We start from the raw sequence: 72089 nt of genomic DNA, 5'->3' as shown, positions 1-72089 counted from the left end.
TAAGCTTCCGACTCACTGAGCCACACCCCGTGACTCACTGGTCACTCGACACTACGAAAAGGGGACAAACTCGGAGACTCGCGAATAGACTCGCCGAGTCGTTGCCATGCACCTACTGAATAAACGGATTTGCTCGATTCCAGTCCATGCCATTCATAGATCTGGACCTCTAGGACACGAATCACACGTAAAGTTTCCAACTTTACGTGTGGATATTCACCAATATGGATTTTAGGGCTCAAAATGTCTCAAAAGGGTAGATCTAGGACTAACAAGCAACATGGGGCCAAAAAGCTAACAGATCTGAGCCCCTGGAGCTCAATCTTGCCTAGATCCAAAGGCCAAACGCCTTATTACAACATACAATGCACATACAAGCTTGGGGATTTGACCAAGAGGGACCCAAATGAAGTTTTAAGCATAGAATCAAGGGGAAAACGGGTTATACCTCAAAGGAACTGCTGGAAGAACACAAATAATGCTTGGATGGCTTCCCTTCTTCTGGATCTACTTCCTTCCTCTTTCAAAGCCTTCAAAAACACACACACTAACCTCAAACTCTCAAAGAATAGCTAAGAACGAGAGATACAGGGCTTTAAGGGTCAATGGGGGCCGGCTTGGGGCTGATAAGTCCTTTAAATAGGGTGCAAACCCCTGAAACTTAGGGTTTCATCCAACAGCTGTGACTCGCCGAGTCCGGGATATGGACTCGCCGAGTCACCAACTTAAACGTGTCACGGGTCCCGCATCCACTCGGCGAGTCGGACCTATGACTCGCCGAGTCCAAGGCTAAAAGAAAGGAATACTCAAGTAACATTTACGTACCAGGAACCGGGTGCTACAAATCTCCCCTACTTATTTTAGACTTCGTCCTCGAAGTCTTCTGCTCGATCCTGAAACAGCTCGGGATAATGCTCCATCATCTCGTCCACCGGCTCCCAAGTCCATTCCGAACCCTTGCGGTGCTGCCATTGCACCTTCACTAGCTCCACCTTCTTGTTCCTCAAATCCTTCGACTTCCTGTTGAGGATTGCGACTAGACGCTCAATGTAATTCAGGCTGTCATCAACCTGAATATCCTCCAAGGGTATTACCGCAGAATCGTCCACTAGGCACTTTCGCAACTGAGAGACATGGAAAGTGCTGTGGATCTGGCTGAGCTCGGTTGGCAGATCCAACCTATACGCTACCCTACCCACCCGGGCTACGACCCTGAACGGACCAATGAATCGCGGGCCTAACTTGCCCCGCTTCCTAAATCGGATGACGCCTTTCCAAGGCGACACCTTCAGGAGAACCATATCCCCGACTTGAAACTCCAAGTCGGATCGACGCTTGTCGGCATAACTTTTCTGCCGACTCTGAGCAGTCTGAAGCCTGCTCCAGACCTGCTGGATCCTCTCAGTCGTCTTGAGCACCACTTCGGTGCTCCCCATGACTCTCTGGCCAACCTCACCCCAGCATATCGGGGTCCTACACCTCCGTCCGTACAACATCTCGAAGGGAGGGCGGTCGATACTCGCGTGATAGCTGTTGTTGTAGGAGAACTCGGCCAGGGGAAGATAGGTATCCCAGCTACCAACGAAATCTAGCACGCACGCCCGCAGCATATCCTCCAAAGTCTGGATGGTCCGCTCGCTCTGCCCATCCGTCTGCGGGTGAAAGGCAGTGCTAAAATGCAGACGAGTGCCCAACTCGTCATGGAATCTCTTCCAAAACCTGGAAGTAAAACGCACATCCCTGTCCGAGATCACCGATACTGGCACCCCATGCCGTGCCACAATCTCCCTGATGTAGATGTCGGCCAATTTCTCGGCCGATATGCTCTCCTGAATCGGGATAAAGTGAGCACTCTTGGTCAATCTATCCACGATGACCCAAATCGAATCCACTCCACGTGCGGTCCTGGGAAGCTTCGTGATAAAATCCATCGTGATATCTTCCCATTTCCACAGTGGGACATCCAACGGCTGCATCTTGCCATGCGGTCTCTGATGTTCGGCCTTGACCTTCCTGCAGGTCAAACATCGCTCGACATACCATGCCACATCCCGCTTCATGCAGGGCCACCAATAGTCTAGACGGAGATCCCTATACATCTTCGTCGCCCCGGGATGAATAAAGAATCGGGATTTGTGCGCCTCCTCCATCAAAATCTGGCGCACGCCTCCGTGATACGGCACCCACACCCTACGGTGTAGTGTCAAAAGTCCTCGGCTATCATAATCAAAGGAGGAAACTTGACCCACCACACGCTCTCTCTTCCGATGCTCCTCCTTGATAGCCTCCTGTTGAGCCTCCCGAATCTGCTCCAACAGGGGAGTCACCACGGTCATCCTTATGCAAACGTCCCTGATCGGTGCCGCCTTGCGGCTAAGCGCATCGGCCACCACATTGGCCTTCCCAGGGTGGTAAAGGATCTCACAATCATAATCCTTCACCACGTCCAACCATCGACGCTGCCTCATGTTCAGATTCGCCTGATCCATGAGGTACCTCAAACTCTTGTGGTCCGTGTAGATGGTACATCGAACCCCGTAGAGGTAATGCCGCCAAATCTTGAGGGCAAAGACCACCGCCCCCAACTCCAAATCGTGCGTCGGGTAGTTCGCCTCGTGAGGCTTGAGCTGCCTCGAAGCGTAGGCAATGACATGCCCCCTTTGCATCAGCACCGCGCCCAACCCAGAAATGGACGCATCACAATAAACCACAAAATCCTCTACGCCCTCTGGCAGGGCTAAGATCGGCGCCTCACACAATCTCTGTCTCAGCGTCTCAAATGCAGCCTGCTGCTCGGGTCCCCACCGAAAGACCACGACTTTCTTTGTCAGCCGCGTCAGGGGCACGGCTATCTTGGAGAAATCCTGGATAAATCTCTGATAGTAGCCTGCCAATCCCAGGAAACTCCGAATCTCAGATGGAGACTTCGGAACCTCCCATCTCATCACGGCCTCGACCTTGGCCGGATCGACCAGAATCCCGTTCTGGTTGACGAGGTGTCCCAGAAATTGCACTTCGCGCACCCAAAACTCACACTTGGAGAACTTGGCATACAAGCTCTCCCACCTCAGGGTCTCTAACACCTCTCTCAGATGCTCCTCATGTTCCTCTCGGGTCTTGGAATAAACCAAGATATCATCGATAAAGACTATCACAGACCGGTCCAGCATCGGTCTGCATACGCGGTTCATGAGGTCCATGAACGCGGCAGGAGCATTGGTGAGCCCAAACGGCATCACCACGAACTCATAATGGCCATAGCGCGTCCGAAACGCGGTCTTCTGCATATCCTCCTCCCTGACCCTCATCTGATGATAACCCGAACGCAAATCAATCTTGGAGAACCAAGATGCGCCCTGAAGCTGGTCAAAGAGGTCATCAATCCTCGGAAGCGGGTAACGGTTCTTCACCGTTACCTTGTTCAGCTCCCGATAATCTATACACATCCGATGCGACCCGTCCTTCTTCTTCACAAACAGAATCGGGGCTCCCCATGGGGAACTACTCAGACGAATGAACCCCTTGTCTAGCAGCTCCTGCAGCTGCGTAGACAACTCCTGCATCTCGGGAGGAGCCAACCGATACGGTGCCTTGGCTATCGGAGCCGCACCAGGAACAAGGTCGATCCTGAACTCCACCTGTCGCTCCGGAGGTATCCCAGGAAGCTCCTCTGGGAAGACGTCTGCAAAGTCTCGGACCACCGGAACCTCGCTCACTGTCGCCTTACCCGTCTCCCGGGTATCCATCACATACGCGACGTAACCTGCGCATCCCTGCTGAAGGTAGCGCCTAGCCCTCGCTGCTGAACATACAGCGGGTCCATACTGGGGTCTCTCACCATGAATTACTAACTCTCCCCCGCTTGGGGTCCTGACCCGCACTAGCTGCTGCGCGCAATCTATCACCGCCCCATTAGGGCTCAACCAATCCATGCCTATAATCACCTTGTTCCCACGCAACGGAGTGAGAACCAAATCTACCAAATAGCGCTCCTCAAACAAACGCAGCACGCAATCTCGAAATACCGTCGATGCTCGCACCGATCGATCGTCAGCAATCTCCACCTCCAAAGGGAAATCTAACTTGCCCGATGACTCATGAAACTTCCTGCTAAGCGCAAGGGAAACGAATGATCGGGATGCACCCGAATCGAATAACACCTGGACTGGGAGGCCGTTCACATGGAACGATCCTAATACATACAGAGCACATATCAATAACATAACATCATAAAAATAAGATAGAGGGAAAGAATCATACCCGTCACCACATCGGGTGCGGCGCGTGCCTCCTCGGTAGTCAGCTGAAATGCCCGGCTCCTCACCACTGGAGCCTCTGCCTTGCCCTGCCGACCATCTGTGATCCGCAGGGTCGCTGGAGCTGGCGCCTTCACTGGCGCTGAAACTGTCAACTGGGGGCAATTGGCCTTCTTGTGGCCCCTCTGGTTGCAGTGAAAACACAGCAACTCCGATGTCTGAATAGCTGAAACTGGAGCAGTACAATCCCTGCTAAAGTGCCCTGCCTTGCCGCACTTGTAGCAGCCTACTGAACCCATCCTACATGCCCCCACATGCGTCCTGCCGCATTTCCCGCAGCGGCTCGGTCCTGACTGGCCTTTCGGCCTACCATCTGATCCCTTGGGCTTCTTCCCAGAAGCCCCTCCTTCCTGACCCTCCTCTAGCTTCCGTTTCCGGATGCGCTCCAAATCTATCTCTCTCTCCCTCGCCCTGGCAATCATGGAGTCCAGGGTAGGGCAAGCCGAAAATCTAACATGCTCTCGGATGTCAGCTCGTAGCATATCATGGTAATGAGTCCTCCTCATGTCCTCGTCACCGGCATACTAGGGCACCAACAAAGCCCTCTCCCGGAACTTGGCGGTGATCTCCGCCACAGTCACCGTCGTCTGCCTCATGTCAAGAAACTCCCTGGCCAGTTGCTGAAGCTCGACCGCCGGCGCGAACTCTGCCCTGAACCTGGTCACAAAGTCTGACCAGGTCATAGCCTCAATAGCTGAGGCTCCCAACGAGTCACCCACTGACTCCCACCAATACCGGGCTCGGTCCCGTAAACATCCTGCTGCATACCTCACCTTCGACCCCTCAGGGCAGAAGCTAGTCAACTGGGCAGACTAGATGTCTGCAATCCATCGCCTGGCAACAATGGGGTCTTTCACCCCATGGAAATCCGGCGCACCGCTGCCCCTGAAGTCCTTGAAGGACAGCGTGCGAGATCCTGACTGGCTAGATGCCATATCACTCCTGAATGCCCGAAGGCGATCCTCCATCAACTCCATGATCTCTTCCTTGATCGACCCAAAGATAATGGGGGTCGACTTAAGGATACCCCTGGTGATCTCTGACGCGATGAACTCGCGTAGCCCCTCATCAATTGGCTCGGAACCTGATCCCGAACCTGACCCCTCTCCTGAACCGCCATCTACCGGCCTCGATCGAAGCACCACCATTCTGCAATACATCACAACAATCATTAGTGATACTGATACTCCCTGAGGGATCACATCTACTTACAAGTTCCCTGGTCTTATCTTGGCCATCCTTGGTTCGGGTACGGATCCTCTGCTTTCAGTAGTACTGGCCCATACTACCTTCCACATCTATCCGTACCTTCTTCAAGGATTACCTCGACTCCACCAGATCCCTTTCACTACTGCTGATCGCTGCTATACTCATCCTAGGCTTGCCCTAGGGAAATCTCTAGTTTCACTCTAACCAGTCCTCAGCTGCTACAGGCCTCCTTGTAATGCCAGTTAGCCATTACCCGAATACCATCACATGTGACGAGGCTCAAATAATCTTTCAAGTACCCGACTCGTCCCTACGACGGTTGGACCCAAACAAGAGCTGCGCAGTAGGATCAAATCCGGCACTCTAAGATTATTCAACCCTGGTCACACGTGACGTGACGCATTCGCCTAATGGCTAACTCCCATTATTCAGAGTCCCACAAAGCACGAAGCAAGCAACATTCAGATAAGGGTAACAATCTCAATTAACTCTTTCTACTTTCAGGAACTGAGCTAGCATAAAGTACTAACTCATACTACCAGGCATAACCTAAGCAGGCTATCCTACTTACTGTTTATTCAACAATTAGCATGCAAGTTCTCATACAACTGGAACACATAAAGCAGGCACATAAGGCATCACTCCTAGATCCTTAGTCCTATTCTAGCATGCTGTTCTACAAAAGCTTATAAACATAACATAAACTTGTATGGGTACTTTGGGGATACTTACTGGAGCTCGGCCGGTCGCGCACATCACACACTTCGTTCTTTCTCAAAACTCTTTTCTAAATTTTAGAAAACATTTTCTTTTAGAAAATCTTTTAATCCCTTGATTTGAGTTCAGACACTCCCAAAGGTGTGTCCGAATCCCTCAAACCAGGGCTCTGATACCAACTTGTAACGACCCAATTTTCATGACCAAAAATTTCGTTTTAAAAACATTACTTTTAGAAAATATTAAAAGCTAAAACATTGTCTGATCAAGTTATCACACAAGTGAACCATGTCGAAAAGCCAATTCATACATTCAATCCAAATATCAGAGTACAAATCCCAGTGAAGCTCGTAAATGCGGAAACCGGAGAGTGTGTGTGTGACGTGTCGCTACCGCGCCGGCTCCTTTCCCCTAGCTGAGGAGGTACCTGAAACCAAAACTGAAAACTGTAAGCACAAAGCTTAGTGAGTTCCCCCATAATACCACATACCATGCAACATATAATAACCATTGTTCAACTAGGAGTTACGGGCCTTGCCCACACTCGGGAAGATACGGGCCCTGCCCACACTTCGCTAGCCGGGAGATACGGGCCTCGCCCACACTTGTGAAGATACGGGCCCTGCCCACACTTCGCTATCTGGGAGATACGGGCCTAGCCCACACTCCAACCTCGGAGAGATACGGGCCCTGCCCACACTCAACCGCTAACCCATAACATACAAGTATCACGCAGACAACAAGTATAAGCAATTCTATCATATTAACACATATATCATACTTGACTAAACCCATAGATACGGGCTCGGCCCACACTCTAGTACTAGCATCTCGTCTACACGGGTCGGCCTTGGTGCCTTGGACCCGTTCCTACTGGAAAGGAAACTCACCTCGAAATAGCTGCTGGTCTGTGTGGGAATTGATCACCTACTACTGCTGCTGCTGCTCCGGAAACCCTCCGGCTGCAATTCCCACAATATACTCAATCGAACACTGCTCACTGACCTTTGGGTAAAATGACCATTTTACCCCTGACCTTGCCCTAAGTCAAAGTCAGAGTCAACTTTCAGTTGACCTCGACTCGCCGAGTTGGCTTTCCAACTCGCCGAGTCCCTACGCAAACGATTGCCCTGAATCCTGGTCCTACTCGTCGAGTTAGGCGACGACTCGACGGGTTCACCTTCTTAACCAATATTTAAGTCCTCCATCCTACTCACCGAGTTGTATGAACAACTCGCCGAGTTCATCTTCATCCGAAGAACACTCATGCAGCGACCCGCCGAGTTGTATGAACAACTCGTCGAGTCTGATCTTGATCTAAGGAGATTGCCTTGAACTCGCCGAGTCAGGGCATTGACTCGCCGAGTACCTCCATAGATGAGTTAAGCTTCCGACTCACTGAGCCACACCCCGTGACTCACTGGTCACTCGACACTACGAAAAGGGGACAAACTCGGAGACTCGCGAATAGACTCGCCGAGTCATATGAACGACTCGCCGAGTCGTTGCCATGCACCTACTGAATAAACGGATTTGCTCGATTCCAGTCCATGCCATTCATAGATCTGGACCTCTAGGACACGAATCACACGTAAAGTTTCCAACTTTACGTGTGGATATTCACCAATATGGATTTTAGGGCTCAAAATGTCTCAAAAGGGTAGATCTAGGACTAACAAGCAACATGGGGCCAAAAAGCTAACAGATCTGAGCCCCTGGAGCTCAATCTTGCCTAGATCCAAAGGCCAAACGCCTTATTACAACATACAATGCACATACAAGCTTGGGGATTTGACCAAGAGGGACCCAAATGAAGTTTTAAGCATAGAATCAAGGGGAAAACGGGTTATACCTCAAAGGAACTGCTGGAAGAACACAAATAATGCTTGGATGGCTTCCCTTCTTCTGGATCTACTTCCTTCCTCTTTCAAAGCCTTCAAACACACACACACTAACCTCAAACTCTCAAAGAATAGCTTAGAACGAGAGATACAGGGCTTTAAGGGTCAATGGGGGCCGGCTTGGGGCTGATAAGTCCTTTAAATAGGGTGCAAACCCCTGAAACTTAGGGTTTCATCCAACAGCTGTGACTCGCCGAGTCCGGGATATGGACTCGCCGAGTCACCAACTTAAACGTGTCCCGGGTCCCGCATCCACTCGGCGAGTCGGACCTATGACTCGCCGAGTCCAAGGCTAAAAGAAAGGAATACACAAGTAACATTTACGTACCAGGAACCGGGTGCTACAACCCTCTTCATAACTTGGCCACAAATCCAACGCCCAAATCAACAATCCAAAAGGCCCAAACATCCCGAGGTCAAACTAATCAAACTTTTGGTCAAAGTCAAAGTCAACAGTCCATGTTGACCAAACACGTCGTGTTGCCCCTGGACATGCTGTGTTCTTCAATCATCCAGATAATCAGGAAACCCCAATCAACACGCCGAGTTGACTTGTAAACACGCTGTGTTTGCCCATGATTCAACAGTTTAATACAACAAGTTGTTTTCTTCGATAATTGACTTAATGCATGCATAACCCAAAAACTCTCATAAAGCTTGAACCTTTATGCTCAAGGATACCAAAACAAACTCAGATCTGAAAGAACAAGCCCTTAAACGACCTAACTCATCCATTAACCCAAAAGGGACCAAAAGCACAACAAACTAACTATGAAGAGAACTAAACATATGCAACACAAGATGCAAACTTGATACCTCAGAAAGCTTCCCTACATGATGATGATTTCGGATCCAAAGCCTTTTCCCCAAGCAAAGCAATTTCAATACCTCCTCTTCCTTCACAAAGACCAAAAAAGAGCACCAAGAACTTCTTACTATATAAAGAACACCACCAAGAGACTTAAAGCTCGATTTTAGGGTTTTAGTGACAATGGAGGCTGGTAAAGAGGCCATCTATAAGGACTTAAGGCCTTTATATAAGGTACAACACCCTAAAATTAGGGCTTTCTCCACCAGCCACCAACACGTCATGTTGCTCCATAAACACGTCGTGTTGACCTTAAAGAAAGTCGCATTTCTTTAATCTAGACACGCCGGGTTGGCTCCCCCCACATGTCATGTCTAACCCTAGAAAAGGGAATTTATTTCCACAATTATTCCTCAAGATTCTGGGTGTTACACTTGGGTCTCTTCGTAGGATCCCTAATTGTTTGCACTTGCTCTGCATTCCTCTTCCCGAGGTGCTCCAAGTCAATCTCCCGTTCCCGAAATTTGGCTATCATATCCTCCAATGTATGACAAGATGAAACGCTAACAAACTCCCTGATATTTGCTCTCAACATGTTATGGTACTGTGTCTTCTTCATCTTTTCGTATGTGGCATATTATGGTACCAATAAGGGTCTCTCCCGAAATTTGGAGGTGATCTTCGCCATAGTCTCAGTCTTCTGGCGCAGGTCCTGGAACTCCCTCACCAGCTGTTACACATCGATAACCGATGAAAACTCCACTCGAAATTGGGTCACAAAGTCAGTCCATGTCATGACCTCAATATATGGTGCTCCCAGAGCATTTCCAACCTCCTCTCACCAATTTTGGGCTCGCTCCCTAAAACAGTCTGCAACAAACCTCACATTCAACCCCTTGGGGGCAAAAGCTCATAATTTGGTCACACTCTATGTCTGTTATCCACCATTTGGCAGCAATTGGGTCTTTCACCTCGAAGAACTTTGGTGCCCTACATCCCCGGAAATCCTTGAACGTGAGGGTACGGGCTTCGTACTATCCGAAGAACATCTCGACCTAAAGGCTTGTAATATCCAACGTGATGAACTCGTGTAATCCCCCGTTAATTGGTTCAGTACCCATGCCCAAACGAGAACCATATCCTTAACCTCTTGCTTTACCGTCTATCATCACCATACTGAAACACAACATGCAAACAATTAGTTTACACATGAAGAGGTTCACACTAAAAAAGTTCCTCAGAATCAACATATTTCTCCTTGACTTGGGTACAGATCCTGTGCTTTCAGTAGTACGGGCTCAATACTACCTTCCACACCTATCTATATCTTCCTCAAGGATCGCCTTAAATCCTTTAAGTCACTTCCCTACTATCAATATACTTTACTTGCAATACAAAGCGCCCTCTACGCTAAAACATCTCCTAGGCTTTCCTAGGTTTCCCTTCCCACTACTCTTCGTCGTCAACTGCAGAAGATACTCTCTCCAATACCTTCTAACTACCTCACAAATACAATTATATGTCACTGGCTCTAAATAATTCTTCAACTGCTAGGTCCCACCCTACAACAGTTGGACTCAAACAAGAGCTACACAGCAGGGTTGAACCTAACCTTCCAAAATTATCTAGTCCCCATGACATGTAACTTAACATATTTGCTTAATAGTTAGCTAACATCATTGGGGTCTCTAAAAGCATAAAGCAAGCAACATTTGAGCATTGAGTAGTCCAAACCAGTGCATTACCTAATTAGGCCATTCTATCCAACATTCGAAACCCATACTAGCAAGCAGTTCTACAAGATCAATCAATAGGCATATAATGGTATCTCTCGTAGTATTCTATTATGCAATCCTGAGCAGATCCTATACACTAATCTAGCATGTAATTCTCATATACTCATATAAAAACAATAGCATTTTGGGAAATACTTACTTGAGCTCGACCGATTGCACACATCACACCTATTTTTCTTTGTATAAATATTCTTATAAAATTTGTTTTCTTTCAAAAAAAATACCAGTTCTTCAATTTAAGTCCAATCACACCTGAGAGTGTACCCGAATCCCTCAAACCTAGGCTCTGATACCAACTTGTAACATAACAAAAATTATAAGTGCATTTTTTTTCTAAATCGATCAACCAACCATTAATTCAATTACAAATCCCATTAGAGTATACAAACTTGTCATATAATCATCAGAGCACAAAGCAAGTTAAATCATTCGGAACATTGGTGGATGCGGTACAATCATGTCGAGATCTTCCCATTAGAATCAGAAGTACCTGAAACCATAAACATAAAACCATAATAAAAAAGCTTAGTGAGTTCCCCAAAATACCCCATACCATACATACATATCATCTCGAAGATGTACGGGTCTATTTCAACTCAATCGGTGTTTTCAACCGAACAAGTCAATTTCACCCCTGGGTTTATTTCATCCACGAGTCTATTTCAACTCAATCGGTGTTTTTCAACCGAATGGGTCTATTTCACCCCAGGTCTATTTCACCCCACATACATATAACATACATGAAAATCATCAAGAGTCACAAAGGCATCAAGTACATAACAAAACGAGTCTATTTCACCCTCGGGTCTATTTCACCCCACATATATAAGCATACAGTCATATCAGCAAGAGTCACAAAGACTGCTAGCTTTCTACACACATAATACAGTGGGCCAACATTGGTGCATTCGACCCACGAGTATAGTGAACAGACTCACCACAATCGGTCAATGAATAGATCTCACACATGAGTCGCTAGTTTTGAAGTCTCTCCCACTAAACATGTCCAAACCCAAACTCTAATTAGAAATTAGGATAAATCCCCAACCTAGCAAGTCCAAATACCAAAATAGATCCTCATTTGGGAAAAACACCATTTTACCCTTCTAAGTCCTCAATCCCTCACAGTTGACCAAAACTCAAAGTGGTTACAAAGTCAACGATTAACCTTTTTTTGACTTACGTGCGACATACATCTCACTCTACGCAGGGCGTAGAGTCTTGTTTAGAAAACAACCAAAATCGGGCTACGTTGGGCGTAGCCCAGATGACCCCCCGCATACAGAGCTGTTAATACATTTTCACTCCAAGCTCTTAATCTGTAAAGACCAATCATCAAATGCTCATATCTGGTCCCAATAAACGTGTAGAGTGATAAAGTTGATAACTTTATGCCTTTGCATGGCTACATGGATCTAAAATCAAACCCTATCTTCCTAACCTCTTCTAATGTCCAAAATCTCTTGCATGGATGAAAGGTAGCAACCAAGATCCCATTTTTTATGTCCTAACAACCTTAGAAACAACAAAAAATAGCAACCCTAAGGTCTAGAGTAGCTCCTACTCACAAGACACAAGATTATGGGACAAAAGAACATGCAAATGAAGAATATAATGAGATCTAACACATGGAGCATCAAGATTCAAGATTTAATCCTTATGGATTCGGGAAATGCAATGTAGGTTATGGATCCACAAGCTTAGGCTTCAACAATCAACAAGCTTGGAATTTTCTTTCTTTTCGAGTTAGATGCTCAAGAGGGTGGAGGCTAGTGATAAGAAGAGCCTTAAGGGGGTTGATGTCCTAAAATTGGGTTCAAGACCATGAAATTAGAGTTTTCACCCTGTGCGTTTACACCATGTGTAACTTGGGTTACGCATCGCGTAGGGACATAAACCCCCCGTGTCCATTTAATGTACGCACTGCATAACTGGCTATCTACTCCCCGTGTAGAGCCAAAATTCTCAAAAAAAATAAACTTAAAAATATGAAGGAATGTACCTGAGAAATGGGTATTACAACAGATCTACCAGTCTAACAGATGACTACAACATATCAACATCTTAACACACAATTGATACATATTATAGTACAAAGTATAGTGAGAAAACTCACCTCACAAACAAGGAAACAAACCAGGGCTCACGGTAAGTAAATACTAGAACTACGAACCACCTATACATCAATTAGTGGCAAATCCTTAGTTTACATCCAAAAGCCTTTATGTTGACCAAAAAGTCAACCAGGTTTAAAATTCAAACACTTGAGTCACCATGCTATGGAAAACACCATAGTCATGTTGTGGTGGCTACACTCCAAAACAGTCACGGAGAACTGGCCAACACGTCGCGACAAGTGATAGTTTATTTTATTTACTTGTTTTTATAGTTTATTTTAAAAAATTTAGCCCTTTTTATTAGTATTTCATTGTATATTCTTTATTTTCTTTATCATGGATCGTGTCAGGTGCTTTCTATTTTACATGAAGTATTTTGCAGGGTTTTGGATACTCGATTTGATTGCGGTTTGGCTTGGAGATGGGCTTGGTGGGCTATCGAGGCATTATTGGGCTTTTTGGATCCATCAAAGAGGAATTGGGCTTAAAATGTTGAAGCCTTGGATGAAGTGGGCTTATGAAAATGGGTCATGGACTAGAGAATATGGACTTTGACTATCCATTTGAAGCTTGAAGATGATTGGCCAAATATGAATCATGTGAGGTGTGGAAGGAACCAAAGGAATCTTGAGTAGTGGGGTAGAGTAGTAGAGAAAAAAGAGCAAATAACATTACATCATCTTTTGTGAGGGTGGAGTCTCAGTCGCGTAAACTTGTGAGGGTACCCGTACAACTGCACACTTTGGGGCATTTTGGTCATTTTGCTCATTATTTACCTTGTGGGGTTAGGTTTGGCAGCCACAAGTCGATTTTCCACCATTAGAGCACCTTGGAGGCGATTTTTGAGAGCTTGATCTACATTCTTCTCATACTTCTAAGTAATTGTTAGTTTCTTGATGTAAAAACACTTTTGTGGTTGTTATCTTGTTTCCATGAGTGGCTAATCTCTTTATTATGGTTAACTTGGGTTAAAACCCTTGGATATTCGTAGGTTTTGAAGGATTCATGCTTGATTGTCATTTATCTTATGTTTATTATTCTAGTTCATATTTCTTATGCTTGTTTAATACTTTGATCATGAGCTTGGTACTTGAATGAGCAATTGTTGGTTTATTTCTTTAGTTTAGCATTGAATCATTGAATTTACCTAGAACAAGGCTTTATGATGGTAGAAATCATCTCTATCTTATGGATCATGACTCTTTTATTGATGTGTAAGCATTGACATCCTTCAGGAATTGGGGATTCCTTCATTCTTAAGGCTAATCAACTTCCTTGGGTTCAATTGCTTCAATTGAATCCTTGATTTTGATTAAGAAGGTGTGTTGTGGGCTTCCCCAACCTCCATCCTACCTTTGAGAAATCTTGGCATATCATGCTTCATGATTGCTATATCAAATCTAGGATGGATGATAAGCTTCATATTGAATCCTAATGATAAACACACAAATGTTCATTGTGTTGAATTGCCTTGGTTGACCAATGCTCTCCAATATTTGAGCATCTCACAAATATTACTTAGTTGCAAGTATTTTAGTTTTCAAGCAATCGCAACCCCCCCCCCCCTAGTTTAATTATAGTTAGTTAGGCCTCGTTTGTTTTTCTACAAAAGTACTTTTTGAGCACTTTTCCCTTCTGGCGGGTAGACGTTTCTCAAGTGCACGTCTTCTTCCGCAAACAAGGAAAAAGACAAAATACATTTAACCATTTCCAAAACAACAACACCTTAGTTTTATTACACTAGTTCTTTTGGATTGCATTGGTGATTGAATACAACCATTTCCCAGAGGATCGATGCCAATTTTTACCATTATATTGTGTTTTATTTTCAAGCAAAGGGTGTAATTTTCTTGGTGGACTTGACATCCTACCAACAAGCAACTCGCCACATCTTGCGACCTGGTTCTAACAGCTTAACGGATTAAGCTCTTAACCCTTAATCTCCAAAGTACACAAGCTCATATATGATCCTTCTAAAGATCTTGATTGATAAAGTTTCTAACTTTATCCATTAAGCCATCCCAATATGTCAAGATCTATAAACATAGGTTCTTAATGGATGTACTAAAAGCATGGACACCAAACTAAGTCATGCAAACCATCTTTCTAATGACCACCTAGGTCATGAAGCCATAGAATGCACTTAAGGGTTTTGGAGTTTACTCAACTCCAAGAACAAGAAGATTTGGACCAAAAAGCTCATAAAATGACATAACAATGGATCTAGAGAAGCAATGAGCAAGATAGCAACTTTATACCTCCAAATGATCAGAAATGTGATGAAGATGATAAATCTAAGCTGGCGCCAAGCACACAAGCAACAAGAGAGACTCTTTCTTCCTTCAACATTCACAAAATGTGCCCACACACTCAAAACACACACCACCACGTTGTGGCCAAGCCTAAACCTTACAAAATTTTTAGATTTAATGATTCAAGCTCAAAGAAGTATATTTGAAAAATGAATGTTACAATTTTAGTCGTTAAAGCAAATCCAAACCTGAAGTAAAACTTGATTTATGCTTTCATCTTACCCATAGATATTTTGTACATTAGTTAAAGAAAGGCAAACCAATAAATTAGTTAAATACATGGTTCACTTAAAACAGTTTACCAGGACTACAACAATAACATTGCCAATTAAAGCTATCAAAGTCAAATTCAACTCGATTTTTCATTACGACACTGCCAAAAATCTTGTTGGGTGGCATATTAATCATAGATAATCTTTTCTGATAACTACATAAACTTTTTTATTCAGCTGTCAATTGCAAATCTAACTGTAACGAAGATAACATTTAACTAATAATAACTCATAATCTGTATCCTCTTTTAACAATGCCAAATTCAAATCAATCGGAATAAATATAATTAACTACCATTATCTTCTTGGCTTCTTCAGTTTGTCTTTTCAAGGATATCAAAGCTATCATGTCTCTAAGAACTTCAAATGACTTTATTTTTTTTTAGCTTCATCGCTTGTCTCTAACAAATCATATTCCAAGATCTAATTTCCATATTATTAATCTCAATTTGAAGAGGAGATTTATATAGTAAAAGTTCACCTTTCATTTTGTATTCGTTGCATTTCTAGCAATGGGTATTGCACCATATCTCAAGGCTTAATCTATAACAAAAAAAGATACTCCCTCCGTCCCAAAATTATTGTCCACGTTTGAATTTTTAAGTCTTTTTTGTTCAACTTCGACCTTGATAATTTATTTTTTGTTATATAATTTTTTATGCAAGATATATGAATAGATTGGTTTTTAAATGTATTTTCATTGTTATAAGTTTCATCAAAAATTATATAACACAAATAAAGTTATTTATGGTCAAAGTTGACATGGAAAGACTTCAAAAGTCAAACATGGACAATGATTTTGGGACGCAGGGAGTAGTAGTTAAATAAATATTAGTTGTCAATTCCATCCATAAACATAAGAAATAAAATATCGAAATAAACAAATAATCTCTGGTTCCCATGGATTCCATTTTCCTGTGGCTCATTTCTCTCATTTCCGTTAATGCAAACCTTAGTTATAACACGAAAACTACATGATCCATCAATTTGGTTTATAGGGGTGTTTTTCGTGATTACTAAATGGTAATATGAATCTCTTTGTAGTGTCTAGGACCTCCACAACCTGATCAATATCCATAAATATATAACCTGCTTTAGAAGCATATGCAAGACAATCTAATGAGTCATAAATTGAAAAGATTTACCTCATTGTAAGGTGAGCATAATCACCATTACAGAAAATAGCTCAAAACCCATAGTAACACCAAAACTAGAAGATGTAAGCATTATTGTTGACTTTTAAGTATATGGAAAGCAATAACATTAACGTTATAGCAGAACCCTTGCAAGATCAACAATCAAGCAAGAGAACTATTTAAATTTCCTAATCGAGTTGTAGTTTGGTTGAACTTAAGAAAAGGGGAACATTGGATATTCATACATGATGAAAAATTCTAGATTTTAATAGCCATTTTCAACTTCCTCAACCACCGCCACTTCCATTAACAACCTATATATTTGTTTTCTTTCCGCATACCTACAAAAAAATAAAGATAAACCCCCAATTAGATTCAATGCATGAAACAACTCATACATTCTTTAAATTTCTACAAAGATTCAAGACATCAGTAAACTTAAGAGTAGGAATGAATATTAATCAGATACCTACCTCTATAAACACCTTTATTGGCATGAAATTCCTTACATTTTTCTTGATACTCAACCACTTTCTAAACCAATTGACCAAGAGAAATGTCCTAACAGAAAAACAAAGCTTCATTCAGCAAAATCATCAATAAACCCAAGTAAAGAGTTAAGAAAATGCATTGGGGAAACAAAATAAAACCTTGTTCTTTTTGGAGTTTTCATCTCTCATTCTTCCTTTTGGTCTTAGGGCTTGCTCATATAGGAAAAAGCTTCCATCACATCTCAGAGATGTGTGTGCATAGAGAAAAGGAGTGACAATTGTGCAGGTGAGGGACAAGAAGTGGAATCTGCCGCTTCTTCTTATTTATACTTCCAAACATCTTCGATCAAAACTCAAACCAAAAATCAAACGGGTCCAGTTTCTTCCACATCAAGTACCCATGCATTATTTGAACACAAATGATCCTGTTCGAGATTAAATAAGGGCAAAAAGTGTGTGTGTGTGGGGGGGGGGGGGGGGATTAACACAATCAGAGTGTGGAGCTCGTAGAAGAAACATACCTGAGTGGTTGTGCGAGATGAGTGAGAAGGAACATGGGGAAGTGCAGTGGAAAGTGGAAATAATTGGCTTGTGATTTCAATATATAGCAGATGGTGAGGTCGAAGAAGGAGACATGAGCGGAGAATACCCTTCTGAAAAACCGTTGGGAAATTAAAGGCGAAGAGGAGTTATGAGAAGTTGAAGATCGACGATACATGAAAAATCATGGGATGGTTAGCACTCTATGTATTCAACCGCTAAGAGATTAGAAGTTTGACATCGATCTTGATGAAAGTTGAAGAACGTGAGAATAAATCGATGTTGACGGAGGGTTGAAGAGCATGAGAAGGAGACGACGAGGTTGGACACAATAACTGTAAATAACGATTTACAACGGTTGATATTGAATATCAAGAATATCGGATGCTCCTTGTTCTTCTAGTGGTTCTTGACTCACCGCGCTGATAGTAATAATAATAATTTGTAATTCTATGAATCAAATACGATATTAAAAACTCAAAATACAATTTAATTTATCAATAACAAGGTTTTTCATTTATTAATTATATCAAAATGATTTTTTTTACTAAAAACACTTAATAAATTAATTTCCAAAACACATTTCTTACACGCGACAAGTTGGCAACATTAATACATGTAGAGCATCTTTTATACAATCGTATAAGACTGTGTTTGACGCGTCACAGCTAGCTTATTTTTCGAGCTTTTTTATGTTGTGGTGTTTGGTAAGCCAAAAAGTAGCTAATAAGCTAGCTTTTTGAAAAGCTACTTAGACTAGCTTTTTAGAAGCTTTTTTAAAATTTTCCAAATACACCCATTAATTAATTATAGAAATACATATTCTTACATATCCTTTTATGTAATTTTATATATTTCAGCTAGTTTTACCAAACGTTATTTTTTATCAGCTAACTTTTCAGCTATCAGCTAGCTTTTTATTTAACAGCTAGCTTTTCAGCTAGTCCACCAAACATAACCTAACTCTAAAATTTTAAAACATACGTTTCAGTTCTTCTTTTTTAAATGAATTTTTTGTTTTTAATTAGGTAACAGACTTAATTTTCTAATCTTTCTAGAAAGTTATCCGGAAAAAAAATATAAAAATCATAATATAATAGTGTAAATATTAAGTAGGTAAGTAATTAAAACTAAAACTAAAAACAAATAATAATATAGATATTAAGTAATTAAAAATAAAAAAATATAGGAGTATTAAATTAATTGATTAAACACGTTTGAAAAACCAAGTAATAAAAACAAAGTAATTTTTTATTTTTTATTTTTTTAGCACAATCCAATTAATATTGGAGTCAAATCGTGAGTCCTACCATCACCGCTGAACTCTGAATATATGCTCGCTCCATCATATTCCATTTTCGAAACTTTTTCAAAGAGTAAGTTTAACTCCACCGATTAGTGATTACAACCTTCAAACTATTTGAACTGAAACTGAGAAAGAACACATAAACCTTCAGCCATGGAGGGTAGACTTCTTAAATCCTTAACAATGATGATGGTGATCCTGATGAGTGCCTCAGCTAAAATACCCACCACCATGGATGGCCCATTTAACCCGGAAACCCGAAAATTCGACCCATCACTTCGTCGAGGCAGCGACGATTTGCCCATGAATCATACCAGATTAAAGAAAAATGTGACTTCAAATTTTCCAGAACAAATTGCTTTAGCACTTTCCACTCCAAATTCCATGTGGGTTTCATGGATCACTGGTACAATTTCACTCATTTCCACCAATGTCTATGTGATCGTTCTCGATATAATTTCATTCTTGTTTTAAAGGGGATGCACAAATTGGGAAGAATGTAACGCCACTCGATCCATCGAGTGTTGCTAGTGAAGTGTGGTATGGAAAAAAAAGCGGGGTGTATTCGAAGAAACGACATGGAGTTTCAGTGATTTATAATCAGCTATATCCATTCAAGGGGCTTCTTAATTACACTTCCGGGATCATCCATCATGTCAAAATTGATGGTAAGAATTCATCACCTCAATTTTCCATTAATACCCATAATCACTAGTTCAAATCAATGCTTGATTTGCTTTATTAGGTCTTGTACCTGGTACGACTTATTACTATAAATGTGGAGACAGTTCTATTCCGGCGATGAGCGACGAGCGTCTTTTCAAAACGTTACCGTTGCCCAGCCCTAACGCATACCCTAGTAGAATCGGAGTCGTCGGAGACCTTGGCCTTACTTCAAATACGACCACCACTATCGATCATCTGATTCAAAATGATCCATCTCTTGTTGTAATGGTGGGTGACCTAAGTTACGCTAATCAGTACCTTACAACTGGTGGCGATGGTGCTTCCTGCTTCTCTTGTGCTTTTCCCGATGCCCCAATTCGTGAAACATATCAACCCCGTTGGGATGGATGGGGAAGGTAAACTCTTCTGTATGACTTTGCTATATGGATTGTGATTCCCCCTTGTAGAAGAATGTGATAATTTTGACACAAAAGTTCAGGTTCATGGAGCCCTTGATCTCTAGAGTACCCATGATGATCATTGAAGGTAACCATGAGATCGAACCACAAGCTTCTGGTGTCACCTTCGAATCATATCTAAAAAGATTCGCAGTTCCCTCCAAGGAGTCACGCTCTAACACCAATTTCTACTACTCATTTGATGCGGGAGGCATACACTTCATCATGTTAGGAGCATATATTGACTACAATAAAACCGGTATCTAAATTTGACTTTTACCAAAATTGCTAATTTGTTACTCGTTTTTCAAGTAGTGAGTAGTTGATACGAATACATGATTTTTTTTTTTCAGGTGCACAATATTCTTGGCTTCAAAACGACTTGAGAAAATTAAACCGAAGTGTGACACCTTGGTTAGTGGCCACATGGCATTCCCCTTGGTACAATAGTTATTCCTCACATTATCAAGAATTTGAGTGTATGAGGCTAGAAATGGAAGAACTTTTGTATGAGTATCATGTTGACATTGTGTTCTCTGGTCATGTAAGATATTGTTGCCTTTTTACTTAATACAGAAAGAACGACATAACACAAAGATAATGTTTCTTGAGTATGAGATATCAACCACAAATGAAATGAACGATAATTTGTGGCTTTTTCAGGTGCATGCTTATGAGCGGATGAATAGAGTGTATAATTACAGTTTAGACCCTTGTGGGCCCGTGTATATAACAATTGGAGATGGTGGTAACATTGAGAAGGTTGATGTTGAATTCGCAGATGAACCTGGAAAATGTCCTTCACCTAGTGATAATATACCTGAATTTGGAGGGGTATGTCATACAAATTTCACCTCTGGTCCTGCAAAGGGGAAATTTTGTTGGGATAAACAACCCGAATGGAGTGCATTTAGAGAAAGCAGCTTTGGACATGGCATCCTCGAGGTAAGAAATGTTAATTAAGGACAAAAAGTCGTAAATGCCCTCCTCATCCCCATCATTGAAATAGCCAAGAAAGCTTGTCCATTACATCAGTCTCAGTCTCAGTCCAATGCACGCTAAATGCAGTACAACCTGTTCTGTTGTGTCTTGCATAACAAATGGGGACTAAAGACATTTTTAAAAACGTTTTGTAGGTCGTGAATTCTACATATGCACTATGGACATGGCATCGAAACCAGGATATTTATAAGGAAAACGACATTGGTGATCAGATCTACATTGTTCGCCAACCTGAGTTGTGTTCGGTTTCTCCACAGGTAATCCTTAAACATTGTTCTTTCCTATAAACCATTTTGATAATATGGTCAAATGATGTTGTAGATTGATGTAACAGCTTAGTCAAACGAAGCAATCGGATGCAACCGGATTCGGAGTTCATGATTTGCATGGTTCATCATCTTGTTTCTTGATCTTTGTCATTGCCTTTACATGGCTTCATTTTCTGTAACCAATGTGTGTTGTAGCTTTGCCAAAAAAAAAACAGTTTTTCTTACTCGTGGATGTTGTTAATTTGTAATTAAAAGGTCCCATGTTCAACTCATGGTAAAAATATACTTGCAAAATTGACATTTTAATTGAATATAGTCTCATGAAATAGAATGTTTTAGATCCGATTCTATTAGACGCTAAAAGTGCTTGTTAGTGTCATTTTAGTGTAATTGGAATTTATACTAGTGCAAAAAGGGATGAAATATTTTATGCAAGTTTGGTGTACGGCACAATTATGAATTTGAAAACAATTCAAAATATGATTACAACTATTGTTTTTTTCCTAGTGCCTTAGAATTGACGTGTTTTATTATTAGATGTTTAGAAGTTTCTAAGAGCATGGAGTTATTATGTTTATTATGATTTACATTCATATATGTCGGACTGGTCTCTCTTATTTATTTTATCCGTTTTTTTGCCTCATTTACCGGTTCTCAAGTTATACATGTTGGAGGTCATCTATGAAAGGCTCGTTTTAACTATCTAGACACGACTGTCATCTATCCCTACTCCATTCTAATTAGATTTTGAGATTCTCGGGTTTGTTGTTATTATTATTGTATTATCCTGTTAAAATATTTGTGGATATGTAAGCATAAGGTGCAAATGGTTTTTCAAGGAAAGTAAAAGTCACCATTGATAACTATCAAGGGCGGTTCTAAACAGGTGTCCGGTGTGTTACCGACAACACCTAAACTTCGTGTACGCTGTGGAAATTTTTTCGATTTTTTTTTACATACTGTGCCACTACGTAAAAAGAAATTGGCAAATACAAAGAAAAAACAAACGGCAACTACGTAAAGAAAATTGCTGGCATATTGGATTAACCAAGCCCAAAAATTAGGAGCCCAATGTTTTTAATTATTAATCCTAATAATTTTAGTCAAAAAAAAAAAAAAAAAAAAAATATATATATATATATATATATATATATATATATATATATATATATATATATGAAAAATAGCCCAATGACATTTTGATAATTGTATCTATTGCTCCAATTGGCTCACTAATTCGGTAGAAGCACACAAGAAAAGAAAAAACGAGGTCTGTGACCTCCTGTGTTCGCTCATCGCTGCTTGTCTGCTTCTTGTCGACAGTCGACTTCTCTTCTTGTTGCCTCCATCGCCGATCATTCTCCTCTTCTTTTGTTGGCTGCATTGTTGAGTGAGTAGCAAAAATCGAATCCCAATTGCCAAATGTAAAATATGTATGTTTGTGTTACTTGTTTAGGTTTATTAGTTTGAGTGCGTGAAGTGATAAAGTGCTTAATTGATAAGTTAAAGTGTTTGTCTCTAAATTCATGATGTTATAAAAGAAATAGGTATACTTGTGTTACTTGTTTAGGTTTATATGAAATTGAAATTGTGTATAATACAAAACAAACTAAAAAAAAAGTATGTTGTTATTAAGAGTATGATGCTATAATAGAAATATATATATATATATATATATATATATATATATATATATATATATATATATATATATATATATTTGAAGTACATTGCTATAATTGAAAAAAAAACAAAAGTAAGATGTTATATGTACTATAAATATGAAAAAGAAGTGAAAATAGAATGATTTAATAAACAAAGTATTAAAAGTACGTTGCTATAAACATAACTACAAAAGTTATTAATAACAACATACTTTTATATTATGTTTTACCGAAAAAAAAAATCAATAACACCTACTATCAAGTCATGCGTCCGTCCCTTATGCAAACAATCTGGTTTTTTTATTTACTACGCACTCCATTTCCCAAATTTAACAACAGTTATGAGACATCAATTTTCTTTAAGAAAAATTTGCTTCCAATTTTAATATATACATGACGATAGTATGGGTTACTATAAACTAAATATCATACTCATTAGAAAAAAAATGATTGGTAATAATCAATGATTATCGGTGATAATCAATTATTTATAGGGAGCTGATATATCCACAGACATTTTTGATATTTCCACAGATTTTTTAAGTAAATTACAATTATAACCCTGCTTTATAAAAATAAAATGGATCCTTCTCTTTCCTGTCATGCCACCGGAAAAAAAAGCCAATTTCCCAAAATATAACTTAGGTTTACTTAAATCCAAGCTATCATCAAGATACACAAGAAGTAATGGGAAAATCTCTAAACACGAACTAGAAATTTGCGGGAGAAAAACCACGTTAGCCGGAGAAGGTCATCTGCAAAGCTATTTTCAGTTCAAAGCTCTTTCTAGATACAAAAAACACCATTACAGAGCACATATCAAAATAAGTTGCAGGTTGGCAAAATCAAGTTGTTAAAATCAAGCAAAAATGCAAAAAACACCATTACACAACACCATTAAAATCAAAATAAAAAAGCTTATGGCAATTTATTTCTCTATGCAGACTTTTGAAAAATGAATGATCATTTTTCTCAATGCTATTTTGGAAGAACCGACTCTGAGTTTGACACACAAACTGACTTTCTTATTGGATTTTTTTTTTGGCTTCTTTAACTTTCTTGCCAGAAGTGGTTTTCACACAACCTGATTTTGACATTCTTTGACTCAGGTTCGTGTGTTTCTTGAAGTGGGTTTCACAAGTTTTGTTAATAACAAGGGAGTTTAAGCTTTATCTCAGGTCACAAATGAAACATACACAATGAATCACTTAACTTTTACTATGATGATTGCATCGCCAAAGAAGCACCACCGTGTTTAATCAGAACATGTTGTTGATGAGTGAAGAAGGGTTTAGAGATACAGCAACATAAAGGTACATTCAAGGGCCTGACTACGAGCTCTTGATATAGGGGTTTCAAATCCTCATCGTATCTTTTAAGAGAAAGAAACGTGTATGAGAGTAAAGAATGGGAAAAGGGAATAGATGCATACACATTACATTTTATTAATGTTTGTTATTGTGTTGTTAATAGTTAAAGTGTTGCAATATTTTCATCTATAATAATATTTATTGCTTAATTCTTGTTTGAGTTAAAGCTATTTGATGTTTTAAAACTTACTTTAGGAATGTTAACTTTGAGATTGGAGTATTTCCCTTCTCCGAGACCTTTTAAGAATTGAATTTTGGGAGTACTTATTAGAATTTCCAAGTTTATCATTATATTTTGACATTTATTAAGTATGAGGAGACCTAGTGAAAAAGTTATTTTTGTACTTTGTCTGCGATTCTTTCAAGCATCATATATTCATACTTTCCATTTTTCATATGTTTAACGCACATGAATATCTTTCTTGTATGCTTCATTTAATATATTTAAATATACTTATCTTATGGTCCATTTCCAACTTACCAATACCTTAAACGTTATTTCTTAGTATTTTTTTGTTTTTTCTATTTAAACATTATACGTAACGCCTGGTTCCTGGTATGTATTTAAAATCATATTTTATACACCTTTATAGTGAAATTCGACGAGTTGGGAGCCCCAGACTTGTCGAGTATAGATGATTTAGGACGCGGGTTAAGAAACCTACTCGACGAGTTGGGAGGCCTCAACTCGACGAGTAGGCTGGCAGAAATGAAACCCTAAGTTTCAGGGTTTTGTACCCTATTTAAAGGCCTTAATGTGTCATTGTGGCCTCTCTCATCGTCCCCTCAGTCCAGATAAAACCCTAATCGTGCCTCTTTCCCTATTTTGTGTGTGTGTGAGAGAGAGAGAGAGAGCCTAAAGAGTGTTCTTTGGTGCTTTTCTTGAAGGAGCGTGAAGTTGGTGGTGCAAAGTTGAAGGGAGAAGCTTTAGATCTGGGATTTTCAGTATTGTTGCAACCATTTGGAGGCATAAGTTGATACCTTTACTATTTATTTGCTAGATCTCTTCTTTGAGAAGTTTATGGCCTTTAGTAGCTTATTTTGGATTCATTCATGGATTTGAACGTGTTATGAAATTATGACTTCAGATCTAGACATTTCATGGCCTTTTTAGACTTTAAGTTGCCAGCTTTATCAAGTCTTGGCACTCCTCCATGCCCTAGGTCCCTTAAGAAGCTTAGTTTTAGTGATTTTAGCATCTTGATACCATGCATGGACGTAAAGTTAGCAACTTTACATGGTATCTCAACCCAAAGGGACCAGATCTATGATTTGGAGGAATTAGAATTGCTTGGAAGCTAAGCAGTTAATATCAGCGATTTCCAGGTGATTTCCAGGTGGGATATCGGTTATCGGCACTTTTCAAAATAGTGGTGTCAAATATCGATCCAAAATATCGGACCGCAAAAATCGGTGATATTTAACGATATTTATCGATATTTGCAGGCGATTTCTAGGTGGGATATCGGTTAAGTAATTTTACTTGCTTTTTTTAGTGTTAAGTCATGGCCTTAAGTCTTATGGACTTTACTTAATTGAACCTGCTATTATGTTAAGTACTTAATTGTTATTTTTAGGTAATAGACTCATGTTTTAAGTATTAACTGATCTTATTGTTATGTTAATTGTTACATACTTAAGTGTTAACTTGCTAGTTTATATAGGTTTGATCATGATGTGTTAAGTACATAATTCTTAAATGATGATGATGATGATATTAGAGTTGATGTGGATAATCTAGATAAAATAATTGGATGCCTTGGTTGATTTGGACTTAAAGGAAAATTCCATGGCTTACATAAGATTATGTTTCAAACATTAACAGTTTTGAATTTTTACTTTTTGTATTACTTTTATATATGTTTTATGTTTATATATATATATATATATATATATATATATATATATATATATATATATATATATATATATATATATATATATATCAATTATGCATGATATAAAAATACCGATATCCCACCACGATAACCTATATTCCAAATATCGGCCCTTAACCGATATTTGATTTTGGACCGCTATAACTGCCTAGCTTGGAAGTGACTGAATGAGTTACGATTAAGGAAAACTCGACGAGTTGTTCATCTAACTCGGTGAGTTGGATCGTGGTCCCCCGACCTTTTTTATTACTGAGCAAACTCGGCGAGTTGGATAGGGTTTTCTCGGTTTTCTGAAGACCGAAGGAACTCAACGAGTTGATGGATGCACTCGACGAGTTGGGTCAACATGGATTGTTGACCTTGACTTTGATCATGGTTGACCAAGTTTGACTTCTAGGGGCAGTTTGGGTATTTTGGGATTTTGATGGATTGATCGCTTGGTGAATGTAGGCATTGAGTAGAGAGCTAATGTACAGAGTTAGGCCTTAGCAAGTTCTGTGTAGCATTAGTTACCTTCTTGTAGAAGTGGGTCGAAGGCACCAATGTCGGCCCACTAGTAGTTGCTTATAGTAGAGATGTTTGTGTTTGTGATAATTGTCTGGAGTGCCACTATCTGTTATGCTTTATATGCTATTATGTAACAACCCGTCATTTCAGGTCATTGAAAATCGAGTCTTGTAACCTCTTTGAAAAAGTAATTAGAATATCATTGAAAAATGAAGTGTTCTAAAGCTCTGTTTGGAGTACACTATGTAGTAAATATCGTCTTAAGGTTTCCAAGCATATAAAGAACACTAAAATCCGAGTTATAACGAAGAAGTTATGACCATTCTAAGTTTTCCGACAAAAACCGGCAATACGAAGTTACGTAAAAACGCAAAGTTTCAATAAAACACTTTTTGACCTTAGGTGTCTAAATGAAAGTCATAGATATCATTAAACTACAAACGTACATAAAAAGAACGCTCAAATCGGACATCGTATGAAAAAGTTATGAATTTTTAACTAATTTTCTTACCCCGAACTTTTAAAAATAAATAATAAAAATAATTTTCGAATTTGCCGACGGAATCTAAACGAAAGTTGTAGATCTTAGTCTCACCTACGCGTGGATATAAAGAACGTCGAAAACGGAGTTCGTATGAAGGAGATATGAACTTTAGAAGTTTATTTAAAATAAATATAAATTTAAATATAAACTCTTGGTATTATCCGAAGAGGAGTCAGCAGATAGGACCGAGGTACGCCCTGCGTACCCTCGTACGCCCCGCGTACTCAAATCAAGGGCCCCGGTTCGTCCACGTCGCCCCCTATGCGAGCTACGCCCCATCCCATCCGAACTCCGGGGCAGTCGAGGACTCGCTCATGCATGACGCACGGGTACGCCCCGCGTACGCCCGTACGCCCCGCGTACCGAGGCCTCTCAGCCCCTATAAAAGGGATGCGAGGGTTCCGGGAAAACTTGCTCATTTCCTCTCGTTTCTCTTGCGTTTTGCCTCGTTTTCCGTGCCCGTGCTAACCCGAAGCCCTGGTCATTTTGCCCAAGTCCCGAAGATCGTTTTTACTCCCGAGATTCTCGAGAATCCCGAGAAAAATCCATTTCCCAAGACAAAATTTTGCCCGGTTTCCATCTCGCTTTCTTCAAACCTCCTGGTGAGTTCATACCCCCTTCAAACACACTTTAAATACATTTTAAATGCTTTTATACTCTTTTAGGGGGGGAATACAAGTAAACATACGGTTATTATCGTGTATTTTATAAAGTTTCACTTCACTTGCTTTTATCGAATAACTCACTTAGAATTCTTTACTACTATGAAAACTCTTGTCATACTTTGCATGCACTAGATTTATACAAGGTATTTAGTAATTCCAAAGTATCCTTCGTTGCTAAACCGTTTTAATACATTTTAAAAACTTATGATTTACGCATTGTCAAAACTTTGTGAGAAAGGATGATCTTTGCATGCAAAACTATTACTTTAATACAGACTTAGTTGAGAATCCGTGAGACATGTACATATTCAAATACTGCCTTTTTGTTAGAAGGTATCGCTACAAGTCCTGTCTATAACCAGAGTCTCCCGTTCGGAGAACGTGTCAAATGTGTATAGATCTATACGGGAAGTCATGATCCCGCGCCCTGACTGTTAGCTACAGTCCTTCCTTTGGGGTGACAGTTTGTCATAACGCTACGACGCCTGAAGAACGTCGCTACAGGCATATTATGTTTAGTATGGTTATAAAACTCATCGGATATACAGTTATTATAGTACTTCTGATTTATGAATGAGTAGTTATTAAAACTATTATTCATCTAACAAACTGAAATCTTCTAATAGGTTTTATTATATAAATCTATGCTTCAACCTTCTAAAGCATGTCTTTTGCTTTCGTTTTTTTTAGTCTGGAACATTAGGCTAACTATTACTTTAGGAAAATATGGGATTTTCCTTGTATACAAAACAAACGGCTAATAGGAAAATAAGGGATTTTCTTGATTCAACTTGCTATATTATTCAATACATATATTCTCATGCATTTCACACTTTTATAAGAAAATAAGGGATGTTTTCTTGGAAAACATACATTCAATTTGGAATGGCATACAAAGTTTCTAAACCACTTATCAACTCACCAACTTAATTGTTGACACTTTCTTTTTGAAATAACTTGTATTCTCAGGGAACCGCTAAGCAGGTTTGGAAATCAACTTTTGGGGATTAACGCGCTGGCGTTAATTACTTCTTTTGAAAGATGTTTATGCATTTATCTTTTAAGCATGTAATGAATACAATGATGTAAACATTTTTAAAACCTTTATATATGTATGGTGGTGTGTACTTTCCTTTCTATGAACTGTTATGATACTGAATATGACGTCCTCCGCCCCTGAACGTTTCCGCCGTTCTGGTTTGGGGGTGTGACAGATTGGTATCAGAGCTTTGTTTATAGGGAATTAAGTATATCAAAACCATTTCTTTTTGGTATACAACTATAAACTCAACTGGGCAAAAACACTCTGAGAAGAGGCATACTTTTGAAATTAAATTTAATTAGTTTTTAAAGTAGGCATGCACTCATTTCATACTAATAACAGTTTCATATCGGATAATTTTAGAAGTATTATAAATAAGTTGTGCAGTACAGGTACACCTTGGGACATGTAATCGGAACTGGGAAGAATATAGCCTGATCAACTATATTTTTCCGAGAGTTGACTAACATGTGCCAAGGAGTGTCTGCAGTGGACAACAATTTTAAAACTTACCAAAAGCACATCATTACATAATACTAAGGGAGTTTTTGTGTTGTCATCAGCCATTAAACTTAAGGGCAAATTTCATGTGCTCTAGCTTATAGTAAATTCTTAACCCTATTCTCGTACAGACTCAATGGCTGGATTCCATCACCCCAATGACCCCTACTACCCCAACCAAGGTAATGGAGGATGGATCGAAGAAGATCCCGAAGAAGACGAAGAGCCGATAGAATTGGATGAGGGAGATGACTCTGGTACAGATTCAGAGCCAGAGGTTATCAATCCACCGCCCCATAACCTCTTGTCCATGTGAGGAACTTCCAAGGACCCACTCCTGTGTGGGGAAGTCACCTCCACCATTGGAGCCGACAACAAAGCTTACGCCCTCCCTACGGCATGTGCCGAGACTTTTATGATGTTAGAGGCGGGGGATCGGCAGACCGAGCAATTCCGGTCATGGTTGGCAAACTAGCCAACCAATGCTATCAATCCGGAGTTCAAGCCAACCGGATCCGCGAGATCAACGTAGAAGTACAGGTTCACACTTCTGACATCCGTAGGCTGGATGGGATTCAGGACCATGCCCAACTCCAAACTGAGGCATTTCAGGCACAAATGATTGCAGCCCTAGCCGAGTTAAGGGAACAACAAGCCGCTTTCGATAGGCGTCTAATGGAATCGAAGCAATCAGATGCGGAGTCAAGCTCCAAGCGCAACCTAAGTCGCAAGTAGTGCTTGCCAGGATTTCAAATTTTGTTATAAATTAGGACTTCGGATAAGAATATAATTTTCTTTAAAACTTTCTGTAATCGGAGACCTTTAGAAAGGTCAAAATTTTTTGTCTAAACACGGATGTAACACAACTGTATGTTTAATATATATATAGGGCATATCTCTTTCTTATTTTAATTATGTGTAGTTCGTCAATTCACAAGTACATCTATTCAAACTTTACTTATAAATCAAGCTCAAAACCCTGTGTTGGCCAAACCAAATTCTTAAACTATTAAAGGAAGTTAACTCAATATCATTCAACTCGCAACCACCAAAACTTATAATCTCTCATTTTTTTCTTTTGGCAGCGCAATGCCTCCTCGTAGATCAACACGTACAAACGCAACCCCACCACCACCTCCACCACTAACTTATGATCCGGCAATGGTCCAGGCTGCTATCACAGCAGCAGTAATAGCAACTCTCTCTCAAATAAACTCCAATGCAAATGGAGGTACAGGAAGCAGCACTAATCATTCAAATCGTGGCACCGGTCATGGTCAATTAAGGGAGTGTATCTACAAGGAGTTCTCCAACTCAAAGCCAAAGACTTTTAATGGCATTGGAGGAGTCATTGCACTAATGCAATGGTTCGAAAAGACCGAAACAGTCTTCGATATCTGCTCGTGCCAAGAAACAAGCAAGGTTAAGTTCGCTGCTTGCACCTTCATAGATCGAGCCCTCACTTGGTGGAAAAGCCATGTGAATTCAGTGACGCTCACTGTCGCTAACGCCATGAGTTGGGAAGATTTGAAGGTTCTACTACTGGAAGAATACTGCCCAAGAGGCGAAGTGCAAAAGCTTGAGCAGGAGCTCTGGAATCTAAAAATGACTGTGTCTGATCTAGTCGCCTACACAGCTAGGTTCAACGACCTCGCTGCTTTGTGCCCAACCATGGTCAACCCAGAATCAAAGAAGGTCGAAAGGTACATTTGGGGGTTGTCACCCCAGATTCAAGGGCATGTCCTAGCTTCCAACCCTATTACCTACAACAACGCTAAACGCCTAGCTCAGCGACTCATCGACCACAGAGTAAAACAGGGTACCATTGCAGCAACCGCAAATCCACCTAAGGAGGCTCAGGGCCAGAGTAGGCCTTGGAACAAGAGGAAGGGACAAACCCTCCAGGAGAACCCCAAGAAACAACAAGTAGTAGCGACCCACGCGATTACTATACCTACCAACTCTGCCCCCACAAGCTCATACAATGGGAAACTTCCAAAGTGTAACCAATGCAGCTTCCACCACCACGGTCTTTGTCGTGATCTTCAATGCACCAGGTGCAATAAGAAGGGACATATAGCCCGCTACTGCAAAGAGCCAACCCAACAATCCACCCCCACTACTAATACCAGAGTAAGCCGCGCCTGCTTTGAGTGCGGAGACACGGGGCACTATCGCAGGGACTGGCCGAAGGCAAACAACAGGAATACCGGCGGAAGGGGCCGAGTTTTCGCAATGGGACAAGATGAAGCCGTTGCGGACCCTACTGTTGTTACGGGTACGTTTCTTCTCGATAACTCGTATGCATGCATTTTGTTTGATAGTGGAGCGGAAATGAGTTTTGTGAGTCACGACTTTAAAGGCATGCTAAAACCAATACCACAATCATTAAGTGAACCATTCATAGTAGAAATGGCCAACGGGAAAACCGAAGGCACTAAGGAGATATACTTAAACTGCACCCTAACTCTAAACGATAATCCCTTTCCAATCAACCTCATGCGAGTCTCGATTAAGAGTTTGGATGTCATCATTGGCATGGATTGGCTGAGTTCACATCATGCGGACATTTTATGTTACGATAAGGCCGTTCGCCTTAATCTGCCAACCGGCGAAACCTTCCTTGTCTTGGGCGACAAACCTAGTACCAATCTTCGTATCATCTCAAGTATCCAAGCTCAGAAGTGCCTACGCAAGGAGTGTCACGCATTTTTGGCACATGTTGTAGATGTGAAACGCGAAGTCCAGGACGTCAAGAATGTGCCCGACGTATGCGATTTTCCCGACGTTTTTCCCGAGGATCTTCCGGGAATACCACCCGCGAGACTAGTCGAGTTCAGAATCGATCTGGTTCCCGGAGCTACCCCAGTAGCCAAAGCACCCTATCGATTAGCCCCGGCAGAGATGCAGGAGCTATCCAGCCAACTGAATGAACTACTTGGAAAAGGATTCATCAGGCCGAGCTTCTCGCCATGGGGAGCACCCGTGTTGTTCGTAAAAAAAGAAGGATGGATCATTCAGGATGTGCATCGACTACCGAGAACTTAACAAACTTACCATCAAGAACCGATACCCCTACCCCGAATCGACGACTTATTCGACCAACTCCAAGGAGCCAATTACTTCTCCAAGATCGATCTGAGGTCGGGATATCACCAGCTGCGAGTCCTGGGGAGTGATGTTCCCAAGACGCCCTTCCGAACGAGATACGGACATTACGAGTTCGTAGTGATGCCGTTCGGACTAACCAATGCCCCAGCCGTATTCATGGATCTAATGAATCGGGTATGTCGTCCATTCTTGGATAAATTTGTGATAGTATTCATAGACGACATACTCATTTATTCAAAGAATAAAGAAGAACATAGTCAACATCTGAGACAAGTCTTAGAGACGTTACAGACTGAGAGACTATATGCAAATTTCTCAAAATGTGAGTTTTGGATTAGAAAGGTGGACTTCCTCGATCACGTGGTCAGCAAGGAAGGAATCCACGTGGACCCCTCAAAAATCAAGGCTATCGAAAACTAGTCGGCACCAACTACACCAACCGAAATTTGCCAGTTTCTAGGTCTTGCTGGTTATTATCGAAGGTTCATCCAGAATTTCTCCAACATCGCAAAGCTTCTTACCGCTTTAACCCAGAAAGGTGTGACCTACAACTGGGGAGAAAAGCAAGATGTTGCATTTCAGAATTTGAAACAGGCCCTTTGCAGTGCACCCATCCTTTCTCTTCCAGAGGGGACCGGAGATTTTGTGGTGTATTGCGACGCTTCGAAGCAAGGGCTGGGCTGTGTGCTAATGTAGAGGGGAAAGGTTATTGCATATGCCTCACGACAACTGAAAACACATGAGGTCAATTACACCACTCATGACTTAGAACTTGGAGCGGTGGTCTTCACTCTTAAAATCTGGAGGCACTACCTATACGGTACCAAGTGCACTATCTTTACAGACCACAAGAGCCTCCAACACATCTTCGACCAGAAGAAGTTAAACATGAGACAGCGACGTTGGGTCGAATTGCTCAACGACTACGAATATGAGATTTGCTATCATCCAGGAAAGGCAAACGTCGTGGCCGATGCCCTTAGTCGAAAGGAGTACTTTGGCCGAAGAGTGAAGTCATTAGCCATGTCGATCCATTCGCACCTGTCAGCGCAAGTCAAGGAAGCTCAAATGGAGGCCTTGAAACCCGAAAACATGACAGGTGAGGCCCTTAGGGGAATGGACAAGAACTTAGAAATCAAGAGTGACGGAGCACGCTACCTCATGAACCGAATCTGGACACCCAAGTTTGGTGGATTCAGAGAGGTAGTTATGAGCGAGGCACACAAGACTCCATACTCCGTACACCCAGGGTCAGATAAGATGTATCTAGATCTCAAGCAACTCTACTGGTGGCCAAACATGAAATCGGAGATTGCTACCTATGTGAGCAAGTGTTTGACTTGCGCCAAGATAAAAATAGAACACCAGAAACCCTCAGGTCTACTCCAACAACCTGAAATACCTAAGTGGAAATGGGAGCAGATTTCCATGGACGTCATAACAAAACTGCCCAAAACTCAGAGTGGCCAAGATACTATTTGGGTAATCGTCGACAGATTAACCAAGTCAGCTCATTTCTTACCGATCAAGGAAAATGATAAAATGGAAAAACTATCGAGAACCTACATCCGAGAGATCGTACGACTTCATGGAGTGCCAATGTCTATCATCTCAGACAGAGACAGCAGATTCACTTCCAGATTCTGGAAATCATTGCAAAAATCCATGGGAACAAGATTGGACATGAGTACAGCCTATCACCCCCCAAACTGACGGACAGAGTGATAGGACGATCCAAACCTTGGAATACATGTTGCGAGCTTGTGTAATCGACTTTGGTAAGGCATGGGATGTTCACTTACCTTTGGTCGAGTTCTCTTATAACAATAGTTATCATACTAGTATCAAGACTGCTCCATTTGAAGCCCTTTACGGCCGTAAGTGCAGATCACCTATGTGCTGGACGAAAGTGGGCGACACACAATTGGCAAAAGGTCTAGTCCCTAATAGCACCCTCACTGGTCCAGAGATCATCAGAGAAACGACTGAAAAGATCGTGAAAATACGAGAACGACTAAAGTCCTCAAGGGATAGGCAAAAGAGCTATGCCGACAAAAGACGTAAACCCTTGGAATTCCAGATTGGCGACCGTGTACTACTGAAGGTCTCACCCTGGAAGGGCATGATACGCTTTGGAAAGCGTGGGAAGCTAAATCCTAGGTACATTGGACCCTTCGAAAACATTTCAAGAGTTGGTCCAGTGGCCTACAAACTCCGACTTCCAATCGAGCTTAACAAAGTACATCCAGTATTCCACGTATCGAACCTGAAAAAGTGTTTGTCCGACGAAACACTTGTAATTCCACTCGATGAAATCGAACTAAATGAAAATCTTAACTTTGTGTAAGAACCCATCGAGATCATGGATAGGGAAGTTAAACGAACTAAACAGAGTCGCATTCCAATAGTGAAGGTCCGATGGAATGCTAAGAAAGGACCCGAGTTCACATGGGAACGGGAAGACCAAATGCAACAGAAGTATCCGCACCTCTTCCTCAGCCCCTAAGACTTCTCTTTTGTATTAAAATTTCGGGACGAAATTCCCTCTAACGGGGGGATGATGTAACAACCCGTCATTTCAGGTCATTAAAAATCGAGTCTTGAAACCTCTTTGAAAAAGTAATTAGAATATCATCGAAAAATGAAGTGTTCTAAAGCTCTGTTTGGAGTACACTATATAGTAAATATCGTCTTAAGGTTTCCAAGCATATAAAGAACACTAAAATCCGAGTTATAACGAAGAAGTTATGATCATTCTAAGTTTTCCGACAAAAACCGGCAATACGAAGTTACGTAAAAACGCAAAGTTTCAATAAAACACTTTTTGACCTTAGGTGTCTAAATGAAAGTCATAGATATCATTAAACTACAAACGTACATAAAAAGAACGCTCAAATCGGACATCGTATGAAAACGTTATGAATTTTTAACTAATTTTCTTACCCCGACCTTTTAAAAATAAATAATAAAAATAATTTCGGAATTTGCCAACGGAATCTAAACGAAAGTTGTAGATCTTAGTCTCACCTACGCGTGGATATAAAGAACGTCGAAAATGGAGTTCGTATGAAGGAGATATGAATTTTAGAAGTTTATTTAAAATAAATATAAATTTAAATATAAACTCTTGGTATTATCCGAAGAGGAGTCAGCAGATAGGACCGAGGTACGCCCTGCGTACCCTCGTACGCCCTGCGTACTCAAATCAAGGGCCCCGACTCGTCCACGTCGTCCCCTATGCGAGCTACGCCCCATCCCATCTGAACTCCGGGGCAGTCGAGGACTCGCTCATGCATGACGCACGGGTACGCCCCGCGTACGCCCGTACGCCCCGCGTACCGAGGCCTCTCAGCCCCTATAAAAGGGATGCGAGGGTTCCGGGAAAACTTGCTCATTTCCTCTCGTTTCTCTTGCGTTTTGCCTCGTTTTCCATGCCCATGCTAACCCGAAGCCCTGGTCATTTTGCCCAAGTCCCGAAGATCGTTTTTACTCCCGAGAATCCTGAGAAAAATCCATTTCCCAAGACGAAATTTTGCCCGGTTTCCATCTCGCTTTCTTCAAACCTTCTGGTGAGTTCATACCCCCTTCAAACACACTTTAAATACATTTTAAATGCTTTTATACTCTTTTAGGGGGGGAATACAAGTAAACATACGGTTATTATCGTGTATTTTATAAAGTTTCACTTCACTTGCTTTTATCGAATAACTCACTTAGAATTCTTTACTACTATGAAAACTCTTGTCATACTTTGCATGCACTAGATTTATACAAGGTATTTAGTAATTCCAAAGTATCCTTCGTTGCTAAACCGTTTTAATACATTTTAAAAACTTATGATTTACGCATTGTCAAAACTTTGTGAGAAATGATGATCTTTGCATGCAAAACTATTACTTTAATACAGACTTAGTTGAGAATCCGTGAGACATGTACATCTTCAAATACTGCCATTTTGTTAGAAGGTATCGCTACAAGTCCTGTCTATAACCAGAGTCTCCCGTTCGGAGAACGTGTCAAATGTGTATAGATCTATACGGGAAGTCATGATCCCGCGCCCTGACTGTTAGCTACAGTCCTTCCTTTGGGGTGACAGTTTGTCATAACGCTACGACGCCTGAAGAACGTCGCTACAGGCATATTATGTTTAGTATGGTTATAAAACTCATCGGATATACAGTTATTATAGTACTTCTGATTTATGAATGAGTAGTTATTAAAACTATTATTCATCTAACAAACTGAAATCTTCTAATAGGTTTTATTATATAAATCTATGCTTCAACCTTCTAAAGCATGTCTTTTGCTTTCGTTTTTTTAAGTCTGGAACATTAGGCTAACTATTACTTTAGGAAAATATGGGATTTTCCTTGTATACAAAACAAACGGCTAATAGGAAAATAAGGGATTTTCTTGATTCAACTTGCTATATTATTCAATACATATATTCTCATGCATTTCACACTTTTATAAGAAAATAAGGGATGTTTTCTTGGAAAACATACATTCAATTTGGAATGGCATATAAAGTTTCTAAACCACTTATCAACTCACCAACTTAATTGTTGACACTTTCTCTTTGAAATAACTTGTATTCTCAGGGAACCGCTAAGCAGGTTTGGAAATCAACTTTTGGGGATTAACGCGCTGGCGTTAATTACTTCTTTTGAAAGATGTTTATGCATTTATCTTTTGAGCATGTAATGTATACAATGATGTAAACATTTTTAAAACCTTTATATATGTATGGTGGTGTGTACTTTCCTTTCTATGAACTGTTATGATACTGAATATGACGTCCTCCGCCCCCGAACATTTCCGCCGTTCTAGTTTGGGGGTGTGACATATTATGCTATGATATTATGTGATAGTGGTAGGAGGGGTGGATTAGACCCCTAACCGGTTGAGATAAACTGGAGGGTATGTCGGGCATCGAGATATGCTTGATAGTATGGTTATGACATGTTAATATGTGGTAGTGGTAGGGGTGAAATTAGGGGTGGCAAATCGGGCCATCGTGTCGTGTTTTTGTCTGACACGACACAACACGACAATGTTTTATGTAACACGAACACGACACGACGCGATTTCATGTTTTTTTTGACTAACACGAAAACGAACCGATTAAAAACCATAAACACGACACGACACGACAAAGATAACATAATAAAAAAATTAGTTTATTTAATTAATATTTAATCATACATAACACGAAAAACATGACAAATAAATGCTAAATCATGTCAATTTCGTATTGAATCTTAAACACGAACACGACACGACACGACACGACATCGTGTTTTCTACACTTAACATGAACACAACAGGAACACGAATTCGAATTCCAGTTTCGTCCCAATTTCGTTTCGTATCGTGTATTTTTGTTGTGTAGTGTCAACAATTGCCACCCCTAGGTGAAATAGACCCCATAACCGGTTGAGATAAACCGGAGGGTAAGTCGGGCACCCAGATATGCCTAACAGTATGTTTATTATATGGTATGTGGTATGATGGTGGAACTCACTAAGCTTTGTGCTTACGGTTTTCAATTTTGGTTTTAGGTGCTTCTTCTTCGAAAGGAAAGGAGTCGGCATGATTGCAGCGCATCACACCATAATTTCTACACGTGAGATCTTTGGGAGTTATACTCTGATGATGTTTTGATTATTGACATATTGATTTTGATATGGAATAAAACTATGGATGTTTTCAGACTCATAGACTTATAATTACCTAATTAAAAATGAAATTTTTGGTCTTGAATATTTGGATGTTACATAATACTTTAGAAACTAAATCTTTTATGTATAAAAATCTCGTATTCATACTTATGTATTACCCAACATTATCACTTTACCATAAAATACCATATCACCATTACCAATCATCATTTTAATAAATTTAAGGATAAATTACATGAATAGTTCATCTAGTTTAGGGTAGTATGTATGTTTGGTCCCTAACTTGTTTTATTTAACTCGGACCATTCCTATTGTTTCACTTTGTTTCGTGTTTAGTCCCTAGCTACTTAAAATGTCCAAATTACCCTTAATTTTTTTCTGTATTTTATTAGAAAATATTATAGAAAATGTATGGTCCTACCACCTTCACTCTTCCCTATTTATTAGGGCTCAAAACCCTAGATATCGAGCCTTGGACCCTATTTAATGAAGTGATGGCTAGGGTTTCTCGCACCTTCAGACTCTATCACCTCTAAGTGCAGAGAATCAAACCCTAACCCCCTTCTGATCATTTTGAGCTCGTTTTGTGTTCTTGGTGGCCATTAATGGAAGAAGAATAGCATTGTGGTGAAAGGAACCTCTTGACAAGAACAAGCAATCTCTGTGAGCATCTTCTAGACCACTGTAAGTCTTCTAGACTTTATCTTTGTGGTTCATTCTTATAGAATTAGAGGTTTAAGCTAGAATGGTCCCTTTTGATGAGTTTAAAGTGAATGGATTTGATAAAGTTGGCAACTTTATTGATCTCTAAGGTCCCATGGATGTTATATGTTTTAGATCTGAACTCTTATGTAGTCTTGGTATCATGCATGGGTTTTTTTTTATCTTATTTCTATCATTTTGACCTAGTTTAGGTGCTTGGAATGCATTAGACATGCATGTCCATAAAGTAAGGGTTTTTATGAATCTTTTGTGTGCAAGGAAGATCTATAGAAAGTATGAGTGTTGGGCTTAACGAATTAGGATCTTAATCCATTAAGTTGTTTTGACTAGTTCCCACGGCCAATATGTATCTCGCCACAGGGTGGTGACGGGTTTCATTCACCACTGTTTTGTCGTGTTGTTGCTACGATGCGGTTAGTGGTTGGCCACAACGTGGTAGCTGCCCATTGACCATTGACTTTTTGACCAGGATGAGTTGTAGCCAATTTGTTAGCTTTAGTAAGTAGACTAAGGTTTTGCATTTTGTTTTACATTAGGTAGCGTGTAGTACCAACGTTCTAATCTGGCGAGCTAAGGTGTAGTATACTTCGATAGAGATGTGAGTTTTCTCACTATACTTTTTACATACTGGCTCGAGGCGAAAAATTGAATTTTTGATATTGGACTAAATGTGTTCTTCATAAATTTAGAATTATAATCGATAATGGTTTTGGTAATTGAATTGATCTTGGGTTTTGGTTTTAAATTTATTTTGAATAAAATATGTTAAATGAATAATTTATGCTATTTGAAAAGTTCAAATTTATTACAAATTTTAGGATGTTACACATTATAACATACCAATTGGTCTATACTTAACATTCAACCTAAACTGTTAGTTTCCAGAGATCATGTGAATTTATGGAAAATAAAAACCAACTAATTATCAAAAATTGTTTATCTCTTATTATTTGGACTATAATACCCTTTAACTCAACTAATATATATATATATATATATATATATATATATATATATATATATATATATATATATATATATATAACCATAATAATACTTTCTACTATTACCTTGACATATAAGAAAGTATTAACCAACAAAACACTTAGAATTTCATATTTTTTTGTCATTTTGACCATTTTATCAATATATCTTTTAAGAGAGAGAAACTTATATGAGAGTAAAGAATGAATGTAAAGGGAATAGATGCATACACATTACATTTTATTAATGTTTGTTCATTGTGTTGTTAAGAGTTAAAGTGTTGTAATATTTTTATTTATAATAACATTTATTCCTTAATTCTTGTTTAAGTTGAAACTATTTGATGTTTAAAAACTTATTTGAGGAATGATAACATTGGGGTTGGAGTATTTCCCTTCTCCAAGACCTTTTAAGAGTTGATTTTTGGGAGTACTCACTAAAATTTCCAAATTAATCATTATATTTTGACATTTATTAAGTATGAGGAGACTTAGTGAAAAAGTTATTTTTGTATATTGCGTGCTACTCTTTTAAGCATCATACATTCATACTTTCTATTTTTCATATGTTTAACACACATGAATATTTTTCTTGTAGTTTCATTTAACATATTGAAACATACTTATCTTAAGGTCCATTTCCAACTTACCAATACCTTAAACCTTATTTCTTAGTATTTTTCTGTTTTTCTATTTAAACGTCTTACTTTAAAAACTAAATATTTTATGAATAAAAATCCCTTTTTAATACTTATGTATTACCCAACATTATTACCTTACAATAAAATACCATATCACCATCATAAATCATCATTTTAATAAATTTAAGGGTAAATTATACGAATGGTCCTTGTGGTTTGGGATAGTTTACATGTTTGGTCCCTAATTAGTTTTATTTAACTTGGACCATCTCTATTGTTTGATTTTATTCGTGTTTAGTCCCTAGCTACTTAAAATGTCAAAATTACACTTAATTTTTTTTCTATATTTTATTAGGAAAATCTTGTAGAAAATGTATGGTCCCACCACCTCCACTCTTCCCCGTTTCATTATTTTCCCTAACCTATCCTAACCAGTGACCATTCCCCTTTTCTCTTTTTTTTCTACCTTCATTACCAACCTACCTCTCACCGGAAAAATCCATCGCCGAAATCACCATATTCTGAAAACACCATCACCGTGCCACCCTCTCTTATATCTTCCCCTTAATTCTTCTTTCCTATCAAACTGTAAGGTTTCTTCACCTGTTTGCCTTGTCTGATTACACTAAAGTCTCCAAAAACCACCATAGATGTTGGAAACCATCACAGCCTTCGGTAACCTGCGATGTTGACTGCATCTCACCCACCTTCATCTAATATATCCTTCTTTTTCTCATTTTTCCTCCAGTACAACCAAACACATCGTCTTCACCATCATGGTTTTTCCTCTGTCGATCAGAATTCAAAGGTACTCATTATGTGGATCTTCACATTCATCCGTGTTATAAAAATGCATAAACCCAAAGAAAAAAAAACACATACAAACAAAGCCAATGATTTAAAAAAAATCCCAGGTTGATAATAACAAATGAGAGATGGGGAGACTCCCATATTGATAATCTATAAAATCTTGGATCGATCATTAGAAAATAGGGATGTGGAAGACTCTTAGATAAAAAAAAAAATAGGGATGGACAAAAATCAAACACAAAAAAATTGAAAATCGAGAATGTCTTTTCATATGGAAGGATAGTGATGGTGTTGTAGGTGTAACACCCAGAATGTGGTTTCGGATTTTTACCAATGTCTTGACGTGGTATGATTCTTGCCACGACGTGGTGCAGGCTAGGGCTCAAAACCCTAGATCTTTGGCCTTAGGCCCTGTTTAAAGGAAGTGATGGATAGGGTTTCTCCTACCCTTAGCCTCCATCACCTCCAAGTATAAAGAATCAAACCCTAGCCATATTGTGATCATTTTGAGGTCATTTTGTGTTCTTGGTGGCTATCGAAGGAAGAAGAAGAGCATTGTGGTGAAAGGAACTGTGACATCCCCAAATTCACGGTCATTTTAAAAAATTTATTTATGCTTATTTTAAAATCAGAGTATCCTTTTTGAGGAATATTATCGCGGAATTTGTCCCCAAAAAATATGATAAATATATTATCAAAACATTTTCGAAGTAATGTATTTTATTTATATTAAAACATTGGGATGTCATCGTCAATACAGAAACATAAGCATAAACAGAACTTACATTCATTTACACTAATGATTTACATCTTCTTTAATCTCTCAGTGTAATATATCTTTCACATTGATACCTGTGATACAAATAAACTGAGTGGGTCAGGTTGGGAAACCTGGTGACTACATATGGTTTTCAACCCACAATAATATAGTTAATTTGTTTCTTCACATACTTCATGTTTAACAATTAACCAGGTTACCCATCCTCATTATCTTCTTTATTCTTAAGGATCTATCCTAAGAATCATCTATTCTTTAATATTTATTCTGAAGGAATAGGCATGAAGTCCATTGCTTCCAGGGTTTATCTAACAGGCACTAAGTCCATAGTTGCCAATGTTATCAGTTAGACACATATGCCAATGTTATCCATTAGGCACTAAGTCCATAGCTGTCAACGTTCATTCATAAGGCACAAAGTCCATAGTTGCCAGGGGTTTTAGAGTACATCTGGTGAACACGTAGTTCAAAGGTTATCTATTAGGCACAACTGGCAATATTATCTATTAGGCACAACTTTCAAGTGTTTTAGGGTACATTTGGTGAACACGTTGTTCAAAAACACCTACAGGTTACGAGCCTGCCAGCATTCTACTAGACTGTCTATAATAGTCTGTGGTCATCATCTATACTCTGCTAAATGAATAGATCAACTTTAATGTCAAGGCTTCTCATCATCTTACACCTCTCAATATCTATATCATTTTCATCTCTCATCATCTATATCATCTTTCATCTACCTATCTTTACCCAATATATTTATAGGTATAAAAATACATATACAGTTTAAATCAAGTAAAACATGTATAAAATCGTTCATCTAACATAAATATCAGGAACACAAATAATAAGCACATATAGCATGTATTAATATTAAATACTTCATATCTATATGTAAGATGAAAGTAACTATGCACTCACTTGTTAAAGTGATGACGTGAAATTCGGACAACGTTTCGCTTCTAACAATCATCTTTTCCTTTGACGAAACCTAGTATTATTATCACAAAATTTTAGTCTAATAATTATTGCTATTAATTATTAGTCTAGATTTATCATTAACTCAAGGTCTACTTTCATGATCTATCAAGTAAGGAACAACCAGGTAGGTTCATATCGGAGGTGGGGTCCGTTTGGTATACAAAGTATACTATTTGGAAAACCTGCTTTAAATACCTCACTAAATCACAGCCTAGACATCATCCCTATAAGTAGATCAATCAGTATAATGACTTTAAATTACTGATAAATCTTGTTTATGTTGGATTAGTGTCTAAGCCAGTAACCATAATTGGTAAATACTTAACCCGATTGTGCATCGTCCTTTTGGGTTGCCTTCACCAAAGCAACTTGACTGGAGAAATAATAGAGAAAGAGGTTATTATGATTTATTAATATGTTATAAGAATAATATATTAAAGGAGAAATTATATTTGTTTAATTAATATTGGTCAATAATTAATTAAGAATTAATTTTGTGATCAAATGTAATTAATTAAACTAGAGGGGCTGAATTGTAATTATGTGATAGTTGCAAAATAGGGCAATGGTTATCCTTGTTAAAGGATGGACGAATTCAAGAATAAGGATATCCTTGAAATCGTCCAAGGTCCAAGAGATAAGGGATTTCAAGGCTTATCTTGTGGTTGCTTGGTGGGCAAGTAACTGGATAAGGATAAGGACTGAAACCCTAATCCCAACCCTATATAAAGACCCCTAAGGCCTTAGGATTTCGTGCACTTGATCCCTAGAGCATCTAAGGACGAATTTCTACCTCTCTCCTCTCTCTTTATACCTTCTCCATTTGCTCTTGGTGTTTGTAAGCCATTAGAGGCATTACACTTGTGGTGCTTGCTTTCAAGACTTTGGGTTTGAAGATTTAAGTTGTTATTACAATATAACAACAAGAGGTATGTAATATAACCTTCTTGGTTAATTTCGAAAATAGCAATCATGATTAGGGTTTAATTATGTGTTTATAATGTGGTGTATCTAATAGTGAAAACATAGATCCTATGCTAGGGTTGCATGTACACATAGGATTGTTTGTATAAAACCCAACATTTTATAGGTTCATAATAACAATAATGAACTTAAACATAAGTTATACTTAAAGTAGGGTAATTTAACTCACTGTTAAGGGGGTTTAGCGACGAATCGGGCCCTGCGCGGGCATAACTTCTGAGCTGAAAGCTCTTCTTCTCGGGGCCTTCTGGCGCTCCAGACTCGCTTCTAACATTTAGGAAGTACTAGAGAAAGAGAAGAGTGTTTGGAGATATTGGTTGAGAAAGTTGTGAAGAAATGAGGTGATTTACGCCTCTATTTATTGGTTGAGCATTGTGCGTACGTGGGGCGTACTAAACACGTATGTTGTGCGTACTCGGTACGCGGAGTATACCAATCCCTACGCTAGGCGTACGCTGCAACGTGTCGAAATCGCATATGAAGCCGTGGGGGAGGAAGGTGCGGCTGAGATGGTGCCACGTGTCACCTCCGAATTTAATAAAAAATTAATTATCTTCCATAATCCGTAACTTTCGCATATGATCTTCATTTTTGACGTTCTTTATATCCACGTGTAGGTAGCGACGTGATATACAACTTTTGTTTAGACTTTGTCAGCTAATTTTGACTTATTTTTAAAGTTATATTTTAACAGGCTTAGACTGTTAAAGTCCGTTAAAAATTCATAACTTTGTCATCCGGCGTACGTTTTCAACTGTCTTTATATCATTGAGCTCCTATTAACGAGATATTCGATTCTCGTTTAGGTTGTGTTGGCTAATAATCGATCTATCTAAAATTCGATTTTCGGGTTGTGTACTGTTACGTTGAACCTTAGAAAAATCATAACTTCCTTTAACGAAGTCAGATTTGGACGTTCTTTTTATGTATGTTCTTGGTTTAACGTATACTATGACTTTTGTTTAGATATCTAAGGCTAAAAAGTAGTTTAACAAAAATTCACTTTCTACGATACACAGAGTCGTGCCAGTTTAATCGCAAAACTTCGACGAGTCATAACTTTTTCGTGATAATTTGGATTTCAGCGTTCTTTATGTGTATGGAATCCTTGTGACATATACTATAAATTTGGTTAAGATTATTTATTCTAAATCATCTTCTATCAAAAAGTTATTGTTAACGCTTATTATCTTTAAATTGACTAGCCTGAATCTGTGGGCGTTACAGGAACCTCTTGGGAAGAACAAACAACCCCTTTGAGCATCTTCTGAACCACTGTAAGTCTTCTAGACTTTGTCTTTATGGTTCATTCTTATATACTGAGAGGTTTAAGCTAGAAATGGTCCTTTTTGATGAGTTTCAAGTGAATGGATTTGAAAAAGGTGGAAACTTCATTGATCTCTGAGGTCCCATGGATGTTATATGTTTCAGATTTGAACTCTTATGTAGTCTTGGTATCATGCATGGGGTTTTGACCCCATTTCTCTCATTTTGACCTAGTTTAGGTGTTTGACATGCACCTACATAAATCAAGGATTTTTATGAAGCTTTTGTGTGCAAGGAAGCTTTCTGGAAAGTATGAGTGTTGGGCTTAACGTGTTAGGAGCTTAATCCATTAAGTTGTTTTGACTAGTTCCCACAACATGGTGTGTAACTCGCCACAACATGGAGGTGGGTTTCATCTGCAACTATTTTGTCATGTCGCCGCCACGACATGTTGGTTGACTGTTAATCGTTGACTTTTTGACCAAGTTGACTTGTGGTCAATTTGTTAATTTTAGTAAGTAGACTAAGGTTTGGAGTTTTGTGTTACATTAGATAGTGTGTAGTACCAACCTTCTGATCTCACGAGATGAGGTGTAATCTACTTCGATAGAAAGGTGAGTTTTCTCACTATACTTGTAGGACGCTAGTTGATTGTGTGACTCTTGCATGGAAGAACAAGGGGGGACTATAACAATTATATGAAAGACCATGGTGGATCATGACAAGAAAAGACTTCAACAAGACTATAGCAACGAAAGTGATTGGAAGACTATGGTGAGATCATAACATTCACATGGGTTGAAATATACTCGTAGGGCGGGCCCCATTATTCAAGATTGGGTCCAATATTCAGGGTATGGCCCATTTTTATGTATGGTATATGGTATTTTAGGGAACTCACTAAGCTTTGTGTTTATAGTTTATGTTTAAATGTTTCAAGTACTTCTTGTGACAAGGGGAAGAGTCAAACTGGATTGCATTGCATCCACTAGAGATTCTACACTATTGTTTTATGATACTCTGATGTTTAATTTGAAACTATTTTTGATACTATGATGATCTTTTGTTGAAAACTTAATGAATGTTTTGGCGTACTTAAAAATGAAAATTTTGCTTAGTATTTTGAGGACGTTACAAATTGGTATCAGAGCCTTGGTTTGAGGGTTCAGACACACTGTAAGGAGTGTTTGGACTTAAACTAGGGGATTAATGAAATCTTTTTTCAAGAAAACGGATTTCTAAAAATGGTTTTATAAAGAAAGGGGTATGATGCATGTAGTTAGCCGAAGCTCATGTAAGTAATTCATAGAATACCCATACACGAATGTTATGTTATGAGTGCTATGATATGAATTACATGCTAGTGATAGGCGAAGGATTTGCTCAAGATTTCATGATAGAATGCTTGTATATGAGCGATGCCTTTGTACGCCTATATGTGCTGATATTTAGCTGCTTTAGGGTTTATGTTGATACCAGAAAATTATTTGACGAATGCATTAGGGTGGTACAAAATTAAGATTAGATAGCCTTAGAATGTTTGATTCAACCTTATTGCATGTTCTTGTTTGATGAATGTCTTATGGTAAAGACATCAATTCGAACGTCCATTTTATTTTAATTATGTTCGATCTGCATTCGTGAAGTGGTTTATCAGCGTCGGAAGAGACCTTTTCGGCACACGTGGGAAGTGGAATCCTAGGAAGTTTATATAGTGTATTTATACATTGTTATGTGAGAGAGCTTTTGTGTGTGGCAATATGGAAGCGACTCAGTGTCGTGTTTAAGGGTTAAATTGCAAAAAAAAAAATAGATGACTGTTTTCGTTAATAAGGTTAAACTTTAAGGACTTTTATGAAGATTTGCTTTTTTATATATACTAAAGTTAATTGAAGAAAACTTATATATATTTTTTATTAAAAAACATAGAATAAAGATACCATCTAAATCCCTTTCACTAAAAACTCAATTTTTTTCATTAAAAACACAATAATGATCATTTATTTATCATTTTTGGATTTTTTTTTTATAATTCTCTTTAATCAATATCATTATTATAATTACGAAGATACAATATAAATACAATTCTTAAATAGAGCTCCATGATATATGTGGCCTAGAAACACACTTCTTCTTACGACAAATCAAATTGTATTTAATGTGTGTGTTTTATAACTATTGTATCTCTTATATTAGAGTTATTGCCATAAAAGCCCTCATATTTACATGAAATGAATGATTATGTCCTAAGTCCAAATTTATGTTCATTAATGCCTCACATTTAGGTAAGTTTTGTCATTTTGGGTTTTTTATCTGGTAGTGAACAAGTAGTCGGTCACATTAGGGATTTTATGTAAATATAAGGGCAAACTTGGTGGCTAAAATGCTACACTTATACGTTTTCATTGGAAGAAGAACTCCAACATTTTGGGGCTTGGAGATCTGAGTGATGATGATCTTCTGAATAGATGTGACAACCTAATATTTTAAGTCAATGTAATGACCTAAAAGTCAAAGATTGTAATCTACTTTTGATATAATAAAAATAGCGTCAAAAATAAAATGTTCAAAAGTCTCAATTAGGTTGCATAAAATGATAGATATTGTGTCTAGGTTTTTAGAAATATAAAGAACACTCAAATCCGAATTATAACGAAGAACTTATGACCAATCAAAGATGCACGTCAAAACTGGTAAAACATTGTTAAGCAGAAAACGCGGAATTTCAATAAAATGCTTTTTAGACTTAGGTATATAAATGAAAGTTGTAGATATCATTAAACTGTGAATGTACATAAAAAAACGTCCAAATCTAACTTCGTATGAGAAAGTTATGATTTTTTTTAAGTTTCAGATATAGTAGTAGACAACTAAAAACTCAAAATAGAGATTGAGCGACTTTTAACCGACACAACCTAAAAGAGAATCGAAGATCTCGACAATAGTAGTGCAATGGTAAAAAGACAGACGAAAATAGACGTCGGATGAAGAAGTTATGGATTTTTAACGGACTTTTCTAGTTCTGGTCTGTTAAAAATATAATATTAAAAATAAAGCCAAAATTAGCCGACGGAGTCTAAACGAAAGTTGTAGAGCATAATCTCACCTATGCGTGGATATAAAGAGCGTCAAAAACGGAACTCGTATGCGAGAGATATGAATTTGTAAAGTTCGGGGCACAAACTTCGACATATGTTTGAGTTCACGTCGTGAGTACAGTGTTCACGACGTGAACAATGTGATTGACCCTTCTAGAGCAAGTAGACGGATGACGCAAGCCATGAGTGAATCAGGTGCAAAATCACGACGTGAGTTATGCAAAACTCACGATGTGAGTTTCAAAATTTTAGCCTATATATAGAAATCGAAGCTTTCCGAATTTGGTTGCTGAAATCTATCCTCTCTTCCACTTCTACACACTGTTAAGCCCCTCTAAACCACCCCGAAGCCCCGGTCACACCTCTAGCACACGACGCAAGTCCCGACGCCCCGAATCTCCCAATAAACTAACTCTTGTCCAGTCGAAGTGTTGCCCGCGTGAAGCTCGTTTCTTCATCAGAAACCCGCGGTTACGTCAAGGAAGATCATTCCTAGAAATGAAATGTTGCCCGATTCACCACTTACCAAGTGAGTTCATACCCTTAACTTATCTTTTGAATGATTTTAAATGCTTTTTATGTGGTGGGGTGGGGGGGATACAAGTAGAAAACATTATAGTTATCGAATCAATCACATGTGATTTATAACTATCAAAACAAGTGGATCTCTTATACTTCAAACTATGTTATTAAACAAAATATTTCAAAACATTTTATAAATTAACATCAAGTCATCTATAACCATTCAAATGTTTAAAACTCTTTTACATGCTAAACTCTTTTATCAAACTCTTTTAAGCTTATATATTGTCAAAATCATGTCTATATGGATATAGTTATATAAATAAGGCTGAAAGTGCTTAAGATTGATAACTCACTTTATTTCCCGTTCCTTGTTTGGTTGTGGACTTAGGGTATCGGTTGTTTGTCCAAGTGTCGTTTGAATCTTAGTTATATATTATGTATATGGGTATAGATATAAAAGTTCTTACATCAGTAAAACACCTTTGGGTAGCAAAGGTGTACAAACATACCTAGTCGTTTAAACAACATTACTACTAAACTATAATAGGTATAGTTTAGAGGATTACTACTTACTATTTCTAGAACAATGAAACTTACACGAGTTAGTTCATCCATGAATCCATTCATACATGATCTGGTTCAAACATACACTAACAAGAACAGAAAGGAACATACATCCTTTTACAAAGACAGATAACAATAATGTGAGATACTACTTCATGGCATGGAAATATACAGTTGTGTCACGTTTTGTAACTAGAGTCTCCTGGAGGGAGAGCGGGCATTGTGTGTATAGATCTATACGGGACTAGCAATCCCACATCCCAACTGTTAGCTACAGTCTGACATACACGCCAAGGGGTGACAAACGTCACATATTCAGTTTCGACGCCAACTGGTCGTCGTGTTAAATACTCGTCAATCAGTATGGTTATAACCACATCACATTTTAACCTTAATAAACACATTGGTTTTAAGGTAATTAGTACTTCAGTAGTTACTTTAAACAACTTTCCTATACACTTTCATTTTTCCATTACATTCATACAATGATTTACTCACATAAGAAATGCATACTATTTTTCTTATACAGATAGTTTTACAAATACGGAAAACCCACATTTATACTATTACAAGTACAAACACACATCTTACATCATTTTTTTTAAGAGAAACAAACATATAAAACAGTTGGGTCTTGGTAGAAGACTTTTTTTAGTAGAAAATATAGGATTTTCTAGGAAGTATACAAACACTTACATCAAAACACTTACAAACATTTTCATCAAACTAATGCAAACATTTGACACTAAAATACTTACGAACTCACCAACTTAAATACTGATCTACTCTTTCAAAATAACTTGTATTCTCAGGTCACCAGTAGACAGGTACACTGGACCAGGTTTTGAGAAGACGGAGCGTGTTCAAGACTCATCTTTTATTTTTGATATTCATATTTTTGATGTCTTACAAATACATTCAGAACACACTTGTATTAAATTATACTGTTAAATGCAATGGATGATGTTGTTGCTTGTTTACTATTATGCATTGATATGATACTGTACATGACGTCCTCCGCCCCTGAACGTTTACGCCGTTTTGGTATGGGGGTGTGACAATAAGGATGGTGTTGAGACGGTGAAGGTGATGGTTTCTTTATATGTGGTGACGGTGGTTGTGGTGACAGATGGTGACGACAAAGTGTAATAGTAGTGGTGGTGGTGGCAAAGGCTAGTGGTAGTAGACGGTGTTAATGACAAAAGGTGGTGGTGGTGACGAAGTGTATTGGTGGTGTTGTGTAAATATTAGAGCTTTTATGGCAATGGTGACCGACTATGATAATGCAAAACATGATAAAAGGTTAACAACATCTAATAAACCTTTAGGAATAACAACTTTTGATAAGCCTTTATTTTATGATGTGTGGTTTGATTGTGAAAGAATCTTTGGCAAGTTGTAGTTTTAAGGTAAACTTTTTACACCCCAAACCTAAAAATTCAACAATGAAGTAATATTTAGTCTAAAATGTATTTTTTTATGACAAATCAACAAAGCTTTCTTAAGTTATATATGATATAGATGGTATATTTCTGATTGTAATAATGATATTTATTAAAGAGAATTAAAAGAATACAAAATAATATATAAATTAACATTATTGTGTTTTTAATAAATAAAAAAAATCTTTATTTTGAGTTTTTTAATAAATAAATATAAGTATTTTAAAATCTCTAGAAAAATCTTTAAACGTTAACTTTGTTAATGAAAAAGTCATCCATTATTATTATTATTTTGCAATTTAACCTTAAAACCGGTACTAACCAGGTATAAAGGTTGTTTTGTAATGCTTACCGGTATTAATGATAAAAAAGAAAATTGTAAATTTAGCCAAATATACTAATTGCTTTGTGGAAAATAGTAAAAAAAAACCAAAATTGCATTTTTAGCCACTAAAATCGCAGATGAGTATAATCCATTTGCGATTTCACCATGCTATCTGTGAACGTACAAGTGGCTAAAGCACAGACGTGCTTTAGACACTTGTACATTCGCAGTTGGTTTTTTTTTCTTTTTTCGTTGTATATATACCCATTTTTCAGCCTAAAATCGCAGATTTCCTCTTCTTTTGAACTGCAATTTTGTGAATTTTTTTTTGTTTTTTTTTACTATGAAATTGATGGGTTTAACTACAAAACAACCTTATTATATATAAATTTTTTCAATAAATTATCATTTTTTTGTAAAATTTGTTTAAAACATCTCTAAGAAAATCGCCTATGATATCATCCATGATAGCTCTAACAAAATCGCAGAGAGAGAGAGAGAGAGAGAGAGAGAGAGAGAGAGAGAGAGAGAGAGAGAGAGAGAGAGAGAGAGAGAGAGAGAGAGAGAGAGAGAGAGAGAGAGTTTCTTCAAAAAGAATGTGAAAAATGAAGGAAAAAAACGTTTTTATACTAGATCCTTCGAAATCGCGGATGTACTTCACAAAATCACGGATGAACTTTTCTATCTGCGAACGTACAAGTGCCTGTGCTTTAGGTGCTTGTACGTTCGCAGATGGAAGGGCAAAATCGCAGATGGTTTAATCCATCTGCGATTTTAAGGGCTGTTTTTGTAATTTGAGTTTTTTTTTTTGCTATTTTCTACAAAGTAATTAATGTATTTGGCTAAATTTATAATTTTCTCATAATTAAATAGCAAAAAATTAAAATTAAAATGATTGATGACTTTTTAGTCGATAGAGCCAAAATACAGTGACTTTAATCAAAATTTCTCTAAGACTACTCGGAGTGGGCAATGCCCACTACTCCTTGTGTTTCATAACACATGATAACGCCAATTAACACCGTCCCTCCCTCTCGTTATTACATGTTAAAGGCTTTCGCGTTACTTCCGGTTACTACCATCACATTTGATAACGATGTTTTTTTGTTTTTTTAGCATAGTAACTCGTGTGGGCGTTCCCACACCCACCTCTCTAAGAAAAAAATAAGGATAAAAAACACAGACTACCACAAACCATAGGGACCATTCGTGTAACTTATCCTAAAATTTATAAATTTAAAATATGTGTTAAACGATTACTAAATACAAATATATAATTCATTTTAAAAAATGTATTGCCAAAAATTTGATTAATTTTGTTTTCTGGGAACAACCTGGATGGAATAATGTCACTGTTTTATACTCTCTGCTGTCACTCACATGTTAAGTAGTCCATTCTCAGCTACCTGCCGTCTCACACTTCCCTTCTCTGACCTCTATACAATCGCCTCCATTTCATCTTTTCTGATCACAGGTAATCGGAAAATATGGAATACAAGAACCTCGGTCGATCAGGATTGAAGGTGTCACAGCTCTCATACGGTGCATGGGTCAGTTTCGGCAACCAGTTAGACGTAAAAGAAGCCAAAACTCTACTCCAATGTTGCCGTGACCATGGCGTCAACTTCTTCGACAACGCAGAGGTCTACGCCAATGGCCGAGCTGAAGAAATCATGGGACAAGCAATCCGAGAACTCGGATGGAAACGCTCTGACATCGTTGTGTCTACTAAACTGTTTTGGGGAGGGCCAGGACCCAACGACAAGGGTTTATCCAGGAAACATATCATCGAGGGGACTAAAGCTTCTTTGAAACGACTGGATATGGAGTATGTCGATCTGATTTACTGTCATCGACCGGATTTGCAAACGCCGATTGAGGAAACAGTTAGGGCTATGAATCATGTGATCGATAAAGGTTGGGCGTTTTATTGGGGAACTAGTGAGTGGTCTGCGCAACAGATTACGGAGGCTTGGGGGATTGCGAATCGGTTGGATCTCGTCGGACCGATCGTTGAACAGCCTGAGTATAATATGTTTTCTAGACATAAGGTATACATCAAAACCCTAATTGATCGATTATGAACTCAAATCATTCTGATCCTTGATATAAACTGATTCACTTATTCAGGTTGAGAATGAGTATCTTCCTTTGTATAACAACTATGGCATCGGGCTTACAACTTGGAGTCCACTTGCATCTGGAGTTTTGACCGGAAAGTACAACTCAGGGATTCCGGCTGATAGTCGATTTGCTTTGGAGAACTACAAGGTTAAGTTAAATCCAATCTACATTTCTGGTTTTAGCCCTCTTTACTTGATCAATATTTGTGTTCATCATTGCAGAATCTTGCGAGTAGATCATTGGTGGATGATGTTCTTAAGAAAGTTAAGAACCTAAAACCAATTGCTGATGAACTAAAAGTCCCCTTATCCCAGCTTGCAATTGCTTGGTGTGCTGCAAATCCGAATGTATCATCAGTTATTACTGGTGCTACAAAGGAGTATCAGGTCAGATCAGATATTCAAATCAAAGATTCATCACTTTTTTTTTTTGCATCTTCTCCTCTTTTGTTTCTAAAACATTAGCATCATCTTTTGGGTTGCAATTAAATGTAGATACAAGAGAACATGAAGGCCATTGATGTCATTCCAAAGCTTACACCTGAAGTGATGGAGAAGATCGAGGCTGTTGTTCAGAGCAAACCAAAGAAGCCTGACTCTTATAGGTGAAGGTACATTACACACACAGAGAGAGTGAGCTTCTATAGACATTCAGTTTTATGTTTGTACCCTGAGATTGTTACAATAACAGTTATTGAATCTTATATCATGTAGTTGACCCAATGTGTAATTGGGATCTGGTTTGCGAATCTATCACCATTGAACACCAGTTGGTAGGTTTGTGATCATTTAATATATTAATGGAATGGTTTATTGGATTGGTATAAGAAAAACTGTTTGTTGGTTGTGATGGAATGGACCATTCTTGAAGGAATGTGATTCCTTCTTTATTATTCGACTTGATGAATTATCTTATATTTTTAGATATTGTAACCAAGATCATTGTCATACGATAAGCCATTAACTTTGATGGTCCTCAGCTACTGAGGTCGGGATCTTATATTATGCAACAGGTCTCATATATTTGAACTGAAAAAAGAAGGCTACACATTACACATGTTGTGTCAACAATACTACGTTGTTTGACCTTCACACACCCTCTTCTGCCTCCTTAATTTAACATTTGGCGTTGGTGGTTGAAGTTTTGGTTATGTATCCTCAACCGATGCTTCTCTCTGTAAATAAGAAGTTAGTTATTATGATATAATAGGAAGGTTTTTTCTAATGGTGAATAAGAATATAAAAGACGTATATAAAAATATCATCTCTTCATCTAGGGATAATGACTTGAAAGGGTAACGAACTTTCGATTTTTGTCACATTTAGTCACTAAACTTTTTTTCGTTATCTATTTGTCATTGAACTATTGAAACTGTTCACATTTTACCCTTATGAGCGGCTGTTGTCGGTCATAAGGGTAAAATGTGAACATTTTCAATAGTTCAATGCCAAATAGATAACGAAAAAAAATTTAGTGACTAAATATGAACAAAATCGAAAGTTCGTTTCCCTCTAAAAAGTTCAATGACTAAATGTGAACAAACTTCCTCTTGTATTATGTTTTAACAAATTATTTATTTTTGTTAAATTGTAGCAACATTTGTTGATGAAGAAATCTATGAAATTAAATAAATAAAAAAACCCTGAAAATATATTTAAAAAAAAAACAAAAAACCAAAACCGAAATAAAAAACCAATGGTTTGACATTTTCCAAAATAAAATATCAAAATTTCCAATTTGATTTTGGTTTTACAAAAAAAATGAATCATTCTGACTGATATGAATTATGACCATTGGTTTGACATGCAAAATTTGTGACATCCCATGAATATGTAGTTACAACATCGTCTGAACTCGTAATTCATAGTAAGGGGTTAGAGTATCATCGCATGAATACGTAGTTACAACATTATCTGAACTCGTAATTCATCACCTACAGGTTATGGGTCTGCTGGTGTTTCCACTAGGTTGTCTAGAATAGTCCGTGGTCGCCATCTATACTTTGGTAGATGACTACATCGCCACATTGTTGGTTAAGGTTATGGTATCTCCTTTCATCCTACATCACATATTCATCATCATCTATTTACCTAATTATCATCACTTATCTCTCATCATTTTATTTGATCACACACCAACTATTTCATCTACCCATGTTTCATATGCAACATATTTTTAGATATAAAATAAATATACCGTTTAAATCTTTTAAAACATGTATAAAATCGTTCATCCAGCATAGACAACAAGTATTCAAATAATATGCACACATAGCACGTAATTATATAAAATACTTCATATCTATGTGTAAGATGAAAGTAACTATATAGGGTTTCTGCCAACAGCGTGGACTCGTCGAGTCGCCTCACCGACTCGTCGAGTCCATTCATTCATCCGAGTCATCAGTCGCAACCTTACTCGACGAGTTGAGGCGTCAACTCGTCGAGTCTCTCTTCTTAACTCAAGAGAAAAATACTTAAATTATGATACCTAGAAATTCGGATGTTACATTTTGTTTTTTATTTCATAGATTTCTTCGTCAACAAATGTTGCTACAATTAAACAAAAATAAATAATTTTGCTAAAACATAATACAATAGGAAGTTTGTTCACATTTAGTCATTAAACTTTTTAGAGGGAAACAAATTTTCGATTTTGTTCACATTTAGTCACTAAACTTTTTTTCGTTATCTATTTGTCACTAAACTATTGAAACTGTTCACATTTTACCCTTATGACCGGTAACAGCCGGTCATAAGGGTAAAATGTGAACAGTTTCAATAGCTCAATGGCAAATAGATAACGAAAAAAAGTTTAGTGACTAAATGTGACAATAATCGAAAGTTCGTTACCCTTTCAAGTCATTATCCCCTTCATCTATGTAACATACTTTTTTTGCAACATCCATGCAAAGTCATCAGACACACCGTTTCTGTAGATTTCGGTGTAAGCCTCAAAATTACATGAAAAGAATACCCAACTACAAAAATTGAATCATACCGAAATATGAAACACATACCGAACAACAAAATAGCAACCTATTTCGGACATGTTCTTCGTATTCATATTATGTTTCCATTTCGGACATTGTTTTTATAATAATTAAACCTAACTACAACCCCAAACACGACTCTTATAATCTAAATACTACAAAAAAACATGTGAAATACATATTTAATTAAAAACAAAGTCAACCGATTTTGAAAATGTTCTTCAGCTTCCATACTAGGGTTTTCATTTCGGTCATTGTTTTTCTTTTCTTTTTTGACATTAAAAGTGCAAAACTAACATGGTTCATTGTAATCTCATCCGACTACAAATCCGTGCTTCGTTTAATTGAAATCCTTGAGAAAATCAAAACATTGTTCGAGGATACGGAGTGTACCATATTTTGGATTCTCTTTAAATAGAGAGACCACATACGTGTGTAATTATCGGTGGTTTTTGGTCCAAAATGATCTATTTCGGATTAGAGGGTCATTTTTGTGAATTCAAATTTTTTGGTTATTTTATATTCCTCTAAAAACACGTGGTCATTTTTTTAATATTCTTTAATATCGTTTTTACGAGATTACTTTTTGAAAATGTTTTGTTATAAAAACATTCATCTTCGTATAATTTATTTATGCTATATCTTATATTTTTAATTCTTTAATATCTATATATCTATATATTACAATATAAAACATAATACTGACTTGATATTATCGTAAAAAATGATAAATTATATGCATATGTATTTGTGATATTTTTGTCATCGTTAGTTCCTTTGTTAACATCATTGTATTCATTCGTCATTTTCTATTGATCAAAACAACAGGAGTTAATGACTCATTTCATTAGCACAGTACCCAAACATAAATAGAAAATATATTTTATTATTATAATCTTAGTTAAATTTTAGTGATCTTTTATTATGTTTAAAATTTTTTGTTTGTACATGAAAAAACCGTCAATTATAGTTGATTGAATTGTGTACTTGTGTTATACACTAGATTTTAAACTATGCGTTATATTACATATAACATAAAATATTTACATGAAATTTTATCCTATTTATGAATTATTCATATAGGTAAACCAAATACAATTATTGAAATGTAATGGCTGGATCCGTCATCTTGTTTATTGCATTACATTATTAGTGTAATATTCGTCCTATTCATTTATCATATCATTCTATCTAACCAAACAGGTTTTCTAATTTAAAATTTATGCATATTAACTCATGTCATTTCAAATATGAGTTTTTTTTTTTTTTTTTAATAAAAAAAGGTTTGTGGTTTGAACTTTGGTTATGGACCCGTTTAAAAAAAATTCTACAACCGAGAATGAGAACCAAACCGAATATAATCGATTTCAGTGTCTCGATCAAGTTTTGCACCTCCATTTCCTAGAATAATATGCTTGACACCAAATGTGGTTACATGATATTGCCACATTTGAACTACAATATTTTGAGTGCTATAAAAGAATTGATATGTCATTATAAACTAATGTGATACATTGCTTTTCATCTTTTTTTTTTCTTATATATTTCATCTTTTGGCATGATTATATCTCTTTGACATAATTTGAAACTTGTGTGTTATCTCGGTGAACGTAGGTCTGTCTGTTGGATCATATGACCAACACTCTTCCATTAATGTCTTCCATCCATGATCACAACGTTCCGGAATTGAAGGCCTCAATGTATTACTCACAATCCCACCTTCATAACAATTTTCGAGGTTCAAATTTTAACAAATAATTTCTACATATATATAATGTCATTACAAAAACCTATTGTTGAGATAATGATCCAATTTCATGAATATAATTATACAACACTTTTGAAGTACCCATTGAAATGACCTGTTAAACTTATCACAATTTTGAACTAATATTTTTCACTGCTGTCTAAATGCAAGAAATAACAATGTACTTCCATTTATTTACCTTTGTTTCTTTCTATTACAACAATGTACTTCAATTTAACCAAATAAATAAATAGAAGTACATTGTTATTTCTTGCATTAAACCCTTCAATTATAGTTTTGAAAAGTGAGAGCTTACCTATAATGGCCCCACAATGCATGTCTGCATAGGGCTCCTCTCCGGTCAAAATCTCCCACATTGCAATCCCAAATGAAAATACATCAACCTGACAACAATAATAGTGGTTAACACAAAAAAAAAATATACATAGAACTAGATTCAATGGTATATGGTAATTTACTATTTTGCCCTTACTTTCTCAGAAACCCTAGTACTGCTACCATTCAAAAGCTCAGGGGCCATCCATGGAAGTGTTCCTCTTACTCCACCCGACACAAGTGTGTTTCGTTTAATTCTTGATAAACCAAAATCACCAACCTGGAATTTAATTGTATAATGGTATTTTAATGTAATATTTTTTACTTGAAATATTATAAATTATAAGAAAATAGATATGAATTACCTTGCATACGGGTCTATGAGGATCTCCCATATTAACAAGCAAATTTTCACATTTTAAATCAAAATGAACAATGTTTTTCCAATGCAAATACTCCATGCCAATTGCAGCATCTTGCATAATTAGAAGCCTCTTTCTACGATCAAATGATCTGCAACATATATGTTAATTCTTCATATCCATTTTTTTGTAATAATAAGTAATAAGTTGATGTTCAACTTACTTATCTTTTCTCAATAGAACATGTCTAAGTGAACCATTAACCATATATTCAGTAACAGTGGATAATGTTCCCCCGGGCCCATCTGGCACCACACCATAAAGTGCCACCACATTTGGGTGGTGAAGTCTTGAAAGTATCTGAGCTTCTCTCCAAAAGTCTTTAGTCTATCAATTTAAGAATGTAATCATCGATCAAATCTAATCTTTCTTTATATATAATTTAGGTTAGATGCAAGAAATATCAACTTACCAATCGCTCTTGCTCTGATTTTTTTGCTGAAAAACAACTTTTTTTAATCCTTTTTATAGCAACATCTGTTCCCCTCCATTTACCATGATAAACAGTTCCAAATGTACCAGATCCTAGTTCACGTAGTTCTTCAAGATCAGCATTTTTTATGATCTGCATCTAAGGAATCCTTAGTTAAAATAAGCTAAAATCTTTATTTGATTAAAGTTTTTTAAACTTTTATTTATTCGCCCTATTTTGTAATAGGAGAGAGCATAAATTACATCACCTGTAGACCATGCATTCCAGCTTCAACTTCAGCTACTGTTGTATGGTGTTCACCTTTCACTCCTTTATCATCCTTAACATCCTAAAACCGGACATTAATCAAATTGACCAAAGAAAATCATTAAATAAAATGAATTTCTATAAATAATTTACCTTGCTATGAGATTGAGCAACAATCTCATTTTCTCTATTTCTAATTACTAAAACTCCATCACTTGATTCATCTTGAACATATGGCATCACTGTTGCAGATGAAGGGATGCCAGGTGGCCGATTATCAGTTACATCTTCAACAATAACAGGAAATTCTTGCACACTATCATTTTCCACAAAGCTTCCAAAACGAGAAACATCATTACTAATGGCAGCAGAAACAGCTGGACTTGTGATGATGACGTCATTCATACGAGGGGTATTTTCGTAATTTGATCTTGAAATGGACCCGTTTCCACTTCCATTAGATGATAAGAGGACACAATTTTCAGCATACACGTCAGCAATTCCCATTTCTGCTGACGTGTCATGATGCCATCCGGAAGATAGGTTGAAGATTGCATTACTACTTTCTGTTCTAACAACGTAGCTTTGATTATTTGAAGGTGGATATACAATGTTGTGCTGATTTTGATGTGGGTCCTTTATATCTTGACTCCATTCAGTATATTGATTGCTAAAATCAGAAGTTATGATAGTTGGAGGAAAGTCAGCTTCAGATATTTGACTTGTCTCCTTTATCATCTCTTGATGCACGAAGAAAGGGTTTTCATGTCGGGTAGGCATTAAAGATTGAACCATGTAATCTGCTCATAGCAATAGTAGACAAGGGCAAAATAGTCAAATGATGAGGACAAAATGAGAAATTAATGTCATAAAACATACCAGATTTATCATGTGGGAAAACAAACTTTTTTGGCTGGATTGCAGATTCATTATTTACAGGTGTTTGAATATCAACATTTCCATGATCATTGCCATGATAAGAAGTAAGATCAAGATGCTGAGAGCTACCATATTTTGGTTGTTGATCCACTCGATCACCATAATTAAGCTGACGTGGCATCTGAGGTGACATATATGACGTCATCACATTTACAGGAGTCTGAATCACCTGATTTTGATTTGTTAAATTCATCAAATTCAATGAACTTCCTGTAATTGGTTGAAGAGTTAGAGATTCTCTACTAGAAATCTTGTGAACACATTGATCGTTCATGCCATTTACAGCAACCACATACTGAATAGAACTTGAATCATTAGAATCTGAACTCTCGGGGTCATTTAAATTTATAAGAAAAATACGTAATCTTTGAGACCCTTTTTCAAGTTCATGATATTCATCTATCATATGGAGAAAGTCTTCATTAGAACATACGGATATTAACGCATCAAGATCCTCATCTGGAAGTTGATACTTGATTGTATGAGGGTGGTTGCAAATATATGAAGTTTTATTTATAAGTTCTTGATAATTTAAATCTTTTCTAATAGATATAATCCGTGTCTCCCCTCCAACATATCTAAGCTTCCCATCACTTGGCCTTGGTAATATTTTCCCACCAAAACTACATAAAAATTTCATTTTTCCAGAAGAAGAATAATCAGAATATGCATATTTTTCTACTTCAACTGGAAGTTGAAGTCCTATGTGAGGATGATCTTCATAAAGAATTTGTGGGTTTGGATTGAAATGAAACCCTGCTTTCTTTTGTTGGTATGGATCTGTATATATGTTATGATCTTGATGGTATTCTAAGGGGAAATCTTCAAGATTTTCTAGTAAGTTTCTTGATGATCGAGTTTTTATGTAAACTTTTTGAGGACATTCTTCGGTTGTTTGTATGATTCTTCTAGGTGTGCGTTCTCTTATAAATTCTGGGGAAAATTCTTCGCCTGTTTGTACAGATAGATTGCGTATACGGGAGTCTAGATCACTTTCACGCCTTGTTATACCATTATATACATAAGTTCCTGAACTACCCGAAATTTCATTGGTCATTGTCTCAAATAAAACTGATGATATAAAGATTGCTTAGCATTGAATTAGCATTATTGTCCCCTTGCAAAAGATGCACTTTATAAGGGCTTTATATTCCAAAACAAGAGATGTTGTGGCAGGAAAATCTCGACTGAAATGGGCTTCGGATAAAAAACTATACCCCTTCAAACTGTTGTTCTTCAATTTCTTATCAAATTATGAGCAAAAAGGATTGCATGTCTTCATTTGACTCCAATAAGTTACAATTCAAAGCATCCTGCAATCAGAAAACCACATATTTTCGTTCAGGCATTTCATTGAACAACTTATCAGCAATAAAATCCACAAAGTAAATCACATTGCATGGAAACCAACAATAACCGGCAAAAAGCATGGTCCATGGAGACCTTCCGTTTCTAAGCTTTCTTTGGAGAATTATGAGATAAATTTGACCTTCCCGTAGGAAACATCAAAACATAAATTTAACATTAATTATTGAGAATCGATGGTTACCTGCCATTTTCCCCATGGATTCAATTAGATTGAGATTTCATTATCCAATCAAACCCTCATGGGGATGGGGATCAGATAGAAAATCCGATTAGGGATTTCAGTTTTGTTTATTCATGAGGTGTAAAAAGATAGAGGCAGTTTGATCTTTCATAATTATCAGGATTACGTGCCACCAACCCATGAAAAAAGGGGGAGGCGGGTGGGGGTACGCTAACTAACTTATGAATTGGGATCATATGTTCATATGTTTTAACGGTTGGAAAGTTTAAGAGTATTTGGTAAAAATAGGAACTGGTTTTTTTTTCCTTTGTAAAAATGTAGGTATTTTTGCTTGGGACCCACCGGTTTATCGACTTTAGAATTAAACAAAATTCAGATTTTACATTTTTGGCCCTTTAGATTCTATTGTTATTTTTTTATATAGCTTTTATTATTAAAAACTCTACCTTTTAACCTTATTATATGTTGTATATTATTTACTTTATTCAAATTATATGTTATACATTGATTACTTTATTTAAAAATATGTTCATGTATTATTTTTAGGAAATTACATTTTTAAATAAATCTAATCAACACCTTCAAATAAAACACCAATATTGAATATATTACATTGTTACAAAATTACAAAAGCATTTAAATATGACATTACATTACTAAATAAGCATTAAACAGCAATACAAATTAAGCACACATTTAAACATAAATTAATAAAAGTACATACTTTACATGACATTGTATCTTGGTTGAGAATTTGAACAATTTCTTCGATTATGATCAGGTTGGTGGCATAATCCATATTTGCGAGGTTCGTCGGAGTGGCGAATGTCCATCTCATTACGAAAACGGTTTGAACGTCTCCGACCTTGATGAACAAAGTTTCGAGTAATCTGTTTGGATCTTCCGATCTGACTCTAACTAATAATCAACGTGAGAAAGCGTTACAAAAGCATAATTATATTGATGTTTATACGTCATTGTAGTGTACACATTATTCACAACAAAAAAAGGGTTATCCTCTCTATACCGAAAAACTAAAAGAGCATGAGAACACAAGAATCTTTCCATTTGCCATTTTCCACATGTGCAAGTTTGTTAAAAATAATGGACAATATGTGTATTTCCTCCGGTGCCATTTATCCGTAACTTTGTAACAATTATGTAGTCGCCTTCATTGTGATCAAACTCGGTTAAATTATGGATTTGTGCACGAGTGTTCCAGTTACAAAATAGACGCCACATAAATGATGGTAGAGGTGTATTACAATTTGTTACAATATTACTATGCTTTATGTGACAACCATCTATTTTGGTCAAACAAAGTCTACCTGGTCAACTCAACTAGTGCTAGTATGATAGGGTTTACGTTATGTTTTCCTAATGTACAACTTACTATTATAATACAAAGTTCCACTCGAGGATTTCAAAAATGATAATGTAAACTCTAAATAGAGTAAATAATGTAACAACCCGATAAAACTCAACCATGTATCCTACTGGGATGTATAACACTCATAACACGACGTAGTGGAATCCTAACACTATGGGGCAAAGCCATAATAAAGGCTACAAACAAAATCTCTTTCTATCTCTCTCAATCTATCTCTCTCCCAAATCTCTCTTGGTAATAAAAATCACATTTCCAACTTTTTCACAAACACCCATACCATTATAGCCCTTCCTTTGTTGAAAATGGCTCAAAACTGAAGAAGAAAACCAAAAAGACAAAGAAGGGTTCGCAGGTTACTGTTCACCTGCGAACCTTCGCAGGCACTCGAATCCATTAGCTACATGCAAACCCTCTTAACCTCTCGCATGCGAACCCTTTCTTTCGGACCAAAACCCTTACTTTCGCATCTACCGACAACTTTCGCATCTTCTTCGTGACTCTCGCACAGAAGCCTCTCGCAACGAATCGGACACGTTCGCATCAAACACTCTTGCAACGAAACCTCATCTCGCAGTCGGACACTTTCACATCTACACCTCTCACAACGAACCGAGAACTTTCAAATCAGATACCTTCGCTGCAAACTTCTTACTCTCGCACCGAACCTCCACCTCTGCGGGCCAGCAGCCTTCGCACCTTTGGACCCCATTCCGAATGTTTGGCAGTTTCGCACTTTTCGTCAGTTTTAGGAGTTTTGACGTGAAATTTCCACCATACCCATATTTTTCACATCCTAGACCCCCTAAACTCATATTTTATCCACATATTGAAGATTTATTAATAATAAATCATACTTTTGCATCAAATAATATCTAAAGTTATATATATATATATATATATATATATATATATATATATATATATATATATATAATATTTGCACAAGTGGGTCAAGTGGATCCCACTTGCCACATTTATGTCACTTCTCAAGTCTTCATTGGTCAAATCATTATCCATTACACTTCCCAACAACCAATCCACTTGCCCCATTTCCTTCCATATAAGAAAAACCTCCAAGAGGTTGAAATCACTTCTCTATTTCCTTCAAAATCCACTTTTCTCCAAAAAGAGTTCCCACTTTTTCCCTTCAAGACACGATTTTTTTGAAGTATCTTTGGGTCATCTCCTCACTCTTGGTAAGTATTCCTTCAACTTCTAAACAGCCTACATATTCTACAAATCTCAAATCATTTACACAAATATTTATATATATTTGTTCATAGGACCATAAAATCTTCAAGTATTTTTCAAGTGTTCTCGACTTGAAAACTCCTCACCACATCCTTCCACTCATCAAGAAAACATATAAGGTGAGTTCATACCCCTATATTTTTTCAAGACTTTTTCTATGTTTTAGGGGGGAGTACAAGTAACATACACGAAAATTTACGTTAAAATGCAAACATTTAAATACATTATTTTTACGAAGAGTGTTAAATACGTGAAACGACTTTACTACCGATCTCGTATATTTTTATATACATAATCCCTAGAGAGAAGGTTCACTAATAGACCTGGGGACAAGTAATTCGACTCATACATATCATTATTCTTTTATATATATATATATATATATATATATATATATATATATATATATATATATATATATATATATATATATATATATATATATAGAGAGAGAGAGAGAGAGAGAGAGTACAAAACGTTCATTTCATTAAAACTTTATATATATAGTTTACGAAACTTTACCCCCTTTGTAACTCGTTTAGTAATGTAATGCTCTAAAAATTCCAACCAATTTAAACTTTTCAAAAACAACCCAATTTCATTAAATTATTACAAAAAGGTTTTCAATACATTTATTATCAGAGTATTCCCAGAACCATATCATAAAACATAAACATGATGTTGGGTCAAAATATGGTTTATACTTTGCTTTTCTGGGCAATTATATTTTTCTGTAATATTTCTGGAGTTTACGGTCATGTTTACGGTTGAGTTACATAAACATGATGTTGGGTCAAAATATGGTTTATACTTTGCTTTTCTGGGCAATTATATTTTTCTGTAATATTTCTGGAGTTTACGGTCATGTTTACGGTTGAGTTTATGGCCGTAAACACCTTACGGCCGTAAACCCATTTACGGCCCATGTTATACGGCCCATATTCTCCATGTATATATATATATATATATATATATATATATATATATATATATATATATATATATATATATATATATATATGAGTTAGAGTGAGGAGTACTGATAGATGAACGAGAGAAGAGAGAAACTAGAGAGCATTTTGTGTGTGTGAATCTTTTGTATCTGGAACTTTAACTTTAATCAATTCATACAGAGATTCATATTATTCTTCTTCTTCTTCTCTTTTATTTGATCTGACATCATCCGTTTGATTGGGATTCCGCACCATCAAACGGATCTGATTGATACACAGGCAGATTAGGGACTTACAATTGGTATCAGATCCAAGTTGTATCAGTCAATTTTGTCAGATTTGGAACATTATTTGATCTTATTTTCGAAATATTCTTGCGTTTTTTGATAGATCTCTGAAAAATAAGGGGGGTTTGCTCTTCATCTTTTTCATAAAAAAAAGGTTTTTGATCGAGTTTTGGAGCTTCAAAGTCGAAAAATCGATGTTTTTGGTCGGAGTTTGCGGCCGGCGGCTAGGGTTTCGGAGTTCACGGCCGGAAACTGGTCACGGCCGCCGGAGGATTGCGGTCGGTGTTTGCGGTCCGAGGAGTTCACGGCCTCGGTTTGCGGCCTCGCAAGAAGCAGCCTCGCTCAGCAGCCTCGTCCTCGCATAGCTCATCGGCCTCGCAACCAGCTTCGCTTCGCTTCGCATTTAAAAAAAATAGGACGCGACTTTGGAGGTGCTGGGGATCGAACCCTCGACCTCCATCTCGCATTCCTTCAGCTCTTACCAACTCCTCTAGACCACAAGTTGATACATTCATTCCCCATTTAATTTATAACCCGTTTTTTTTTCGCTTCAAGTTTCGCATTTTTTACACTTTCAGCCCAAAATTCAATTCCTTTTAATTTTAAATTTCTTTTTCATCCAAAATAAAATAATAAATAATAATAATAATAATAATAATTATTATTATTAAATAATTAAAAAAATTATTTTTTAACTTTTATTTTTTATCTTTTATTTAAAATTTTGACTTTGACTTTCAAGTTTGACCTTTGACTTTAAACTTTGATTTTTTTGCTTAACTTTTAAACTTTCAAATTTAGCTTTTCGGTTTGACTTTTAAGTTTGACTTTTGAGTTTAACTTTTTAAATTTGACTTTTAAGGTTGACTTTTGAGGTTTATAATCAAAGGGTTTGACTTTTAAGTTTGATTTTGGTTTTTAGTTGTGCTTTTTAATTGATTTTAAGGTTTAAGAGGGAGTTGAAAACATGAAAGAGAGTCGTCAGGATATGTTAAGACAAAATTTCAACATTTTCGATTATATCCCTAGAGAAACCCTCGAAACTCAGTTGCAGCGATTTACTACACTTACTACTGAGAAGAATATAGTTGTGATCTTCTTGTCTAAGTTTGAGATAAACAAAAAGTTACTGAATTCACTTCCGAAATCGTGGGATATGAACGTGGCTATCATCAAGAAGAAAAAAAATCTCAATCATCTTAGTCTTGCTGATGTAATTCAAGAACTTGATGCTTTGAAGTGTAGAAAAATAATGAGTTCTGAAAACATTCCGGTCACTGAAGTTACATGTACTCCAGCTTGTGAAGCTACGATTAAATTTCTTCCGGAACAAATTGATTTATTAAAAAGAGAAGTTGAGGACCTGAGATATGAAGGATATCAACTCAGGAAAGGACAGAAACCCCTGAAGGCTGAATTAGAAGCAAAAACCAAGGACGTTAGGAAACTTCAGGAAGAGTATAGCAACAAGTGTGAAAATTATGACTACATTAAGAGACAACTTGATGTTGTAACCGAAGAACTTGACTCTTTGAAAATTAAGTGTGGAAAAACAGACGTTAGTTTCAATAATTATACGGCGTCAAGTCAGACAGTCGAGTCCTTATTTGAAACCCAATTAAAATTTAAAGATAATCAAAACAAGGATCTAGGGTATGATAGTGTTCCTCTACCTTTCAATCATAACTACACATCCATCCCTATGACTCAGGAAGAAATTGACAGGGAGGCACATCTTCAATATGGAAAACCAGCTGGATTTGTGTCAGGAGGTATTCAAGTTGAAAATACTAATGCTTCTACTTTATGTGCAGGTAAAGTAGCAGAAGATGAGAACAAGGAGAAAACCATTGAGCAATCCAACATCTCCTTGAACTCAGAATCTGTTGATTCGAATTCTGTTATTCCTAACAAACCTGCCGTTGAGAAATACAGGCCACCAATTCCATTGAAACAGAGTGTCTGTTGCAAGTGTGCATGTGGGAACAATAAGAGTCAAGGCAAGGATACGCCACCAGGGGCAGGAAGAAACAACTTCCTAGTAACCAAAAAGACTTGTTTTCACTGTGGAACACCTGGACACATTGCCAAAAATTGTCCTAATCGCACATACGTTCCCTACTATGCACAAGGCTGGCAGAACGCGCCAAGAGGGAGATTTTTCAAAAGAAACCCCTCAAGGTCACGTTTAGACAATGCCGATTGGAATGCCATGAAGGCCAAGAATTCAACTACCAAGGCCAAGCATCCAACTCCCAAGGCCAAGCATCCAACTCCCAATAACAAGAAGGGAATGTTGGACCAGAAGTCTAGTTCAAGAGATGCTCTTGTGAAGCCAAGACCGGTTAGGTCAAAGTCATATCGGCAGTCGGCTTCAAGTTCCAAAGAAAGTGCCGAGGCACCCATTGGATCGAACAAGAAATGGGTTAAACCCGAATATACATGGGTACCAAAGGTGAAAAATCCCAAATCTTCTAATGACTCTAATATTTCATCGTCTTCTGTTTGTGATAAGCAGGATATGTTATGGGAGAGAGTACCCTGCATTGATGACAAAGGTCGACCCAGTTTCAAAATGGACTGGGTTCCAAAGACCAATTAATCTCGCTCTGTGTCGGAGCAGCTATGGAGGCATATCACCAGACTTCGGTTTGTTGGTAGTGGCTGTTCCAGGCACATGATAAGAGGCATCTCTCAACTATACAACACTCGGAATTTTGTTTGAGAGTATGTGTCCTTTACCGGAAGGGAAGAAAGGAATGATCACTCATGGGGTTAGTGCTTAATGATGTGAAGAATTTTTGGATCTGTTATGAGATTACGCATGTTGTTCTCAGACCTTCTGGATGCAAATTCAATCGGAGACTTACGGTTTGAATTTTCTTCTCTATACTCCTGAGTTTTTCTTAAGCCGATTCGCTTTAAAGACTAATTTGTGTTTTAGGATAGTTTAAATTTGCGCATCTACTGTCGTTTCTCTCCTATGCACAAATTTAGGGGGAGAAATAAAAACAAAACAAAAATTATAAAATTTTAATTTAAAAAAAAAATCCAAAAACATTAGAAAATCAGTCAAAAATATGGTGTTAATGGAATGTGCTTGCAGGAGATGTTTTGGGAAATGAAATTAGCAAGTGATAACGGGCAATCTGAATCGACGTAACGTACCTAAGTTGAATCGTATACGCTCTGTGTTCGATGCGCTGGTAGGCACGAAAGATTTTAAATGGACTTGATTAGGGAAAGTTGAACCTAATGAATTTAAGTACTTGACAAACTTTGACCTAGTTAGATCCGTTTAACCTGATTTCACGACGCTCGGATAGGTTGAGCAGGGAGATATACATGGGAATCTACCGGTCACATTAAATAACCTGTATCTAGAACTGTGGATTCACTTTTCCTTGATGTGCGAATTTTGTCCTTAATTCCGGTTGGATGGGGCGACTGGTAAATTCCGATAAATTAGATATGTAGAATATCATTTTCTTTCTTTTTGTCTGTTAGTCATATGTTGTCTCCTTTGCATGACTTCTAATCCGACCTGGTACACAACATATGCAACTCCATTTCTCTGAATGTTATATATATATATATATATATATATATATATATATATATATATATATATATAATTCCTCCTATCTGTTAGCCATATGTTGTCTCTTTTGCGTGACTTCTAATCCGACCTGGTACACAACATATGCAACATTCTACTTCTCAACCCCTCTGAAACAATAAGTAATAGAATTATGAATCTATCCTCTCTTTGAATGGTTGTCTGCTCACCCGGTGTAAGGAGTGCTCTAGAAGTTCTTGATCGCTGGGGCATATCAGGAAGCGGGAAGCATATTCTAGTACACTTAAAATTGAACACATACAGATTGTCTGTAGATCTCGCTGCTCGATTTAGGTGGACAGCAATATCCCAGGTTGTAGTCGGTTAAATGGTCATAAGAAAAAATTATTTAAGAATTAGGGCCGATCATGATAATAAAGTTACAATTAGATATATGCATGTATCATGTCATTGGTAAATTGTCCAAAATTGTCACAAATTTTTCGTGTTTAAGTGGACCACAATACTGGCGATCGATCAGACGAAGATGTGAAGATAAGGGTACCGACAAGTGGAATAAGGTTGTCCAACAACTTTGATTCCAAATCACTCTTAAAGTTAGCTATTATTTTTGTTTTTGTTAAGTTTGTTCATAGTGTTTTACTAATTTAAATATAAGGGGGAGAACTAAAAATAAAAAAAAAACAAACAAAAATCAAAAAATTCAAAATCAAAAATAGTGTTATTTCTGTTTTATTTCTTTTTCAGAAAATATAAAAAAATCCAAAAATATTTTTGTTTTTGTTTTAATTTGTGTGCTAAGTTTTCTTTTAGTTTTGTTTTGTCTTGAAAAATGATTTCAAGTATAGATAAGACTCATGGAGTTTGTGTTTAAGATTTCTGAGCCAAGGCTTCATCCGTGAGCATCGAAGAATTCTCATTCGAAAGAGCAAGAAATGAAGATTATTCTTCCAACATTCAATCCTTCAACCCAAAAGCAAGGAGAAGCTGAAATTGAAGATTAGGTGACAGATTGCATTGAAGCCTCCTCAATCAGTCTGCTGCTATCTTAAACCTGCTGAAGTGATCCAGAAGATTTGTTCTCTCTGAAGATTCTCAAGCTGAAAGCGCTATCTTTCAAGAATCAGTACAAGAAGCCTCCTCATCCAATGTGCGTTCAATGTCAAATATTTAAGAAAAGCTCAAGTGCTCAAGATGAAGTCATTCATTGAAGATTCATATGTTCATCCTGATGTTGTGAAGAAATCGAAGGATAAAGCTGAAGCCAAGCTCCCATTGAAGATTGACAAGAAGAGCCAGCTACTTTTTAGGGGGGAGCTTATTGGGTCATTTAAGAAAAGAAAGCTATAAACCAAGGGGAAGATTGTTGGGTCAAAATATGGTTTATACTTTGCTTTTCTGGGCAATTATATTTTTCTGTAATATTTCTGGAGTTTAGGGTCATGTTTACGATTGAATTTACGGCCGTAAACCCATTTACGGCCCATGTTTTACGGCCCATATTCTCCATGTATGTATATAGGTGTTAGTGTGAGGAGAATTGATAGATGAACGAGAGAAGAGAGAAACTAGAGAACATTTTGTGTGTGTGAATCTTTTGTATCTGAAACTTTAATTCTAAATTTCTAATCAATTCATACAGAGATTCATATTATTCTTCTTCTCCTTCTCTTCTATTTGATCCGACATCATCCGTTTGATTGGGATTCCGCACCATCAAACGGATCTGATTGATACACAGGCAAATTAGGGACTTACACATGAGGAGCGGTATGATCACACCTTTGCCTTGCCACGGTCTCCTGAAGTACCTGAAACGTTAAACCACAACTGTAAGCCCGAAAGCTTAGTGAGATACCCCCAAAATACCAACCACATATACCATACACATAACATGTTATATCATAACAGAACAGAACAGCCATGCACTTCAGGTCTACTGTGTGATTGGTCCGCCCGCACCGGGCCTTCAATCCACCTGGTCCACTCTCTGAGTCTATAGTATGGCTGGTCCGCCCACACCGGGCCTTCAGTTGGCATGTTCCACTCCTCGAGCCTCGGCACGTCTGGTCCGCCCTCTTGGGGCCTACAGTCTATCCGGACCGCTCGCTGGGTCTTCTGGATAACCGGTCTGCCCTGGGTATGTTGGCCTACAGCACAAAGGAGGACCCGCCTCAACCCAACCTAGTCCAACAACCATGTGCACATAAACATATAATCATACATCGATTCACAAATAATCAAACCGATCTTAGCAGAAAACATACATAGCACATCCCTACCAGGATTCCGACCTACCTGGTCACTAGCATAGCATCATCTTATAAACCAGGATACCGACCCTAACCATGTCTCTAACATACACCACCCTAACTACCATAATGCAAACATAACAAAGCAATAACATAAGAAACAACCACC

General features: G+C 37.7%; 3 protein-coding genes across 4 annotated transcripts; 2 read left to right on the top strand and 1 right to left on the bottom strand.

Annotated features, from left to right (window-relative positions):
* Positions 1 to 18933: 18933 nt before the first annotated feature.
* Positions 18934 to 21654, top strand: LOC111915916 (purple acid phosphatase 23). The gene is made up of 8 exons (XM_023911559.3): positions 18934 to 19327; positions 19398 to 19589; positions 19667 to 20003; positions 20087 to 20304; positions 20399 to 20589; positions 20709 to 20990; positions 21182 to 21304; positions 21382 to 21654. Exons 1-8 carry the CDS (start codon positions 19075 to 19077, stop codon positions 21493 to 21495), a joined length of 1710 nt encoding a protein of 569 aa, XP_023767327.1. The 5' UTR covers positions 18934 to 19074; the 3' UTR covers positions 21496 to 21654.
* A 31132-nt stretch (positions 21655 to 52786) lies between these two features.
* LOC111915915 (probable voltage-gated potassium channel subunit beta) lies at positions 52787 to 54375 on the top strand. The gene is made up of 4 exons (XM_023911557.3): positions 52787 to 53470; positions 53550 to 53690; positions 53765 to 53929; positions 54038 to 54375. The coding sequence occupies exons 1-4, from the start codon at positions 52907 to 52909 to the stop codon at positions 54149 to 54151; spliced, it is 984 nt and encodes a 327-aa protein (XP_023767325.1). The 5' UTR covers positions 52787 to 52906; the 3' UTR covers positions 54152 to 54375.
* Positions 54376 to 58010: 3635 nt separating this feature from the next.
* Positions 58011 to 62389, bottom strand: LOC111915914 (uncharacterized). 2 transcript variants are annotated; one of them, XM_023911556.3, is made up of 10 exons: positions 62208 to 62389; positions 60599 to 61971; positions 59873 to 60519; positions 59721 to 59801; positions 59453 to 59605; positions 59204 to 59367; positions 58984 to 59131; positions 58776 to 58898; positions 58599 to 58686; positions 58011 to 58254 (listed from the first exon to the last, which is right to left on the bottom strand). In XM_023911556.3, exons 2-10 carry the CDS (start codon positions 61713 to 61715, stop codon positions 58082 to 58084), a joined length of 2694 nt encoding a protein of 897 aa, XP_023767324.1. In that variant the 5' UTR covers positions 61716 to 61971; positions 62208 to 62389; the 3' UTR covers positions 58011 to 58081. The 2 variants fall into 2 exon arrangements, with proteins under 2 accessions (XP_023767324.1, XP_052627564.1); XM_052771604.1 differs by having other exon boundaries at positions 59721 to 59792.
* Between the last annotated feature and the right edge of the window lie 9700 nt (positions 62390 to 72089).

Source organism: Lactuca sativa, chromosome 1, assembly GCF_002870075.4.
Source record: "Lactuca sativa cultivar Salinas chromosome 1, Lsat_Salinas_v11, whole genome shotgun sequence".
Lineage (NCBI taxonomy): Eukaryota > Viridiplantae > Streptophyta > Magnoliopsida > Asterales > Asteraceae > Lactuca > Lactuca sativa.
Note: the sequence above shows the minus strand (reverse complement) of the source record. Positions and strands in the feature narration are given on the sequence as shown.

What these genes read in the sequence shown, in the direction of transcription:
- LOC111915916 (XM_023911559.3), top strand. Translation starts at nt 19,075, where the DNA reads ATGGAGGGTAGACTTCTTAAATCCTTAACAATGATGATGGTGATCCTG. An exon ending in CGTTGGGATGGATGGGGAAG is followed by an intron (nt 20,004 to 20,086) that starts GTAAACTCTTCT and finishes ACAAAAGTTCAG; the next exon opens with GTTCATGGAGCCCTTGATCT. An exon ending in TGTGTTCGGTTTCTCCACAG is followed by an intron (nt 21,305 to 21,381) that starts GTAATCCTTAAA and finishes TTGATGTAACAG; the next exon opens with CTTAGTCAAACGAAGCAATC.
- LOC111915915 (XM_023911557.3), top strand. Translation starts at nt 52,907, where the DNA reads ATGGAATACAAGAACCTCGGTCGATCAGGATTGAAGGTGTCACAGCTC. An exon ending in ATATGTTTTCTAGACATAAG is followed by an intron (nt 53,471 to 53,549) that starts GTATACATCAAA and finishes TCACTTATTCAG; the next exon opens with GTTGAGAATGAGTATCTTCC. An exon ending in GTGCTACAAAGGAGTATCAG is followed by an intron (nt 53,930 to 54,037) that starts GTCAGATCAGAT and finishes AATTAAATGTAG; the next exon opens with ATACAAGAGAACATGAAGGC.
- LOC111915914 (XM_023911556.3), bottom strand. Translation starts at nt 61,715, where the DNA reads ATGACCAATGAAATTTCGGGTAGTTCAGGAACTTATGTATATAATGGT. An exon ending in CTGGAATGCATGGTCTACAG is followed by an intron (nt 59,606 to 59,720) that starts GTGATGTAATTT and finishes CCTTAGATGCAG; the next exon opens with ATCATAAAAAATGCTGATCT. An exon ending in GCATTGTGGGGCCATTATAG is followed by an intron (nt 58,255 to 58,598) that starts GTAAGCTCTCAC and finishes ATTGTTATGAAG; the next exon opens with GTGGGATTGTGAGTAATACA.